The 72,089-nt window shown below is 38.7% G+C and overlaps 3 non-coding genes across 3 annotated transcripts; 2 read left to right on the top strand and 1 right to left on the bottom strand.

The window, feature by feature from the left end:
- Nucleotides 1-23,306: 23,306 nt before the first annotated feature.
- LOC112793053 (small nucleolar RNA R71) lies at nt 23,307-23,414 on the top strand. The gene has a single exon (XR_003197763.1). It is a non-coding gene; the product is annotated as a small nucleolar RNA R71 (small nucleolar RNA).
- An 18,364-nt stretch (nt 23,415-41,778) lies between these two features.
- Nucleotides 41,779-41,886, top strand: LOC112792934 (small nucleolar RNA R71). The gene has a single exon (XR_003197651.1). It is a non-coding gene; the product is annotated as a small nucleolar RNA R71 (small nucleolar RNA).
- A 9,118-nt stretch (nt 41,887-51,004) lies between these two features.
- Nucleotides 51,005-51,112, bottom strand: LOC112792834 (small nucleolar RNA R71). Its single transcript, XR_003197557.1, has one exon. It is a non-coding gene; the product is annotated as a small nucleolar RNA R71 (small nucleolar RNA).
- Between the last annotated feature and the right edge of the window lie 20,977 nt (nt 51,113-72,089).

The following is a 72,089-nucleotide window of genomic DNA, read 5'->3' as shown; positions in this document are numbered from 1 at the left end:
GTTCGGTTATCATAGGCTCTTTTCCCGGCCTTCTTTGTGAGCTTGAGGAGGCCATTAGAATTAAAGTGAAAAGAAGGAAGAAGTGAGAGTAGAAGAAGAAATATGTGTTGTGTTTGGGGTGAACTTTGGTTCGGTTTTGATGTGTGAGGTAAGGAAATTAAGTTGGTTTTGGAAGTGGAAGAGAATATGGTCTTAATGTGAAAATGGCTTGAATAAAGGAAAATGTATGCCGTGTTGGTGCAACGGCTATTTATAGGCCATGTTTCCAAGCTTTTCAACAAACCACAATAAATGAATGAGGAGGGGACCGTGAGTGTTCATGAAGGGCTGAGATTGGTTTGCTCATTTGAAGAATGCATGAGATGGACGGCTTGCATGCATGGTTGAGGCTTGACGAGGATCCTCCTCCTATTGGTTGCATGCACTTCGGTGTCCAATGTTGCATGCATGCAAATTCTGCTCCCAATGAATAAGTTCTCCTAGGCACATGTGACCTCCCTCACATAGCTCCTCCTAGCCGTGACCCTTCCTTGAGTTTTGTCTTGATCTCTTTCTCCTGCAAGAATCAAGATAGCTAGCTTTAGATCATTAATATGGCCGTTGGCAATTAATTTGTATTAAGAGAAATATTAAAATTTTTTATTATTATGAAAAATATTTTTGTGGTCAATTATGTCCCTTAATTAAAGATGTTAAAGGTTGGTGAACACCAAACTTATCTTTTATTTAGGGAATGGCTTAACAATTGTAAACCAATCTCACAATTGATGTATTTTTTTTTTTTTAAAATATTGATGTATGATTCCTTGTCTGTATGGTTTTGAGTCCATGATTGGAAAATGATCCTCTGATTATGCAGACACCAAACTTAGTGTTTGGTTACATGCTTTATCAAAAGACTTATGCATATGCTTTAAAAGACAATACTCTTCTTTGAATAATGAGCTTGGGTGTGCCTTAAGGTACACCAAACTTAGAAGTTTGCCATGTGCTTCAAAATGATATATGCATTCACCAGGCATGAAAATTCAAAATCATATTCAGAGGAATCATAGCTTATTAAATAAAAGAGAAAACAGAAATCTTAAACCATGGGTTGCCTCCCATGAAGCGCTCTTTTATTGTCATTAGCTTGACATTATCCTCCCTTTAAGGTGGTTGATGTTGATGATGTCTCAGCTTGTCACCTCTCACTGTCAGCTTTCTCTGAGTGCTTTGATGCTCAATTTCCATATGCTCAAGAGAGAGAATTTGGTTGACAGTGTAATAATCTTCTGCTCCCTGCTGTTGGTATATTAATTGCACCTTATCACCCTTAGAGAATCCTTCAGTTGGGATTTTCTTGTTCTTCCACCCTTTGTGAGCCTTTTTCTTGCTTGTTGATCTTCCTTTCTTGGTACTGACTTGAGTTGTGATGCCTTCCTTTTTGCTGATCACTCCTGCTTCCTTGTGAATCCCCTTTTCTTCTTGTATCTGTTTGTTTATCTGTTCCACTTCCTTTTCAGTTGATTGCTTTGGAGGGAGATCATCACTCATTCTGCTTTTCTCTTCATCCATTTGTAATTCTGGGAAGACTTTCAGGATGATACTCTCCTCATGCATCCTGAGGGTTAGCTCTCCTTGCTCTATGTCCACAATGGCTCTAGCAGTGGCCAAAAATGGTCGACCAAGTATTATGGAGTCATTTCCATTTTCTGGAGAATCCAGGATCACAAAGTCTGCCGGATAGATGAACTTGCCAACCTTAACTAAAAGGTTCTCAATCAGCCCCTTAGGATAGACTATTGATTGATCCACCAATTCCAAAGTCATTTCTGTTGGTTTCATCTCCTCTATGCCAAGCTTTTTCACTAGAGAATATGGGATTAGATTTATGCTTGCTCCTAGATCGCACATCCCTTTGTTAATAAACAGGTTTCCAATGGTGCATGGTAAGAAGAAACCTCCAGGGTCTTCAAGCTTGGGAGGGAGTCCCTTTTTAATGAGTGCACTACATTCTTCGCTTAGCATCACCGTTTCCTTCTCATTCCAATCCCTTTTCTTGTTGATAAGCTCCTTTAGAAACTTAGCATACAGGGGCATTTGCTCCAAAGCCTCTGCCAAAGGTATGTTAATTTCCAATTTCTTGAAAGTCTCAAGAAATTTGTGGAAGTGCTGGTCCTTTGTTTCCTTGTGAAATCTTTGTGGGTAAGGCAGTGGTGGTGTTGAGCTCTTCACCACTTGATGCTGTTTTGGAATTGGTTCCTCCATGATTTGCTTGCCTTTCTTTAAATTCTGTGGCTTGTTGTCTTCCTCTGTGAGCTTTTCTGAAGCACTCTTGCTTATCTTGTCTTGGTTGATGGTTTCATCCTTCTTTGTTGGCTCAGTGTCATTCTCCATAAGCTTCTTTGTTTCTCCTTGGTTACCATCTGTCAACACCCTTCCACTTCTTAGTTGCACAACCTTGCATTCTTCCTTTGGGTTGGGAATGGTGTCACTAGGTAGTGAACTTGATGGTTTCTCAACAGAGATCTTTTTAGAGATTTGTCCAATCTGCCTCTCTAGGTTCTTCATGGAGGCTTCTTGATTTTTGTTTGTCAATTCTTGGCTCTTCATTAGTTTCTCCAAGAGTAGCTCTAGATTGGTGATTCTCTGTGAGTCTTGGGAGATGGTTTGATTTTGGGGTGTTGATGGATGAATATAAGTGTTTTGGTTAGTTGGGTGGTTATTGGGTGGGTATTGGTTAGAATTTGGGTAGTTGTTTTGTGGTTTTCTGTATGAGTTTTGGTTAGTGTTTGGCTGGGAGTTATGGTTTGTGTTTTTCCAATTGTTTTGGCCTGTGTTTCTTTGCCATGGTTGTTGGTTTTGGGTATGGTTGTCTCCCCATCTAAGGTTGGGATGGTTCTTCCAAGATGGGTTGTAGGTATCACCATAGACTTCATTTGTTCCAGGATTTTGGTTGTGCATGTATTGGACTTGCTCTTGTTGTTGCTCCTCTTGAGTTTCTTCATTTTGCACCCAAGTGGTTGGAGGTTGGCTTGTGGTGTTCACTACTGCCACTTGCAAGCCATCAATTCTCTTAGCCATTTGCTCAAATTGTTGTTGAATCTGTTGCTGCATCATCTTGTTTTGAGCTAAGATTGAATCAACTCCTTCCAACTCCATGACTCCTCTTCTCTGTGATGGTTGGCGTTGTCTTTGATGAGCAAAGAAATATTGGTTGTTGGCCACCATCTCAATGAGGTTTTGAGCTTCCTCTGTGGTCTTCATGAGTTGTAAAGAGCCTCCGGCAGAGTGATCAAGAGCTTCTTGAGCTTTAAGGGTGAGGCCTTCATAGAAGTTTTGTAGCTTGTCCCACTCAGTGAACATCTCTGGTGGACACTTCCTCAATAGAGCCTTATATCTCTCCCATGCTTCATATAAGTTCTCGGCCTCCATTTGAGTGAATGTTTGAACCTCTGTCTTCAACCTTAGGACTCTTTGAGGGGGGTAGAATTTGGCAAGAAACTTGCTCACTAAGTCATCCCAAGTGTTGATGCTTTCTTTTGGAAAAGTCTCTAGCCATTGAGTGGCTTTATCTCTGAGAGAGAATGGGAAGAGTAGCAACTTGTAGCTATCAGGAGGCACACCATTTGTTTTCACTGTGTCACAGATTCTCAAGAAAGTGGACAAATGTTGGTTTGGATCCTCCAAAGGCCCTCCTCCAAAAGAACAATTGTTTTGAACCAGAGTGATGAGTTGTGGCTTGAGTTCAAAGTTGTTTGCATTGACATTGGGAGGAAGAATGCTACTCCCACAATGCTTGGCATTTGCAAATGTGTATGAAGCCAAAACTCTTCTCTGTTGTTGATTATTGTTGGCTCCGTCTCCTGGTTGATTGGTATCTCCTTCCATATCTTGGAATTCCTCCTCAGATTCTTCTTCTTCTCCAACAATGTACTTCCCTCTTTCAGCTCTTCTTATTCTCCGAAGAGTCCTTGGATCAATTTCAGTGATGATAGGAGAGGATCTCCCTATACCTAACATACAAACACACAACAATAAACACACAAACCCAGAAAGCCAATGAGACTTCAATCTATAGCTAGAATGAAGGTTCAGTTAGTTTAAGCAAAAATTCAAACAGTTAGTGTGTTAGTGAGAGTTAGAACAACAGAAAAGAAAAATGCTTAATCTAGACCTCCACTTCACTTAATCATTGTCAATCTATTTCAATCCCCGGCAACGGCGCCAAAAACTTGATGTGTGGAAAACGATCCAACACAAAACTCACCGGCAAGTGTACCGGGTCGCATCAAGTAATAATAACTCACATGAGTGAGGTCGATCCCACAGGGATTGAAGGATTGAGCAATTTTAGTTTAGTGGTTGATTTAGTCAAGCGATTCAAGTTTTAGTTGAGTGATTTGTGTTTAACAAAAAGTAAATGACATTAAATGTAAAGGGGGAAGGGAAAAGTGCAGTAAATTGAAGAACAGAATTGTAAATGTGCAGAATCTTAAAGAGCGAGGAAGTAAATGACTGAAACTTAAAGTGCAAGAAACTTAAATTGCAGTAACTTAAAGGGCAAGAAAGATAAATGACTTGAATATAAAAGGGAATTGAGGAATGGGATTGCAAGATCTAAACAAAGCTGAAGTAAATTGTAGCAAGAGATTGAGCAGAATTTAAATCAGGAGCAAGTAGCATTCAAACAGAATTGAAATAAAATGCAGCAGAGGTTCACAGAAGAACCAAGAGTGAATTATGATCTCAGGATCCCAAGGGCTTAGGTAGCAGAGCCTAAAACCCAATTTCCTTCCCAGATCTGAATTAACTAAGCAATTGACAAAAAATTAAAGATAAAGCAGTAGAAGAACAGAATTGAGATTCAATTATGCAGAAAATAAAATGCAAAGAGCTTGAATGGGAATTGGGACAGAATTTCCCCAATTTCACACACCCAATGCTCAGAAAACAGAAGAGTAGAATTGCCCAAGATAAGTGAGGAAGGAGATCAATCAATTCTCCTTTGATCCTCTTGGTGCTCGGACAAATCTCTCAAGAAAGCTCAAAGACAAAAGTTAAAAGCTCAAAATGAAAGCAAAATTTCAAAGCTCAAAGTAAAGGTAGCTAAAGGTCGCTTCCAAAAAAAAATTCTAATTACATCAAACTAAGTCCTATTTATACACTTTCTATTCTTGGATAATGGGATTTGGATGGGCTTTTGGATTGGTGAAGAAATGAATTCAAATGAATTTTTAATTTGAATTTTGGCCCAAAAACCACTCCCAGGAGGCTGCCCTGCCCTTGTGGAGGGCAGGGCAGAAAATTGATGCTTGGTGCTTGGAGTTGGTGCGGCCATGTTGCGTCTTGGTGCTGCGTGGTGCGCGTTTTGGTGCGCCAGAGGCTGCCCTGCCCGCGCCAAGGGCAGGGCGGGAATGTTGGTGCTGCCAGATTGAGGATTACGTGCGGATGGTGCTGCCAGATGCGAAGGTTGGTGCGCCAGGAAAGGAAATTGGTGCGCCAGAGTGAATTGGTGCGTGGGACGCTGCCCTGCCCGCGCCAAGGGCAGGGCAGGAACGGGTTGGTGCGCCAGGGAGGGAACGCGCACGCCAGATGCTGCCAGGACGAGGAAATTGGTGCGCCAGGTTGAGAAATGGTGCGCCAAGGTCTTGTGTGTGATGCGCCAATTCAAATGCTGCCCTGCCCGCGCCAAGGGCAGGGCAGGGTTGCCATATTGCATGCCCTTGTTCGAACCTGGGCCGATGCAAACACGCTTCTTTTTCTCTTGGCTTTTTGGCACGCTATTCACCCTTAGTCTTTGGCTTCCTCATGGTCCCTTGCTCGAGCCTTGTAGCATGCATAGTTGATATTTTCTTCTTGATTTTCTTCCTCATGGAGCCCGATTCTGCTCTCCACAAGGGCAGGGCAGAGTTTGCTTCTCTTGGTTCCATGGCATCATTTTGTGCTCTGCCCTTGGAGTGGGCAGGGCAGAGTTGCCTTCCTTGGCTTGGTCACTTAATGCTGCCCTCCTAAAGGGCAGTCTGCCCTTGTGGAGGGCAAGGTTGCTTCCCTCATTAGTTGCGGCACGCTTCTCTCCTCTTTGGCCATGCTTTCCTTTTCTTGTGTCACGCTTCTTAGGCCACGCTTTTCATTTTCTTTTCTTTTCTTCACCTAAAATAAACCAAACAACCACTCAAAGTATCACTAAATTTAAGAGGCTTATAAATCAATTAAAATACAATTAAAATTAGCTTAAACCTCATGATTTAACATTAATTTCATGGTGGTTGCTTGATTTAGAGAAGTTGTGCATTTTCACTCCAAATCACTTACTTAGGATGCAAGAAAGTGCATAAATGCTAACAAAACAAGTGAAATTAGCTTGAAAAATGGGTATATGATGACTTGTCATCAGGGCGTGTTGGTAGCTACAAGGCGGTCCACCAAATCTTTTAGCTGGGTGTGCATTGTAGAATGGTCGTTGTCCATGATATCTTGGAGGGTGTTGTTGCCTAAAGGATTGATTAGATCCTCTTGGCTCCATCCATCCTTGATTGGTCTGACCTTGATGCATATTCCTGCTTTGGTTTCTATTTCCTTCAACAAAGTTAGAACCAAACTCAAAGCGAGAGGGGTGAGAATTCATAGTAGTTATCAGAAATAAAAGGCGAAAAAGGAGAAACAAATAAACAAGTAAAAGAAAATATATATATATATATATTGAAAAATATTTACAATAACCAATAATAAGGCACACGTTTGCAATTCCCCGGCAACGGCGCCATTTTGACGTTAGGATTTTTGCTAGTAAAGAATTTTATAAAATCGTGTTGTAAGTATAGATTCTAGACCAACAGAAATCCTTTCGTGCAAATGATTTGGTTGTCACAAGTAACAAACCCCTAAATAAATTGATAATCGAAGTATTTAAACCTCGGGTCATCTTCTCAAGGAATTGCAGGGAAGTATGTTCTTATTATTGGTTATGGAGATTGTAAATTGGGGTTTTGAGAATGAGGAATGAATATGGTAATTAATTTAAATAGTAATTAAAATAAATAAATACTGTAAAGCAAACTTTTGACAAGGTATGAGAAATTGGAAGTCTAGACTTAGCTATTCTTATCAATAATAATGAAAGTTGAATCTTAATTCCACTTAGTTGACCTTTGCTAAAGCAAAGGAAAGTCAAGGGACTAATTAATTTGACCTTCGAATCATATTTATTTCCTAAGAAAAGGTTGGGATTATTGAAATTCAATTCAATTAGCAAAGATAACAGTTATCAATTATGTTAAGCTAAGATAACTCCTGAGTTACTGATTTCTAAACCAAGACCAAAAAGGGAAAAGTAAATTAATTCTACTGGAATAAAAATGTCTTCAGATTGGGAATAATCAATGGCATAAATAAAAGAAGGCAATATTAAACTGAAATACCTCAAATAACATTAAATGAGAAAATCATCATGAATGTGGCATAAGCCAAATAGGCAACATAACTAATACAAGCAAGCATTAAAGTATCTGAGAGTAAGAGATAAATATAAAGTAAAAAACATTGAACCTGGGATCGAGAGTCACTCCTAAAACTAAGAGAAGTCCTAAATCCTAATTTCTAAAAATCCTACCTAAATCCTAAGAGAGAGGAGAGAACCTCTCTCTCTAAAAACTACATCTAAAACATGAAAAGTGAATTATGAAAAGCATCATCATGAATGGATGCATTCCCCCACTTTATAGCCTCTAATCTGTGTTCTCTGGGCCGAAAACTGGGTCAGAAACAGTCCAGAAGTCACTTCCAGCACTTTCTGGTCCATACAAGTCGCGGCCTAGTGACGCGGAGGCGTCGTCCACGCGGCCGCGCGGATTGAAGTTCGCAGATGCGATGCATCCGTGTAAATCACGTGTTCGCGTTGCCTAGCTTCAGGACAACTATGGCATATTATATATTAAATCGAAGCCCCGGATGTTAGCTTTTCAACGCAATTAGAACCACGTCGTTTAGATCTCTATAGCTAAAGTTATAGCCGTTTGAGTGCGAAGATGTCAGACTGGTCAGCTTAACAACTTCTTCAACTTCTTGTATTCCTTCCACTTTTGCATGCTTCCTTTCCATCCTCCAAGCCATTCCTGCCCTATAATATCTGAAAACACTTAAGACACATATCAAGGCATCTAATGGTAATAAGAGAGAATTAATAATAAGCAAATATAAGATCAAAGAAGCATGTTTTCAATCATAGCACAAAATCTGGAAGGAAAATGTAAAACATGCGAATTGTATGAATAAGTGAGTAAAGAGTTGATAAAAACTACTCAATTGAGCACAATATAAACCATAAAATAGTGGTTTATCAATCACGTTTGTGGGGGCTGGCCATTCGGCCATGCCTGGACCATCACTTATGTATTTTCAACGGTGGAGTTTCTACACACCATAGATTAAGGGTGTGGAGCTCTGCTGTACCTCGAGTTTTAATGCAATTACTACTATTTTCTATTCAATTAAGCTTATTCTTGTTCTAAGATATTCGTTGCACTTCAACATGATGAATGTGATTATCCGTGACACTCATCATCATCCATCCTTATGAACGCGTGATTGACAACCACTTCCGTTCTACCTTAGACCGAGCGAGTATCTCTTGGATTCCTTAATCAGAATCTTTGTGGTATAAGCTAGAATTATTGGCGGCCATTCCGAAGAATCCGGAAAGTCTAAACCTTGTCTGTGGTATTCCGAGTAGGATTCAGGGATTGAATGGCTGTGACGAGCTTCAAACTCGCGATTGTTGTGCGTGATGACAAACGCAAAAGAATCAATGGATTCTATTCCGACATGATCGAGAACCGACAGATGATTAGTTGTGCTGTGACAAGAGCATTTGGACCTTTTTCACTGAATCACTATTTTCCTCCAAAACGGATGACACAACTAAGGCTGAGCATCCAAGGCTTCAAACAAGGAGATAATGAATCCCTTTATGATGCCTGGGAGAGATACAGAGAGATGCTAAGAAAATGCCCCCTCTGAAATGTTTTCAGAGTGGGTGCAGTTAGACATCCTTTATTATGGGTTTACAGAGAAAGCTCAGATTTCTCTAAACCACTCATATGGTGGATCTATACACATGAAAAAGACAATTGAAGAAGCTCAAGAGCTCATTGATACAGTTGCCAGAAATCAGCATCTGTACCTAAGCAGTGAACCTTCCATCAACGAAGAGGCTAAAACAGTAACTGCTGAACTCAGTCTTGCAGATCAAGCTACTGAATTCAATCAGCAATTAGATTTTCTAACAAAATAGTTAGTCGAATTCAAGGAGATATTGCAAGAAACAATAATGGCTAATATGAATATCGAAGTCCAGTTGAAGCAAACAGAACAGCAATTATCAAAACAAATAACAAAAGAGTGCCAAACAGTTCAATTAAGAAGTGGGAAAACATTAAATACCTCACTTCAAGGCAGCAGGAAGCCAAGAAATGAACAAACTGCTACCCAAAATCCCTCTGAGGACAGTCAGAGCCCAAAGAGGAATAATTCTGGCGCTCAAATGCAAGAAAAGAGATGTAAAGCTGGCGTTGAACGCCCAACCCATGCTCAGTCCTGGCGTTTAACGCCAGAAACAGGCAAGGAGTTGGCATTGAACGCCTAAAGGAAGCACAGTTCTGGCATTCAGACACCAGAAATAGGTAAGGAATTGGTGTCTAACGCCACTCCAACTTCCACCCTTGGCATTCAAACGCCAGTGGGAGATCAGACACATACAAGTGCTGATAGCAGCCCCTCTAAAAAGGCTTCTCAACCCACATCTGTAGGCAATAAACCTACAGCTACTAAGGTTGAGGAATACAAAGCCAAAATGCCTTATCCTCAAAAACTCTTTCAAGCGGAATAGGATAAGCAATTTTCCCGCTTTGCATACTATCTCAGGACTCTTGAAATAAAGATTCCGTTTGCAGAGGCACTTGAGCAAATACCCTCTTATGCTAAGTTCATAAAAGAGATCTTAAGTCATAAGAAGGATTGGAGGGAAACTGAAAAAGTTTACCTTATTGAAGAATGCAATGCAGTCATTTTGAAAAGCTTACCTGAGAAGCTTAAAGATCCCGGAAGCTTTACGATACCATGCACATTAGAGGGTACTTGTACCAAGCAAGCTTTATGTGATCTTGGGGCAAGCATCAACCTAATATCTGCATCTAATATCAGAAAGCTTGGTTTGACTGAAGAAGTCAAACCAACCCCGATATGTCTCCAACTTGCTGATGGCTCCATTAAATACCCATCAGGCGTGATTGAAGACATGATTGTCAAGGTTGGGCCACTTTCCTTTTCCACTGACTTTGTGGTGCTGGAAATGGAGGAGCACAAGAGTGCAACTCTCATTCTAGGAAGACCTTTCGTAGCAACTGGACGAACCCTCATTGACGTCCAAAAAGGGGAAGTGACCCTGAGAGTCAATGAGGACGAGTTTAAGTTGAATGTTGTCAAAGCTATGCAGCATCCAGACACCCAAAATGACTGCATGAGCATTGATATTATTGACTCTCTAGTAAAAGAGGTCAATTTGACTGAGAGTCTTGAATCATAGCTAGAGGATATCTTTAAAGATGCTCAGCCTGATCTGGATGAACCAGAGAGAATAATAGAACCTCCCAAAACTGAGCTCAAACCCTTACCCCCATCCCTGAAATATGCATTTATGGGAGAAGGTGATACCTTTCTTGTAATCTTAAGCTCTACCTTAGAGCCACAGGAAGAGGAAGCACTAATTCAAGTGCTAAGGACACACAAGATAGCTCTTGGGTGGTCCATCAGTGATCTTAAGGGCATTAACCCAGCCAGATGCATGCACAAGATCCTATTGGAGGGTGACGCTAAGCTAGTGGTTCAATCACAGAGGTGGCTGAATCCAGCCATGAAGGAGGTGGTGCAGAAGGAGGTCACTAAATTACTAGAGGCTGGGATTATTTATCCCATTTCTGATAGCCCCTGGGTAAGCCCTGTCCAAGTCGTCCCTAAGAAGGGTGGTATGACAATGGTTTATAATGAAAAAAATGAACTGGTTCCTACAAGAATAGTTACAGGGTGGCGTATGTGTATTGATTATAGAAGACTCAATACAGCCACCAGAAAGGATCATTTTCCTTTACCATTCATAGACCAGATGCTAGAAAGACTGGCAGGTCATGAATACTACTGCTTCTTGGATGGATATTCAGGTTATAATCAAATTGCAGTAGATCCCCAAGATCAAGAGAAAATAGCATTCACATGTCCATCCGGAGTATTTGCATACAGAAGGATGCCATTTGGCTTGTGCAATGCACCTACAACCTTTTAAAGGTGCATGCTCTCTATTTTCTCTGATATGGTGGAAAAATTTCTGGAAGTCTTCATGGATGATTTTTCAGTATTTGGAGACTTATTCAGCTCTTGTCTTGACCATCTAGCACTTGTTCTAAAACGGTGCCAAGAGACTAACCTGGTTTTAAACTAGGAAAAATGTCACTTTATGGTGACTGAAGGAATTGTCCTTGGGCACAACATTTCGAACAAGGGAATAGAGGTGGATCAAGCTAAGGTAGAGGTAATTGAAAAATTACCACCACCTGCCAATGTTAAGGCAATCAGAAGCTTTCTGAGGCATGCAGGATTCTATAGGAGATTTATAAAAGATTTTTCAAAAATTGCCAAACTTCTGAGTAATCTGCTAGCTACTGACACGCCATTTATCTTTGATAAGGAGTGTCTGCAGGCATTTGAGACTCTGAAAGCTAAGGTGATCACAGCACCAGTCATCTCTGCACCAGACTGGATATTACCATTTGAACTGATGTGTGATGCCAGTGACCATGCCATTGGTGCAGTGTTGGGACAAAGGCATGACAAGCTTCTACACTTCATTTACTATGCCAGTCGTGTTTTAAATGACGCACAGAAGAACTACACAACCACATAAAAAGAGTTACTTGTAATGGTTTACGCCATTGACAAGTTCAGATCTTATTTAGTAGGATCAAAAGTGATTGTCTACACTGACCATGCTGCTCTTAAATATCTACTCACAAAGCAGGATTCAAAACCCAGACTCATCAGATGGGTGTTGCTTTTGTAGGAGTTTGATATATAAATAAGAAACAGAAAAGGGACAGAGAACCAAGTAGCAGATCACCTGTCCCGAATAGAACCAGTAGAAGGGGCATCCCTCCCTCTTACTGAGATCTCTGAAAACTTTTAAGATGAGCACCTATTTGCCATCCAGAAAGTGCCATGGTTCACAGACATTGCAAACTATAAGGCAGTGAGATTCATACCCAAAGAGTACAGTAGGCAACAATCATAGAAATTGATCACGAATGTAAAATACTATCTTTGGGATGAACCATATCTCTTCAAGAGATGTGCAGACGGAGTAATTCGTAGATGTGTGCCTAAATAAGAAGCACAGAAGATCCTCTGGCCATGGATCACAGTATGGAGGACATTTTGGAAGTGAGCGAATAGCCACAAGGGTCCTCCAATGTGGCTTCTACTGGCCTACTCTCTATAAAGACTCCCGAGTGTTTGTACTTAACTGTGACAGTTGCCAAAGATCTGGCAATCTGCCTCACAGTTATGCCATGCCTCAACAAGGGATCTTGGAGATTGAGTTGTTTGATGTATGGGGTATTGACTTCATGGGGCCTTTCCCACCATCATACTCAAACACTTATGTTTTGGTAGCAGTGGATTATGTATCCAAATGGGTTGAAGCTATTGCAACACCCACTAATGATACTAAGACAGTGCTGAAATTCCTCCAGAAACACATCTTCAGCAGATTTGGTGTCCCTAGAGTACTAATCAGTGATGGGGGCACTCATTTCTGCAATAAACAGCTTTACTCTGCTTTGGTTCGATGTGGAGTTAGCCACAAGGTAGCTACTCAATATCATCCACAGACAAATGGGTAAGCTGAAGTCTTTAATAGAGAACTTAAAAGAATCCTGGAACGGACTGTGATTAACCGTAGAAGGGATTGGGCAAGAAGCTTGGATGATGCTCTGTGGGCATACTGAACAGCATTCAAGACTCCTATAGGGATTTCTTCATACCAGCTTGTGTATGGAAAAGCCTGTCACTTGCCAGTGGAACTGGAATATAAGGCCTACTGGTAACCAGATTCCTAAACCTTGATGCCAAGTTAGCTAGAGAAAAATGATTGCTCCAGTTAAATGAGTTAGAGGAATTCAGACTCAATGCTTTCGAAAATGAAAAAATTTACAAAGAGAAAGCAAAAAGATGGCATGATAAGTGGTGCACGAAATTGCAATCACACTTTTGCAATTCCACACAACTAACCAGCAAGTGCATTGGGTCATCCAAGTAATACCTTACGTGAGTAAGGGTCGATCCCACGGAGATTGTCGGCTTGAAGCAAGCTATGGTTATCTTGTAACTCTTAGTCAGGATATCAATAATTATCAGGGTTGATTGTGAAAAGTAAAAGAACATGAAATAAGTACTTGTTTTGCAGTAATGGAGAACAGGTTGAGGTTTTGGAGATGCTCTATCTTCTGAATCTCTGCTTTCCTACTGTCTTCTTCTTCATGCACGCAAGGCTTCTTCCATGGCAAGCTGTATGTAGGGTTTCACCGTTGTCAATGGCTACCTCCCATCCTCTCAGTGAAAATGTTCAACGCGCTCTGTCACAGCACGGCTAATCATCTGTCGGTTCTCAATCAGGTTAGAATAGAATCCAGTGATTCTTTTGAGTCTGTCACTAACGCCCAGCCTTCAGGAGTTTGAAGCTCGTCACAGTCATTCAATCCTTGAATCCTACTCAGAATACCACAGACAAGGTTTAGACCTTCCGGATTCTCTTGAATGCCGCCATCAGTTCTAGCTTATACCACGAAGATTCTGATTAAAGAATCCAAGAGATATCTACTCAATCTAAGGTAGAACGGAGGTGGTTTTCAGGCACACGTTCATAGGTGAGAATGATGATGAGTGTCACGGATCATCATATTCATCAAGTTTAGGAACAAGTGATATCTTAGAATATAAGCAAGCGTGATTGAATGAAAAACAGTAGTAATTGCATTAATCCATCAAGACACAGCAGAGCTCCTCGCCCCCAACCATGGGGTTTAGAGACTCATGCTGTAGAAGATACAATGAGAAACGTGTAAAGTGTCATAAGGTAGAGATACAATATAAAAAGGTCCTATTAATAGTGAACTAGTAACCTAGGGTATACAGAAATGAGTAAATGACATAAAAATCCACTTCCGGGGTCCACTTGGTGTGTGCTTGGGCTGAGCATTGAAGCTTTCATGTGTAGAGACGTTTTCTGGAGTTAAACGCCAGCTTTTATGCCAGTTTGGGCGTTTAACTCCAATTTTTGTGCCAGTTCCGGCGTTAAACGCTGGAAATTCTGAAGCTGATATGTAACGCCGGTTTGGGCCATCAAATTTCGGGCAAAGTATGGACTATTATACATTGCTGGAAAGCCCAGGATGCCTACTTTCCAACGCAATTGAGAGCGCGCCAATTGGGCTTCTGTAGCTCCAGAAAATCTACTTCGAGTGCAGGGAGGTCAGAATCCAACAGCATATGCAGTCCTTTTCAGCCTCTGAATCAGTTTTTGCTCAGGTCCCTCAATTTCAACCAGAAAAGACCTGAAATCACAGAAAAACACACAAGCTCATAGTAAAGCCCAGAAAAGTGAATTTTAACTAAAAACTAATAAAAATATAACAAAAACTAACAAAAATATACTAAAAACATACTAAAAACAATGCCAAAAAGCGTATAAATTATCCGCTCATCACAACACCAAACTTAAATTGTTGCTTGTCCCCAAGCAACTGAAAATCAGAATAGAATAAAAAGAAGAGAATATACTATAGACTCCAAAATATCAAAGAAACTTAGCTCCAATTAGATGAGCGGGACTAGTAGCTTTATGCTTCTGAACAGTTTTGGCATCTCACTTTATCCTTTGAAGTTTAGAATGATTGGTATCTATAGGAACACAGAACTCAGATAGTGTTATTGATTCTCCTAGTTAAGTATGATGATTCTTGAACATAGCTACTTTATGAGTCTTGGCTGTGGCCCAAAGCACTCTGTCTTCCAGTATTACCACCGGATATATACATGCCACAGACACATGACTGGGTGAACCTTTTCAGATTGTGACTCAGCTTTGCTAGAGTCCCCAATCAGAGGTGTCCAGGGTTCTTAAGCACACTCTTTTTGCCTTGGATCACAACTTTATATATTTTTCTTTTTCTCTCTTTTTTTTGTATTCACTGCTTTTTCTTGCTTCAAGAATCAATTTGATGATTTTTCAGATCCTCAATAACGTTTCTCCTTTTCCATCATTCTTTCAAGAGCCAACAATTTTAACATTCTTAAAACAACAAATTCAAAAGACATATGCACTGTACAAGCATTCATTCAGAAAACAAAAAGTATTGTCACCACATCAAACTAATTCAACTAGTTTCAAAGATGAATTCGAAATCCTGTACTTCTTGTTCTTTTGTGATTAAAGCATTTTTCATTTAAGAGAGGTGATGGATTCATAGGACATTCATAGCTTTAAGACATGAACTTTAAATTTAATTAATCATGAATTAAGAACAAGACTTAAAAATAGATATAAGATAAGACTAATAGTAATAGAAAACAGAATTTTAAATTACTCTAAAATAGACTCTTAATGATAGAAATTATCACAGAGTTAGAACTCAACAACCTTGATCTTGAGAAGTGGATGCTCCCTCAACTTGTGGAGTATTTGATCCTTCAAGGGAGAGCTTTTGGCACTTCAACTCCTGTAGCTCACGCCCCTGCTTCTCTTGTTCCTTCAACAATTTGCAGAGCATGCAGTTTTGATTCTGCTGTTCTTCCTTAATTTGTTCCATAGCTTCTTGCAGCTTGGCAACAGATGCTTCTAGACGAGTCTAGTAGTCAATTTCAGGAAGTTCAGGGAGGAACTCCTGCGCCCTCCTTTTGATAGAGTTATCTTGCATTTGTCCTTCCATTGACCTCTTGGTGATTGGGTGCTCAATTAGGATGAATTCATCTACTCCCATCCTCACCCCAGCATCTTTACATAGCAAAGAGATTAAGCTTGGGTAAGCCAGTTTGGCTTCAGTGGAGTTCTTGTTTGCAATTGTGTAAATATCACAAGCAATCAGATGATGAATCTCCACTTCTTTTCCCAGCATAATACAATGAATCATCACTGCTCTCTTGATAGTAACCTCAGAACGGTTACTAGTGGGCAAGATAGAACGCCCTATGAAGTCCAACCAGCCTCTTGCAACTGGTTTGAGATCTTCCCTCTTGAGTTGGTTTGGGACACCTTTTGAATTGGTCATCCACTTGGTTCCAGGGAGGCATATGTCCTCTAGAACTTGATCCAACCCCTTATCTACTCTCACCATTCTCCTATTAAAGGATTCAGGATCATCTTGTAGTTAAGGTAATTTGAAGACCTCTCTTATTTTGTCCAGATGGAAGTAAATAATTCTCCCTCTGACCATGGTTATGTAGGTATGAAAAGCGGTTCCAGTCATTCTCTACTTATCTGTCAGCCACAGATTTGAGTAGAATTCCTGAACCATATTTCTCCCAACCTTTGTCTCAGGGTTGGTTAGAACTTCCCATCCTCTGTTTCGAATTTGCTCTTGGATCTCCGGATATTCATCTTCTTTCAGATCAAATTTAACTTCCGGGATCACTGACCTTAGACCCATTATTTTGTGGTAATGGTCTACATGTTCTTTGGTTAAGAACTTCTCTTGACTCCAAAGGTCTTTTGGAGCATTCTCTTTCTTGCCTCTTGAATTCGTTTGTTTTCCTTTAGGAGCCATGATCTTGATGAGCCTTAACTTAGTGATCACGGAAAAACACACCAAACTTAGAGGTTTGCTTGTCCTCAAGCAAAAGAAAGGAAAGAGGAGAGAGAGGAGGAGAGCAAATTCGAATGGTGGGGAAGGGGGTGTGCCCGAACATATATTTATAAGGAAGGGGAGAGATTTCTAAAATTTTGAAGGAGATTTGAGAAGATATGGAAAGAATTTGAGAGATATTTGAGTTTTTTAAAGAAGATTTGGAAAGGATTTGAAAGAGATTTGAAGAATGATTTTAATTTTGAAAATTTGAAGGTGAATGATGAAAGTTTGAAATGTGTTTATGTAGAAAAGTATGGATCAAAACAGGAAAGTTTGAAAAAATTTGAAGTGGAAAGCAAAATCTCTGTCCCCCACCTTTCTGGCGTTAAACGCCCAGAATGGTATCCATTCTGGCGTTTAATGCCCAAATGTTGGCCAATTTGGGCGTTTAACGCCCAGCCAGGTACCCTGGCTGGCGTTAAACGCCAGAAACCCCTTCATCACTGGGCGTTTTGCTAAACGCCCAGAATGGTGCCCATTCTGGCGTTTAACGCCCAAAATGGCACCTTTACTGGCGTTAATCGCCCAGTATGGTGCCCATTCTGGTGTTTAACGCAAAAAATGGCACCTTTACTGGCGTTAAACGCCCAGAATGGTGCCCATTCTGGCGTTTAACGCCCAAAGTACCGGAGTTAAACGCCAGAAACAAGTTACAACCTGGCGTTTAACTCCAGAAACAGCCCAGGCACGTGAGAAGCTCAAGTCTCAGCCCCAGCAAACACCAAGTGGGCCCCAGAAGTGGATTTCTGCACCATCTGTCTTAGTTTACTCATTTTCTGTAAACCTAGGTTACCTGTTTAGTATTTAAACAACTTTTAGAGACTTATTTTGTATCTCATGACAATTTTAGATCTAAAATTTATACTTTGTGATGGCATGAGTCTCTAAACTTCATTGTTGGGGGTGAGGAGCTCTGCAGCGTCTCGATGAATTAATGCAATTATTTCTGTTTTCTCTTCAAACACGCTTGTTCCTTTCTAAGATGTTCATTCGCGCTTTAATATGAAGAAGGTGATGATCCGTGACACTCATCATCATTCTCAACCCATGAACGTGCGCCTGACAACCACCTCTGTTCTACATTAGACTGAATGAGTATCTCTTAGATTCCTTAATCAGAATCTTCGTGGTATAAGCTAGAATCCATTGGCAACATCCTTGAGAATCTGGAAGGTCTAAACCTTGTCTGTGGTATTCCGAGTAGGATTCAAGGATTGGATGACTGTGATGAGCTTCAAACTCACGAGTGTTGGGCGTAGTAACAGACGCAAAAGGATCAATGGATCCTATTCCGACATGATCAAGAACTGACAGATGATTAGACGTGCTGTGACAGAGCATTTGGACCATTTTTACTGAGAAGATGGGAAGTAGCCATTGACAACGGTGACACCCTACATACAGCTTGCCATGGAAGGAGCCTTGCATGTTTGAAAGTGAGAAAGCATTATGTTACAGGAGTTCAGAAGACAAAACATCTCCAAAACTCCAACATATTCTCCATTACTGGATAATAAGTATTATTTAATCCATGCTCTCTTGTTTATTTGCAAGTCAATTGATAACTATAATTGGTATCCTGACTAATATTAATAAGATAACCATAGCTTGCTTCAAACCAACAATCTCCGTGGGATTCAACCCTTACTCACGTAAGGTATTACTTGGACGACCCAGTGCACTTGCTGGTTAGTTGTGCGGATTGCAAAAAGTGTGATTGCAATTTCGTGCACCAAGTTTTTGATGCCGAATGGACAGCCCCCAAAGTCTAAGAACTAAACGTCCAAAGATGGATGCTAAGATAAAAGACGAAACCAAGATGTCTAATACAATAGTAAAATGTCATATTTATACTAGACTAGCTACTATGGTTTATAGAAATAAGTAATTAACGCAGAAATCCACATCCGGGGCCCACTTGGTGTGTGCTTGGGCTGAGCTTGAGTTTTACACGTGAAGAGGCTTCTCTTGGAGTTAAACGCCAAGTTGTAACGTATTTTTGGCATTTAACTCTGGTTTATGACGTGTTTCTGGCGTTTGACTCTAGAATGAAGCATAGAACTGGCGTTGAATGCCAGTTTACGTCATCTTGATTCGAATAAAGTATGGACTATTATATATTGCTGGAAAGTTCTGGATGTCTACTTTTCAACGCCGTTAAGAGCGCGCCATTTAGAGTTCTGTAACTCCAGAAAATCCATTTCGAGTGTAGGGAGGTCAGAATCCAACAACATCAGCAGTCCTTTTTCAGCCTGAATCAGATTTTTGCTCAGGTCCCTCAATTTCAGCCAGAAAATACCTGAAATCATAGAAAAACACACAAACTCATAGTAAAGTCAAGAAATGTTAATTTTGCATAAAAACTAATAAAAACATCCCTAAAAGTAGCTAGATCCTACTAAAAACTACCTAAAAACAATGCCAAAAAGCGTATAAATTATCCGCTCATCACAACACCAAACTTAAATTGTTGCTTGTCCCCAAGCAACTGAAAATTAAATAGGATAAAAAGAAGAGAATATACTATAAATCCCAAATTATCAATGAATATTAGTTATAATTAGATGAGCGGGACTTGTAGCTTTTTGCTTCTGAACAGTTTTGGCATCTCACTTTATCCTTTGAAGTTTAGAATGATTGACATCTATATGAACTCAGAATTCAGATAGTGTTATTAATTCTCCTAGTTAATTATGTTGATTCTTGAACATAGCTACTTTTATGAGTCTTGGCCGTGGCCCTAAGCACTTTGTTTTCCAATATTACCACCGGATACATAAATGCCACAGACACATAACTGGGTGAACCTTTTCAGATTGTGACTCGGCTTTGCTAAAGTCCCCAGTTAGAGGTGTCCAGAGCTATTAAGCATACTCTTTTCCTTTGGATCACGACTTTAACCACTCAGTCTCAAGCTTTTCACTTGGACTTGCATGCCACAAGCACATGGTTAGGGACAGCTTGATTTAGTCGCTTAGGCCTGAATTTGTTTCCTTGGGCCCTCCTATCCATTGATGCTCAAAGCCTTGGACCCCTTTTTGTTTTTTACCCTTGCCTTTTGGTTTTAAGGGTTATTGGCTTTTTCTGCTTGCTTTTTCTTTTTCGTTCTCTATTTGTTTTCGCCATTTTTTTCGCAAGCTTTGTTCTTCACTACTTTTTCTTGCTTCAAGAATCAATTTTATGATTTTTCAGATTATCAATAACATTTCTCTTGTTCATCATTATTTCAAGAGCCAACAATTTTAACATTCATAAACAATAAGATAAAAAATATGCACTGTTCAAGCATTCATTCAGAAAACAGAAAGTATTGTCACCACATCAATATAATTAAACTAATTTCAACGATGAATTCGAAACTCATGTACTTCTTGTTCTTTTGTATTAAAAACATTTCTCATTTAAGAAAGGTGAAGGATTTATGGAATTATTCATAGCCTTAAGACAGAGTTACTAAATACTAATGATCATGTAATAAAGACACAAACATAGACAACATGAAGTTCGAAAATCGAAAACAGAAAATAAATAGACAAGGAGATTAAGGAATGAGTCCACCTTAGTGAGGGTGGCGTCTTCCTCTTGAAGAACCAATGGTGCTCTTTGAGCTCCTCTATGTCTCTTCCTTGCCTCTGTTGCTTCATCCCTAGTGATTTTGGTGCTCCTATCCTTAGTTGCTCCCGATAGTTGTATGGAGGAAAATATATCCATTGAGGTATCTCAGGAATTTCTTGATGAGGGAATTCCTCATGCTCTTGTTGAGGTCCATAAGTGGGCTCTCTTCATGTGCAGTCAAATGCTCTATTACTGAGCTATAGATCCTTGAGATGAATCTCTCCATCTCCGGCCTTAGGTGCCATAAATGGTTATGGAAAAACAAAAAAGCAATGCTTTTACCACACCAAACTTAGAATGTTGCTCGCCCTCGAGCAAAAGAAGAAAGAATAGATGAAGAGGAAGAAGATATGGAGGAGATGGAGAGATGTTTGTGTTTTGGCCATTTAGGGTGTGTTTGGGTGGGAAGGATGGATGGATGTGAGTGGTGAAGAGGTGATGGGGAAGAGAGATTGAGGTGATTGGTGAAGAAGAGAGAATGTAAGTTAAGGTAGGTGGGGATCCTGTGGGGTCCACAGATCCTGAGGTGTCAAGGATTTATCATCCTTGCACCAATTAGGCGTGTAAAATGCCCTCTACATGCAATCCTGGCGTTTAACGCCAAATTGATGCTTGTTTCTGGGGTTAAACGCCAGTTTTATGCTTGTTTTGGGCTTTCAGCGCCAGTCTGGAGCATGTTTTGGCGTTTGAACGCCAGTTCCATGCTTGCTTCTGGCGTTTAACGCCAGCTTTCCTCCGGGTGCAATCCTGGCATTTGAACGCCAGAATGCTGCTTGTTTCTGGCGTTCAACGCCAGAAAGATGCTCTGTTCTGGTGTTGAACGCCAGAAAGATGCTCCTTACTGGCGTTTAAACACCAGTAGGCTCTTCTTCCAGGGTGTGCTTTTTCTTCTGCTGTTTTTGATTCTGTTTTTAATTTTAGTATTTGTTTTGTGACTCCACATGATCATGAACCTAATAAAACATAAAAGAACAATAAAATAAAAATAAAATTAGATGAATAAAAATTGGGTTGCCTCCTAATAAGCGCTTCTTTAATGTCAATAGCTTGACAGTGGGCTCTCATGGAGCCTCACAGGTGATCAGGTCAATGTTGTGGACTCCCAACAACAAACTTAGAGTTTGGATGTGGGGATTCAACACCAAACTTAGAGTTTGGTTGTGGCCTCCCAATACCAAACTTAGAGTTTGATTGTGGGGGCTCTGTTTGACTCTGTATTAAGAGAAGCTTTTCATGCTTCCTCTCCATGTAAACAGAAGAACACCCTTGGGTCTTAAACACAAGGTAGTCCCTATTCAATTGAAGGACTAATTCTCCTCTGTTAACATCTATCACAGCTCCTACTGTGGCTAGGAAAGGTCTTCCAAGGATGATGCATTCATCCTCCTCCTTCCTAGTGTCTAAGATTATGAAATCAGCAGGGATGTAAAGGCCTTCAACCTTCACTAACACGCCCTCTATCAATCCATAAGCTTGTCTTACTGACTTGTCTACCATCTGTAATGAGAATGTGGCAGGCTGTACCTCAATGATCCCCAGCTACTCCATTACAGATAGTGGCATAAGATTTATCTCTGACCCTAGGTCACACAGAGCCTTATCAAAGTTCATGGTGCCTATGGTACAGGGTATTAAGAATTTACCAGGATCTTGTCTCTTTTGAGGTAAAGTTTGCTGAACCCATATATCTAGTTCACTAATGAGCAAGGAAGGTTCACCTTCCCAAGTCTCATTACCAAACAACTTGGCATTCAGCTTCATGATGGCTCCTAGATATTGAGCAACTTGCTCTCAAGTTACATCTTCATCCTCTTCAGAGGAAGAATAGTTTTCAGAGCTCATGAATGGCAGAAGGAGGTTTAAAGGAATCTCTATGGTCTCTATATGAGCCTCAGATTCCTTTAGATCCTCAATAGGGAACTCCTTCTTGTCTGTGAGACGTCCCATGAGGTCTTCCTCATTGGGATTCACGTCCTCCCCTTCCTCTCTAGGTTCGGCCATGTTGATTATGTCAACGGTCTTGCACTCTCTTTTTGGATTTTCTTCAGTATTGCTTGGGAGAGTACTAGGAGGAGTTTCAGTGATTTTCTTACTCAACTGGCCCACTTGTGCCTCCAGATTTCTGATGGAGGACCTTGTTTCACTCATGAAACTTAAAGCGGCCTTAGACAGATCAGAGACTATGTTTGCTAAGCTAGAAGTGCTCTGCTCAGAATTCTCTGTCTGTTGCTGAGAAGATGATGGAAAAGGCTTGCTATTGCTGAGCCTATTTCTTCCACCATTATTAAAGCCTTGTTGAGGCTTTTGTTGATCCTTCCATGAGAAATTCAGATGATTTCTCCATGAGGAATTATAGGTGTTTCCATAAGGTTCACCCATGTAATTTACCTCTGTCATTGCAGGGTTCTCAGGATCATAAGCTTCTTCTTCAGAAGATGCCTCTTTAGTACTGTTGGATGCATTTTGCCATCCATTCAGACTTTGAGAAATCATGTTGACTTGCTGAGTCAACATTTTGTTCTGAGCCAATATGGAATTCAGAGCATCAATTTCAAGAACTCTCTTCCTTTGAGGCATCCCATTATTCACGGAATTCCTCTTAGAAGTGTACATGAACTGGTTATTTGTAACCATGTCAATGACTTCTTGAGCTTCTGCAGGCATTTTCTTTAGGTGAATGGATCCACCTGTCGAATGGTCCAGTGATATTTTAGAGAACTCAGATAGACTATAATAGAATATATCCAGAATGGTCCACTCTGAAAGCATGTCAGAAGGACACCTTTTGGTTATCTGCTTGTATCTTTCCCAAGCTTCATAGAGGAATTCACCATCTTTTTGTTTTAAGGTCTGAACATCCACTCTAAGCTTGCTCAGCTTTTGAGGAGGAAAGAACTTAGCCAAGAAGGCCGTGACCAGCTTATCCCAAGAGTCCAGGCTATCTTTAGGTTGTGAATCCAACTATGTTCTAGCTTTGTCTCTTACAGCAAAAGGGAAAAGTATGAGCCTGTAGACCTCAGGATCTACTCCATTAGTCTTAATAGTCTCACAGATATGCAGGAATTCAGTTAAAAACTGATAGGGATCTTCTGATGGAAGTCCATGGAACTTGCAGTTTTGTTGCATTAGAGTAACTAGTTGAGGCTTCAGCTCAAAATTGTTTGCTCCAATGGCAGGGATTGAGATGCTTCTTCCATCAAACTTGGAAGTAGGTGTAGTATAGTCACCAAACATCCTCCTTGCATTATTGTTGTTGGGTTCAGCTGCCATATCCTTTTCTTGTTCAAAAATTTCAGTAAGGTTGTCTCTGGATTGTTGTATTTTAGCTTCTCTCAGTTTCCTCTTCAGAGTCCTTTCAGGTTCAAGATCAGCTTCAACAAGAATGCCTTTTTCCTTGTTCCTGCTCATATGAAAAAGAAGAGAACAGAAAAGGAAGAGAAATCCTCTATGTCACAGTATAGAGATTCCTTTATGTTAGTAGAAGAAGAAAGGAATAGAAAAAGGAAAAGAGTTAAGAATCCAAACACAAGGGGGGAGATAGGTTCGAATTCTTGAGATGAAGAAAAGAGTGTTAGTAATTAAATAATTAAATAGAAGAAGAAGAGAGAGAGAAGTTTTCGAAAAAATTAATTTTAAAAAAAGGTTAGTGATTTTCGAAAATTAAAGGAAGAAATAAAATTAAAATTAAAATTTGAAACAATTAGTTAATTAAAAGAATTTTGAAAAAGAGGGAGGTAATTTTCGAAAATTAGAGAGAGGAAAGTAGTTAGGTGGTTTTGAAAAAGATAAGAAACAAACAAAAAGTCAATTAGTTAGTTGAAAAAGATTTAAAAATCAATTTTAAAAAGATAAGAAGTTAGAAAAGATATTTTGAAATTGATTTTGAAAAAGATATGATTTGAAAAAAAGATATTTTTAAAAGATATGATTGAAAATGATATTTTGAAAAAGATTTAACTTCAAAATTTAAAATTGATTACTTGACTAACAAGAAACTAAAAGATATGATTCTAGAATTTAAAGATTGAACCTTTCTTAACAAGAAAGAAACAAACTTCAAATTTTTGAATCAATCACATTAATTGTTAGTAAAGTTTTCAAAATTTTGAAATAAAGATAAGAAAAAGATTTTGAAAATAAATTTTAAAAATTTTCGAAAATAAAAAAAAGAAAAAGATTTGGTTTTTGAAAAAGATTTTGAAAGGATAGGATTTTAAAAATTGAAAATTTGACTTGACTTATAAGCAATAGCTAAGTTTTTAAAAATTTTTGACTAAGTCAACTCAAATTTTCGAAAATTATGAGCAAAATAAGGAAAAGATATTTTTTTTTGAATTTTGAATTTTTAATGATGAGAGAGAAAAACATGAAAATGGCTCACAACATGAAAATTATGAATCAGAACACATGATGTATGCAAGAATACTATGAATGTCAAGATGAACACCGAGAACACTTTGAATATCAAGATGAACATCAAGACTTATTTTTGAAAAAATTTCAAGAAAGAAAACATGCAAGACACCAAACTTAGAAATTTTTAATGCTTAGACACTTTGAATGCAAAAATGCATATGAAAAACACCATACAACACAAAACAATAAAATATGAAGATCAAACAAGAAGATTCATCAAGAACAACTTGAAGATCATGAAGAACACATGCATGAATTTTCAAAAATTGCAAGAAAAAGGGAAACATGTAATTGACACCAAACTTAAAACATGACACAAGACTCAAACAAGAAACACAAAATATTTTTGGTTTTTATAATTTTATTGATTTTTTTATTTTTGAATTTTTTGATGAAAGAGAAAAACACACAAAAGACACAAGACTTAAAATTTTTAGATCTAATGCTCCTTGTTTTTTGAAAATTTTGGAGGGAAAACACCAAGGGACACCAAACTTAAAAATTTTAAGATCAAAACACAAAGAAGACTTAAGAACACCTTCAAGACTCACAAGAGCAATAGGAACAAAAGAAAGAACACCAAACTTAAAATTTTTGGAAAAACAAAATAAATTTTCGAAAATTAAAGAAAATTAACAAGAGAACACTAAACTTAAAGTTAGGCACAAGATTTAATCAAAGAAAAATTATTTTTGAAAAAGTTTTAAAAAGAAGATACCCAATTGCCAATAACATAAACCAACGCTCTAGCCAACTGATCTATAAATTTAACGTGATAAATAAAATTTTTTTGAAAACTAAAAATTTGAAAAAGCACAAGAAAAACAAGAAAAGACACAAAACAAGACAAACCAAAGATCAAACAAGAAAAATTGACGACCCAGTGCACTTGCTAGTTAGTTGTGCGAAGTTGTGAAGAAAGTGCTGAGTTATAAACGCGCATACCAAGTTGATCACCATTGTTAGAGATCACAATTTCGTGCACCAAGTTTTTGGCGCCGTTGCCGAGGATTGTTCGAGTTTGGACAAATGACGGTTCATCTTGTTGCTCAGATTAGGTAATTTTTTTTTGTTTTATTTTCAAAAATTTTTCAAAAATCTTTCAAAAAAATTTTTTACTTCTGTTTTCAAAAAATTATTCTAAATTTTTAAGAATGAATTCTAGTGTTTCATGAAGCATGTTGAAGCTTGGCTGGCTGTAAAGCCATGTCTAACTCAATTGGATTGAGGCTTCCCCTTATCAATATATGAAGTTTGATGAAGTATCAGCTGTTGTATGTTTGATTTATATGCTAAAGCTTGGCTGGCCATTGGCTATGTCTAGTGTTTTGGACAGAAGCTTTCATAAAAAGCTTTGCTGGCTATTAAGCCATGCCTAATTCCTGGACCGAAGCTTTAGACTAACATTGCAAAGATTCCTGGAATTCTTATTAAAAATTTTGAATTTCTTATTTTATTTTTCCTATATGTTTTCAAAAAAATAAAATAAAATACAAAAAAATCAATAAAATCATAAAAACAAAAAATATTTTGTTTTTCTTATTTGAGTCTTGTGTCATGTTTTAAGTTTGGTGTCAATTTCATGTTTCCCATTTTCTTGCAATTTTCAAAAATTCATGCATGTGTTCTTCATGATCTTCATGTTGTTCTTGGTAAGTCTTCTTGTTTGATCTTGATATTTTCTTGTTTTGTGCTTTTTGTTGTTTCTCATATGCATTTTTTAATCCATAGTGTCTAAACATTAAAAATTTCTAAGTTTGGTGTCTTGCATATTTTTCTTTTCTTGAAAATTATTCAAAAATAAGTCTTGATGTTCATCTTGGTCTTCAAAGTGTTCTTGGTGTTCATCTTGACATTCATAGTGTTCTTGCATGCATCATGTGTTTTGATTCATAATTTTCATGTTGTGAGTCATTTTCATATTTTTCTCTCTCATCATTAAAAATTCAAAATTTAAAAAAATATCTTTTCCTTATTTTGCTCATAATTTTCAAAAATTTGAGTTGACTTAGTCAAAAATTTTTAAAAACTTAGCTATTGCTTATAAGTCAAGTCAAATTTTTAATTTTTAAAATCCTATCTTTTCAAAATCTTTTTCAAAAATCAAATCTTTTTCATTTTTTATTATTTTCGAAAATCTTTAAAATTTATTTTCAAAATCTTTTTCTTATCTTTATTTCAAAATTTCGAAAACTTTTCTAACAATTAATGTGATTGATTCAAAAATTTGAAGTTTGTTACTTTCTTGTTAAGAAAGGTTCAATCTTTAAATTCTAGAATCATATCTTTTATTTTCTTGTTAGTCAAGTAATCAATTTTAAATTTTAAAATTAAATCTTTTTCAAAATATCATTTTCAATCATATCTTCTAAAAATATCTTTTTTTCAAATCATATCTTTTTCAAAATCAATTTCAAAATATCTTTTCTAACTTCTTATCTTTTTAAAATTGATTTTTTAATCTTTGTTAACTAACTAATTGACTTTTTGTTTGTTTCTTATCATTTCAAAACCACCTAACTACTTTCCTCTCTCTAATTTTCGAAAATTATCTCCCTCTTTTTCAAAATTCTTTTAATTAACTAATTGTTTCAAATTTTAATTTTAATTTTATTTCTTCCTTTAATTTTCGAAAATCACTAACCTTTTTTCAAAATTAATTTTTTCGAAAACTTCTCTCTCTCTTCTTCTTCTATTTAATTATTTAAATACTAACACTCTTTTCTTCATCTCAAGAAATTCGAACCTATCTTCCCCCTTGTGTTTGGATTCTTAACTCTTTTCCTTCTTCTATTCCTTTCTTCTTCTACTAACATAAAGGAATCTCTATACTGTGACATAGAGGATTCCTCTTCCTTTTCTGTTCTCTTCTTTTTCATATGAGCAGGAACAAGAAAAAAGGCATTCTTGTTGAAGCTGATCATGAACCTGAAAAGACTCTAAAGAGGAAACTGAGAGAAGCTAAAATACAACAATCCAGAGACAACCTTACTGAAATTTTCGAACAAGAAAAGGATATGGCAGCCGAACCCAACAACAATAATGCAAGGAGGATGCTTGGTGACTATACAACACCTACTTCCAAGTTTGATGGAAGAAGCATCTCAATCCTTGCCATTGGAGCAAATAATTTTGAGCTGAAGCCTCAACTAGTTGCTCTAATGCAACAGAACTGCAAGTTCCATAGACTTTCATCTGTGAGACCGTTAAGACTAACAGAGTAGATCCTGAAGTCTACAGGCTCATGCTTTTCCTTTTTGCTGTAAGAGACAAAGCTTGAACATGGTTGGATTCACAAACTAAAGATAGCTTGGAATTTTGGGATAAGCTGGTCACGGCCTTCTTGGCTAAGTTCTTTCCTCCTCAAAAGCTGAGCAAGCTTAGAGTGGATGTTCAGACCTTCAAATAAAAAGATGGTGAATCCCTCTATGAAGCTTGGGAAAGATACAAGCAGATGACCAAAAGGTGTCCTTCTGACATTCTTTCAGAGTGGACCATTCTGGATATATTCTATTATGGTCTATCTGAGTTCTCTAAGATGTCACTGGACCATTTTGTAGGTGGATCCATTCACCTAAAGAAAACACCTGCAGAAGCTCAAGAACTCATTGACATGGTTGTAAATAACCAGTTCATGTACACTTCTGAGAGGAATTCCGTGAATAATGGGACGCCTCAGAGGAAGGGAGTTTTTGAAATTGATACTCTGAATGCCATATTAGCTCAGAACAAAATGTTGACTCAGCAAGTCAACATGATATTTCAAAGTATGAATGGATGGCAAAATACATCCAATAGTACTAAAGAGGCATCTTCTAAAGAAGAAGCTTATGATCTTGAGAACCCTGCAATGGCAGAGGTAAATTACATGGGTGAACTTTATGGAAACAACTATAATTCTTCATGGAGAAATCATCCGAATTTCTCATGGAAGGATCAACAAAAGCCTCAACAAGGCTTTAATAATGGTGGAAGAAACAGGCTCAGCAATAGCAAGCCTTTTCCATCATCTTCTCAGCAACAGACAGAGAATTCTGAGCAGAGCACTTCTAGCTTAGCAAACATAGTCTCTGATCTATCCAAGGCCACTTTAAGTTTCATGAGTGAAACAAGGTCCTCCATCAGAAATCTGGAGGCACAAGTGGGCCAGCTGAGTAAGAAAATCACTAAAACCCCTCCTAGTACTCTCCCAAGCAATACTGAAGAGAATCCAAAAAGAGAGTGCAAGGCCATTGACATAATCAACATGGCCGAACCTAGAGAGGAAGGGGAGGACGTGAATCCCAATGAGGAAGACCTCATGGGACATCTCCCAGACAAGAAAGAGTTCCCTATGGAGGACCTAAAGGAATCTGAGGCTCATATAGAGACCATAGAGATTCCTTTAAACCTCCTTCTGCCATTCATGAGCTCTAAAAACTATTCTTCCTCTGAAGAGGATGAAGATGTAATTGGAGAGCAAGTTACTCAATATCTAGGAGCCATCATAAAGCTGAATGCCAAGTTGTTTGGTAATGAGACTTGGGAAGGTGAACCTCCCTTGCTCATTAGTGAACTAGATACGTGGGTTCAGCAAACTTTACCTCAAAAGAGACAAAATCCTGGTAAATTCTTAATACCCTGTACCATAGGCACCATGAAATTTGAGAAGGCTCTGTGTGACCTAGGGTCAGGCATAAATCTTATGCCACTCTCTGTAATGGAGAAGCTGGGGATCATTGAGGTACAGCCTGCCACATTCTCATTACAGATGGCAGACAAGTCAGTAAGACAAGATTATGGATTGGTAGAGGACGTGTTAGTGAATGTTGAAGGCCTTTACATCCCTGCTGATTTCATAATCTTAGACACTAGGAAGGAGGAGGATGAATGCATCATCCTTGGAAGACCTTTCCTAGCCACAGCAGGAGCTGTGATAGATGTTAACAGAGGAGAATTAGTCCTTCAATTGAATGGGGACTACCTTGTGTTTAAGACCCAAGGGTGTTCTTCTGTATATATGGAGAAGAAGCATGAAAAGCTTCTCTCAATACAGAGTCAAACAGAGCCTCCACAATCAAACTCTAATTTTGGTATTAGGAGGCCACACCCAAACTCTAAGTTTGGTGTACCAAACTTTAAGTTTGGTGTACCAAACTTTAAGTTTGGTGTTGAGAAACCCCCCACATCCAAACTCTAAGTTTGGTGTTGGGAGTCTACAACATTGACCTGATCACCTTTGAAGCTCTATGAGAGCTCACTGTCAAGCTATTGACGTTAAAGAAGTGTTTATTGGGAGGCAACCCAATTTTTATTTATTTATATTTTTATTATTCTTTTATGTTTTATTAGGTTCATGATCATGTGGAGTCACAAAGCAAATGCTAAAATTAAAAATAGAATCAAAAATAGCAGAAGAAACAGCACACTCTGGAGGAAGAGCTTACTGGCATTTAAATGCCAGTAAGGAGCATATGGCTGGTGTTCAATGCCAGAACAGAGCATGAATCTGGCGTTGAACGCCAGAAACATGCGGCAGTCTGGTGTCCAAACGCTAGGATTGTACCCTGAGGAAAGCTGGCATTAAACGCCAGAAACAAGCATGGAACTGGTGTTCAACGCCAGAAACATGCTGCAGACTGGCGTTGAACACCCAAAACAAGCATAGAACTGGCGATTAATGCCAGAAACAAGCATCAAACTGGTGTTAAACGCCAGGATTGCATGCAGAGGGCATTTTACACGCCTAATTGGTTCAGGGATGATAAATCCTTGACACCTCAAGATCTGTTGACCCCACAGGATCACCTCAGGATCTGTGGACCCCACAGGATCCCTACCTACCTCAACCCACCTTATCTCTTCTTCACCAATCACCTCAATCTATCTTCCCCATCACCTCTTCACCACTCACATCCATCCATCCTTCCCACCCAAACCCACCCTAAATGGCCGAAATACAAACATCTCTCTCTCTCCTCCATATCTTCTTCGTCTTCTTCTATTCTTTCTTCTTTTGCTCAAGGGCGAGCAACATTCTAAGTTTGGTATAGTAAAAGCATAGCTTTTTGTTTTTCCATAAACATTTATGGCACCTAAGGCCAGAGAAACCTCTAGAAAGAGGAAAGGTAAGACAAAAGCTTCCACCTCCAAGTCATGGGAGATGGAGAGATTCATCTCAAGGGTCCATAGCTCAGTAGTAGAACATTTGACTGCACATCAAGAGAGCTCACTCATGGACCTCAACAAGAGCATGAGGAATTCCCTCATCAAGAAATCCCTGAGATACCTGATGGAGTGCAGAAGCTGGTGAATTAAAAATTTATTAAAATGGTTGCAAGTATAGTTCTTAACTCACCGAAAATCTGCCTATCAATTTAGAAATATGTCACTGAAGGTTTAAATTAAAATTACTGGGAGTTTTAAGTCCCAGGTCGTCTCCCAACGAGTTGCAGAAAAATGTGCTGTTTTATTAATCAGATATTCCAAAAAGAGTTGAGCTAAGTAAATTGGGATTTAAATTGAGGAATTTTAAATAATAAAAATAAGAGGCCTTGATTGGGAATTGATTGGTTAGAATCTCTATCATTGATGGTGTGATTGTAAGATTAATTTATAATTAATAGTTGTTCTGTTTGGTTATCCCTTACTAGGTAAGAGAAAGTCAAACAAGTGGAAATGCCAGATCTGTTCACAAGTTGCAACCCACTTAGTTCAAAGGGATTGGCGTCGGTGACAGGATAGCAATCTAACATTCAACCCAATTACAAATTTTTCTTTCAATCCTTCCAACTCAAGAGTTACTTTTAATCAACTCCCCATCAAGTAATGAAACTACTCACGCATTGTAAATAAAGAATCCATGGCACATGAAAGGGAATTAAAAGAAGACATGATTATTGGAATGGAATTTAAATTAAAAAGAAATAATCCTTGCATTAATTAATCATAAAAATATCTGAATGACAAAATTGAACATAACAAAAAACATGGAAGAATAAAACCAAGTTAAGAGAACAAACTAGAGTGATGAAGTCTTGATGAGGAAAATAACTCTTCTCAATGTTCCAATGCTAAGATCAATTGAAAATTAAAATTCTTAAAACTAGAGAGAAAAAAAACCTAAGAGAGTGAAAAACTAGATCGAAACTACTTAATGAATGTTTTCTCTGTTGTTTCTGCATATTCTCTGACTCTGGTCTGCTGTTCCGGGCCGAAAACTGGGCCGAAATAGGGTCCAAAATCGCTGGTTTCAGATTCTGCAGTTTATGCAGATCGCGCATGTCACGCAATCGCGTCGTCCATGCGGACGCGTCGCTATCGCTTTTCCTCTTCACGCGTTCGCGTCGTCCACGTTACCGCATTGCTTGTGCTTTCCAATCCGCACGGCCGCGCAAGCCATGCGGCCACGTCACTGCGATTTGCGCTCCTTCGCGCGGTCATGTGAGCCATGCGACTGCGTCACTTTTCACTGGTTATGTCCTCAAACTCTTGTGTTCCTTCCATTTTTGCTAGCTTCCTCTCCAATCTTCGTCTCATTCATGCCCTATAAAGCCTGAAACGCTTGACACACAGATTACGGCATCGAATCGAATAAAGGAGAATTAAAAGTAAATAATTAAAGTCTCTGGGAAGCAATTTTCAAACATGTAATAAATTCAGGAAGGAAATCTAAATGCATGCTAAATTGAATAAGTGGGTAAGGATCACGACAAAACCAAACAATTAAACACAATATAAACTATAAAATAGTGGTTTATCAACCTCCCCACACTTAAACATTAGCATGTCCTCATGTTAAATTAAAGGAGACAAGGAAATAAGTATGAACATGCAGAAACTCATGAAATGCAATGCAATCCTACATACATAAATAAATGCAACTATATGATTATTATCCACTTGATCAAAAGTAAATAAGCCCTTCAAAACAATTACAAAACAAATTCCACTAATTCTATCATCATATAATAAAACCGATAAAAGTGCAAGAAGATAGCTTATGAAGGCTGGAAACATGAAAATTCAAGCATTGAACCCTCACTGATAATGTATGTACGCTCTAATCTCTAGTGTATATGGTAATCACTCTATTCTTCTCTAGTCATGCTTTCTAACTTTTGTTTTTCTCCTAACCAATCAACAACAGTTAATATACCAATGCAAACATCATGAGGTCTTTTCAGGGTTGTAATGGGGCCAAGGTGCAGGTGAGGATATACATATAGCTAAGTGAGCTTTATAAATTGAATCTTTAATTAACCTAAGCTTTCACCTAATATACATATATTCTATATACTTTTAAATTCATGCCTAGCTACCCATAATTCCCTTTTTCAACCCAAACTCATGTTTCAACCTTGTATTTTAATTCTATCATATGTGCATTGATCTTTGAATTCTGAATTTAACATTGGGGTAATTTTGTCCCCTTATTTATTGAATTTTTTTTAAAAAGAAATAAAGCTTATCAATGCACATAGATTTTTCATTCTTATATTTTCACATGAGTGGGTATCCAAATTTCCTTTAAATTTTCATGATACATTCCCTTGACAACTTCTGTTCCCACAATTTCCCATACTTAACTAGCACACACAATTCTATCTTAAGCTAACCAAAGATTCAATTTGGGATATGCAATTATTTTTCAGCTTAAGGTTAGTAATGTGGTGAAATATAGAACAAATGGGGTTTTAAAAGCTCAAAGTGGTTAACAAGGATAATTGAAAAGGGTAGGCTTGATTTGGATAAGTGAGTTTAAACAAATAATGGCCTCAATCATGTGCAAGCATGTAAATATAATAAATATTGGACATATAAGATAAAACAAAATATAGATTACAATCATAGAGAAGTAAACACACAAGAATAAAATAATTATGGTTAAATAGTGTAACCATACATAAAGGCTCAAATCTTTCACAGGTTGTGTGTTCTTTAGCTCAAACATCATGTTCCAAATACAACTCAAGCAGATTTATCATAAAAACTTTGAAAAAAGTAGTGAAATTTTGTTCCAAAGATAGATTTTTTTAAAAAGAAACTTATTGTCTTTTCAATCAAGTAGAACATGCATGCAACTATCCTAACCTATGCAATTTATTCTATTCTATAAAAGAAAGAAAAAAATCTAACTAAAATATCCTAATTATTGGTGTCAGAGAAGAGAAATTACCTCCGGAAGTCAGGTACTGACCGACCTCCCCACACTTAAGGCTTTGCACCGTCCTCGGTGCCATCTGTCAGGAACAGGGGTGGGCTGGTGGCAGTATCTCCACAGTCGGGACCAGTATGGCTCCCGGTGCTGGTAAAAGAAGTGGAGTCCGGGGTGTCTGAGTCTCTGAAGCGTCCCTTGAGTAGCTCGTTGAGGTGTTTGAATCGGCACTCGTCACGGCGCTCTCTCATCTTTGCTTTTTGTTCATGCCGATCCAACTTTTCAAGTATCTGCTGGAGCACTTTCTCAGTGGTAGATGCTTGTGGTGTTGAAGAAGGAATATCTTCAACCGGCTCAGTAGGCTGGCTTGTAGTGGCTGCTGAAAGTCTGAGGTATTTCCCATTAGGGACATATTGATCATCCCGTGGAAGCATGACTTTGGTGTCCCCAGCTCTGCAGGAGACTCCGGCTGCGGAGACAAGATTTGAGACCAAGGCGGGGAAAGGTAAGTTGCCCGCGATTTGTACATGCTCCATAGCATGCCGGATATGTCTTGAGAGATTCAGAGGTTGCTCTGTAAGGATGCACCATAGTAGAACAGCCATGTCCGCAGTGAAGGAGGACTCATGAGTGCTTGGAAAGACGTAATGGGACATGATCTGTGCCCATACGCGAGCCTCCAAGGTAAGTGCGGAAGCCAAGATTCCCTTAGGGCGGTTGCGGTGGTATCCGTAGATCCAACGGCTGCCAGGTAAAGCAATGACTCTGAGAACGGAGTCCCAGTCAAATTGGTATCTCTGGCGCTGAAGGGTGGCTTCTTGAAAAGCGTCCATTCCTTTTGGAATAGGGGAAAGACTCAGAACTTGCTTAATGGCCTCTTCTATAATGGGGACTTGCTTCTGCCGGACATAAACAGACTGCAGGGTTGGTATATAGAAGTTGGAGTAGAACTCAACTACCCAAGAAAGATTGACCTGCCTTGGCTATCTTCGTAGGAAACCCCATTGTCTTCGCTCAATTTGTGGCTCAACAAAGGTGGCAATATTGGGCGGGAGGATGAGAAGGTATTCATTGTTATAGTTCCTTTCTGCTAGGATAGGGAACATCTGCTCACAGTAGCGATTGGGAAATCGCGCAGTGTCCTTTGCTGGAAAGGCTTTCTCTTTGTCGTCAACCTTTATTATCATCTTAACTCTTTTTGTTGAGGGCTTGACTGCGGTTGAAGAAGGCTCTGCCACTAATGCTCTTTTAGTTCCTCTTCTTGCTGATGGTTTGGAAGTAGCTTTCTCTTGTCCTTTCTTGGTGGCCATCCTGAAAGAAGGGAAGAGAAAGAAAATTAAATTCATAGAGATAGAGCAAGAAAGAGGGTATTGTAAGTGATAGTCAATGCACAATAAAGATAAATGGCATGAACACATGGTCCGGATTACATGTGAAAAGCTCATCAATGGAAATATAGCAAGTGCATGTAGGACAATGGAATGCAAGAGGTTTATTGGCATGCAGGCAAAGGCATGAGTAGCATATATCAAACATTCAATGTCCAAGTTAGGTTACCATTTGTAACAAACTAACTATCACGTTTGTATTGACAATTAAATTTAAATAATAAAGTATGAAAGGGAATTTGTGAAAAGCAAGCATTGCAGAGTAGAGTAAAGTAATATAGAAAAGTGTATAGTGCTATATGGGCTTTTTCACAAATACATGGCATGCATGGTAAACAAGATATAAAAAGTATGGAATTGAACATGCAAGCAATCCCTTAAATAGGAGAAAAATAATTGTCAAACAATTTGCAATAATCCACAAGCATATAATGAGGAATGATGACTCAAAAGGTTTCTAACACCATGTAAAAGAAGAAGAAGGAAAAATAAAGATGTGAAAAGAAAAAGAAAAGAAAAAGAAAATAATAATATATATACATACTATAATAAGAATGATAGAAAAGAGAAGAAGGAAGAAGAAGGAAAAACCTTGTTAATGGTGGTGAGAGAGAGAGGAAGTGAAAGGTGAGGTAGAAGGGGAAAGGGAGAAAGAAGAAAGAAGGGGGAAAAAGAAAAAGTAGGGTTTGGAGAAGAGAAAGATAAGATAATTTGGCTTATTGGGTTGAGCTGTGCGGCGCATGCGACGCGGCCGCGGAAGGCACGCGTTTGCGTGGATGCGCGTCAGGAAGGGGGGCGCGATCGCGTCGATCACGCGGTCGCGTGACCTACATTGTGCTGCTGGCGCGAGTGCAGCCTCGCTCCAGCACAACTCTCTGTTCAATATAATTCAATTGCCAAATTAAGGTGACGCGATCGCATGGGTCATGCGATCGCGTCAGTGTGCATCAGAAAATAATTGACGCGGCCGCGTCGGCGACGCGGTCGCGTGACCAGGATTGTGCTTCCAGCACCAATCCAGCACCACTCTCGCACAATATAGCATTGTGCACCCTTTTACGTCGAAAATGCAAGGCACGCGGCCGCGTGGAGTACGCGGTCGCGTGGGAGGCCATGATTTCCATGCGACGCGGTCGCGTCAGCGACGTGGTCGCGTGGAGTAAATTGTGCCTTTGGCACGACTCCAGCGCTGCTCTTGTGTAACTTTCTGTTTATTTTTATTTTTCTTTACTCCCCCTGCCACGCGGACGCGTTGCTTGTGCGATCGCGTCGTGCGGCAAAAAAAATTTTTTTTAGAAAGATAAAGACATGTAATTGAAAGAGCATGAAAGCACTAATAAAGAGAATAGTTATTTAAAGAAGAAAAACTAAAAGTAAAGAAAAGAACGATCTTACCGCGGTGGGTTGTCTCCCACCAAGCACTTTGCTTTAACGTCCGTAAGTTGGACGCTCCACTAGCTCAATCTGTTGCTATGTAGGGATCTTCCAGGCGGAAGATCTCAAGCTCCTTGCTCTTCTGCACCTTCTCACCATGGTATAGCTTCAGACGGTGTCCATTGACCTTAATAAGTTCAGAACTTGAAGGATGGCATAGGTGATAAACTCCGTACGGTGCAGCCTTCTCTATTCTGTATGGACCTTCCCATTTTGATCTCAACTTGCCGGGCATGAGCCTCAGTCGAGATTTGTAAAGGAGAACAAAATCTCCAGGTTGGAACTCTCTCTTCTTGATGTTTTGATCATGCACAGCTTTCATCTTTTCCTTGTATATTCTGGAGTTCTCGTAAGCTTCTAGGCGAAGGTTCTCCAGTTCTTACAGTTGTAACTTTCTTTCAGCTCCAGCATTCTCAATCCCCATGTTGCACTCTTTAACTGCCCAGAAGGCTTTGTGTTCGATTTCAACTGGGAGATGACGAGCTTTTCCATAAACTAAGCGGAAGGGACTCATCCCAATGGGTGTCTTGTATGCTGTTCTATATGCCCACAGTGCATCTTGTAGTCTGATGCTCCAGTCTTTTCTGTGAGACTTTACTATCTTTTGCAAGATACGTTTAATTTCTCTGTTTGACACCTCGGCTTGCCCATTAGTTTGGGGATGGTAAGCTGTTGCATATTTATGGATTATCCCATGCTTCTTCATCAATCATGTTAGTCTCCTATTACAAAAATGGGTGCCTTGATCGCTCACGATCGCTCGTGGTGATCCAAAGCGGCATATAATATGGTTTCTCACAAAGGAAACAACAGTGTTAGCATCATCAGTGCGGGTAGGAATTGCTTCCACCCATTTGGAAACATAATCTACAGCTAACAATATATAAAAATATCCACTAGAATTTGGAAATGGACCCATGAAGTCAATGCCCCAAACATCAAAAATTTCACAGAAAAGCATATATTGTTGAGGCATCTCATCACTCTTGGATATGTTACCAAATTTCTGGCATGGGTGACAAGATTTACAAAACTCAGCAGCATCTCTAAAAAGAGTAGGCCACCAGAATCCACAGTCTAAGATTTTTCTAGCTGTTCGTTGAGGGCCAAAATGTCCTCCACTTTCAGATGAGTGACAGGCTTCTAAAATAGACTGGAATTCTGATTGAGGTATACAACGTCTAATTATCTGGTCAGCGCCATATCTCCATAAATATGGGTCATCCCATATATAATATTTAGACTCGCTTTTCAGCTTGTCTCTTTGATGTTTAGAAAAATGTGGAGGAAATGTACGGCTAACTAAATAATTAGCAATAGGTGCATACCAAGGGACTACTTCAGATACTGCTTGCAGGTTGTCAAAAGGAAAATTATCATCTATAGGAGTAGAATCATCCTTAATATGTTCAAGGTGACTCAAGTGGTCTGCAACTAAATTTTGATTACCACTCCTATCCTTGATTTCTAAATCAAACTCTTGTAACAGCAGTATCCAACGTATAAGTCTTGGTTTGGATTCCTTTTTAGCCAATAGATACTTTAGAGCTGCATGGTCCGAATACACTACTACTCTAGTACCAAGTAAATAAGCCCTGAATTTATCCAGAGCAAAAACAGTAGCGAGTAGCTCTTTCTCACTAGTAGTATAATTGGACTGGGCAGTGTCTAAAGTCTTAGACGCATAGGCAATAACAAAAGGATTTTTACCTTCACGCTGAGCCAGTACTGCTCCTACTGCATGGTTGGAAGCATCGCACATGATTTCAGATGACTGGCTCCAGTCGGGTCCTCTCACAATTGGAGCTTGAGTTAGAGCAGTCTTTAGCTTATCAAATGCTTGTTTGCAATCCTCACTGAACTCAAACTCAATATCCTTTTGTTGTAATCTGGATAAGGGAAGTGCCACCTTACTAAAGTCCTTAATAAATCTCCTGTAGAAACCTGCATGGCCAAAGAATGAACGGACTTCCCTCACAGAAGAGGGGTAAGGTAAACTAGAAATAACATTCACCTTTGCTGAGTCTATAGAAATGTCATTATTAGATACCACATGTCCCAATACAATCCCTTGCTTTACCATAAAGTGGCATTTTTCGAAATTCAATACAAGGTTTGTATTAATACATCTATCTAATACTCTAGATAATCCATCTAAGCAAAGGTTAAAAGAATCACCATAAACGCTGAAATCGTCCATAAAAACTTCCATACAGTCCTCAATAAGATTAGAGAAAAGACTCATCATGCACCTTTGGAAAGTAGCTGGTGCATTGCACAAGCCAAAGGGCATTCTTTTATAAGCATAGGTTCCAAAAGGACATGTAAAAGTAGTCTTTTCCTGATCCTCAGGAGCTATATGAATCTGGAAATAACCTGTGTAACCATCTAAAAAGCAATAATGTGATTTACCTGACAGGCGATCCAACATTTGATCAATGAATGGAAGTGGATAGTAATCCTTACGAGTAGCTTGGTTGAGACACCTGTAATCAATGCAGACTCTCCAAGCACTCTGAACTCTAGTTGCTATGAGCTCTCCATGCTCATTTTTCACTGTAGTGACTCTGGACTTCTTGGGCACCACTTGCACTGGGCTTACCCATTCACTGTCTGAAATGGGATATATGATACCGGCCTCCAATAGTCTGCTCACTTCCTTTTTGACAACTTCCAAGATGGTAGGATTCAATCTTCTTTGTGGTTGACGAACAGGTCTTGCTCCCTCTTCTAAAAATATTCTGTGCTCGCATATTTGAGGGTTGATTCCCACTATGTCTGCCAAACTCTACCCTATTGCCTTCTTATGCTTCCTCAACACATCAAGTAGTTGTTCTTCTTGTTGAGAAGTCAGTTCTCTTGCAATAATAACCGGAAGCTTCTGCTCATACTCAAGGTAAGCATATTTGAGATGTGGAGGGAGAGGTTTCAATTCTAACTTTTGATCATGGACAGGCTCTGGGTTATCTGGGGCTTGTGAAAATGGCGAAGTGTCCTCATTGTCAGTTAAGAGGGTCCCCACACTTGGACCTTGTCCAGTGTGCCTCTCTTCAAACTCTTCCTTTTGAACTTCAGCCACACTTTCGTCTATGACATCACACTGGAAGATAGAACGATCTTCTGGGGGGTTGTCAATGACTCCATTCAGATTGAAGATTACTATGTGGCCATCTATTTCAAAGGAGTATGTCCCTGAAAAAGCATCCAATTTGAATTTTGATGTCTTCAGGAATGGTCTTCCAAGTAGGATTGATGATGGCTTATCTGAATCATTATGGGACATCTCCAAGATATAAAAATCAGTAGGAAATGTGAGCCCTTTAATGTTCACCAAAACATCTTCAGCTACTCCAGCAACTGTAAAAATGCTTTTATCTGCTAACACAAAATGAGCTGCCGACCTTTTTAAGGGAGGGAGCCTTAAAACATCATATATAGACAAAGGCATTATACTGACACATGCTCCTAAATCACACATGCAATCATAAATTACTACACCACCAATAGTACAACTAACTATGCAAGGACCTGGATCACTACATTTTTCAGGTAATCCTCCCATTAAAGCAGATATAGAACTACCTAAAGGAATAGTTTCTAATTCATTAATTTTATCTTTATGGATACATAAATCTTTTAGAAACTTTGCATATTTAGGTACCTGCTGAATAACATCAAAAAGGGGAACAATTACCTCAATCTTTTTGAATATCTCTACCATTTTAGGATCAGGTTCTAGCTGCTTCCTAGGCTTCCTTGCAAGTTGTGGAAATGGAATGGGAGTAGTATTTTCTGTGGTGCCTGCACCTTTTTGTGCCTCTTCCTGTGGTTGAGCTATCTCTTATTCGGCTATGTCCTGTATATCCTCTTCCTCTTCAACATCTTCGATTTCTACCACCTCTTCAGCTGAGGCGTATTCTGGTGAGCTTGGTTCCTCCTGATTCCTCTCCTGCAGTGTGGTTCCGGACCTCAGGGTGATGGCATTAATTCCTCCCTTTGGATTGGGTAATGGTTGAGAGGGGATTCCAGTGGTGCTTGAAGGTTGGTTACTGGAATTTTATGCTGAACCAAGTTGTGTCATAAAAGCTTGTAGAGTAGAGATGAAACCATTCAGACTGGCATTAATACTGTTCACGATGGTATTTTCCATGGCCAGTTGTCTTTTCTCAAAAGCTTGTAATAATTCTTCATTAGAAGATACAGAAGAATGAGTAAATTGAGAGGTTTGCTGCTGATTGTTCGGTGGTCCTTGGTTTTGCCTCAGGTGAGGTGCTCGGTATGGTTGATTTTGCTGCCTGTTGTTGTAATCATTCCACCTCTGATTTCCCTGATTATCTCTGCCTCCCCTATTATTGTTATCCCTCCAATTCTGGTTTGAATTGTCCTTCCATCCATGGTTATTATTTCCACTTTGATTGTACCCTTGGTTGGGGCGGTCATAGAAGTTGTGAGTGGATGCCACCATGTTGTCTTCTTGTTGGAGCTGCGGGCATTCATCAGTGTAATGGCTGTAATCAGCATAAATTCTGCAAATTCTTTGTGGAACTAGTTGTTGGTTTTTCTGCGGTTGAGTTTGCTGAGCTTGTTGATTTAACTACATTTGCTTCAGCAGGTTGGTCATTTCACAGATGCTTCGATTTAGAGCAACAGTCTCTATGCCAGAAGATACTTCTGCAACGGCCCTTGAACGGCCTTGCTTCTGTCTGTGGTTCCGAGTAGATTCAGCTAAATCACTGATCAATTGCCAAGCTTCATCAGTGGTCTTGTACTTCTTCATAGACCCATTGCTGGCACTTTCCAATGTGGTCTTATCTTGGGGTCTCATACCTTGTGTGACATAGCTGAGTAGCACGATCTTGTCAATCATGTGGTGGGGGCATGCTTCCAGAAGATTATTGAAGCGCTCCCAGTATTCAAAGAGAGTCTCATTGTCATCCTGAACAATTGTAGAGATATCCTTCCTCAGTTTATCAGTAACTTCAGATGGGAAGAATTTCTCCAGGAACTCCTTTCTGAGTGTATCACAGTTGGATACGTTTGCTAGAGGTTGAGTGTAGTACCACTCTCTTGCTTTTCCCTCAAGAGAGAACGGAAAAGCTTTCAGCAGAATTGAAGTTTCATCAGCGCCATCACGCCTGACAGTAGAACAGGCTGCCTGGAAATCTCTCAAGTGCTTGATAGGCTCTTGAGCAGGTAGGCCATGAAACTTCGGCATCAAATTTAGCAGTGCGGTCTTTATTTCAAAATCCGTAGCTACCGCTGTATGATGCGCTTGAAACGGTTGCAGTGTAAAATCAGGAGCTCCTTCCTCCTGAATGGTAATTCTTCTAGCTGCCATGTTTTCTGCACGTAAAACAACCGAATCAGTAGAACGGGGGCTGGTTTCTTCCTCAGATTCACTTTCGGATCCGCCTTCAGAGCGGACTAACCTACGTTGTTCTCGCCTTATTCGTGAAATTGTTCTTTCAATTTCAGGATCGAATATTAGCAAGCGCGGATCAGGAAGTGAACATGTCATTTGACAGAAGAAACACGCAGCTCATAGTAGCAAAATTAAAGAAAATGCAAATAAATAAATTCTAATTAATAAAATAAGCACTCTATTGCAACTCCCCGGCAACGCCGCCAAAAATTGATAGAGTGCAGAAGCTGGTGAATTAAAAATTTATTAAAATGGTTGCGTTGCAAGTATAGTTCTTAACTCACCGAAAATCTACCTATCAATTTAGAAATATGTCACTGAAGGTTTAAATTAAAATTACTAGGAGTTTTAAGTCCCAGGTCGTCTCCCAACGAGTTGCAGAAAAATGTGTTGTTTTATTAATCAGATATTCCAAAAAGAGTTGAGCTAAGTAAATTGGGATTTAAATTGAGGAATTTTAAATAATAAAAATAAGAGGCCTTGACTGGGAATTGATTGGTTAGAATCTCTATCATTGATGGTGTGATTGTAAGATTAATTTATAATTAATAGTTGTTCTATTTGGTTATCCCTTACTAGGTAAGAGAAAGTCAAACAAGTGGAAATGCCAGATCTGTTCACAAGTTGCAACCCACTTAGTTCAAAGGGATTGGCGTCAGTGACAGGATAGCAACCCAACATTCAACCCAATTACAAATTTTTCTTTCAATCCTTCCAACTCAAGAGTTCCTTTTAATCAACTCCCCATCAAGTAATGAAACTACTCACGCATTGTAAATAAAGAATCCATGGCACATGAAAGGGAATTAAAAGAAGACATGATTATTGGAATGAAATTTAAATTAAAAAGAAATAATCCTTGCATTAATTAATCATAAAAATATCTGAATGACAAAATTGAACATAACAAAGAACATGGAAGAATAAAACCAAGTTAAGAGAACAAACTAGAGTGATGAAGTCTTGATGAGGAAAATAACTCTTCTCAATGTTCCAATGCTAAGATCAATTGAAAATTAAAATTCTTAAAACTAGAGAGAAAAAAAAAACCTAAAAGAGTGAAAAACTAGATCTAAACTACTTAATGAATGTTTTCTCTATTGTTTCTTCATATTCTCTGACTCTGGTCTGCTGTTCCGGGCCGAAAACTGGGCCGAAATAGGGTCCAAAATCGCTGGTTTCAGATTCTACAGTTTATGCAGATCGCGCATGTCACGCGATCGCATCGTCCATGCGGATGCGTCGCTGGCGCTTTTCCTCTTCACGCGTTCGCGTCGTCCACGCTACCGCGTTGCTTGTGCTTTCCAATCCGCGCGGCCGCGCAAGCCATGCGGCCGCGTCACTGCGATTTGCGCTCCTTCGCGCGGTCGCGTGAGCCATGCGACCGCGTCACTTTTCGCTGGTTATCTCCTCAAACTCTTGTGTTCCTTCCATTTTTGCTAGCTTCCTCTCCAATCTCCGTCTCATGCATGCCCTATAAAGCCTGAAACGCTTGACACACAGATTACAACATCGAATGGAATAAAGGAGAATTAAAATTAAATAATTAAAGTCTCTGGGAAGCAATTTTCAAACATGTAATAAATTCAGGAAGGAAATCTAAATGCATGCTAAATTGATGAATAAGTGGGTAAGGATCACGACAAAACCACACAATTAAACACAATATAAACTATAAAATAGTGGTTTATCAATACCTCAGGGGATACATTTTCCTCCACACAATTATTGGGAGCAACTAAGGATAGGAGCACCAAAATCACTAGGGATCAAGCAACAGAGGCAAGGAAGAGACATAAAGGAGCTCAAGAGCACCATTGGTTCTTCAAGAGGAAGACGCCACCCACACTAAGGTGGACTCATTCCTTAATTTCCTTGTCTATTTATTTGCTGTTTTCGGTTTTATGCTTCATGTTTGTCTATGTTTGTGTCTTTATTACATGATCATTAGTATTTAGTAACTATGTCTTAAGGCTATGAATAATTCCACGAATCCTTCACCTCTCTTAAATGAAAAATGTTTTTAAAACAAAAGAACAAGAAGTACATGAGTTTCGAATTTATCCTTGAAATTAGTTTAATTATATTGATGTGGTGACAATACTTTTTGTTTTCTGAATGAATGCCTGAACAGTGCATATTTTTTATCTTGTTGTTTATGAATGTTAAAATTGTTGGCTCTTGAAAGAATGATGAACAAGAAAAATGTTATTGATAATCTGGAAAATCATAAAATTGATTCTTGAAGCAAGAAAAAGCAGTGAAGAACAAAGCTTGCGGAAAAAAATAGAGAAAGAAAAAGAAAAAGCAAGCAGAAAAAGCCAATAGCCCTTAAAACCAAAAGGCAAGGGTAAAAAGGATCTAAGGCTTTGAGCATCAATGGATAAGAGGGCCCAAGGAAATAAATCCAGGCCTAAGCAGCTAAATCAAGCTGTCCCTAACCATGTGCTTGTGGCATGTAGGTCCAAGTGAAAAGCTTGAGACTGAGTGGTTAAAGTCGTGATCCAAAGCAAAAAGAGTGTGCTTAAGAGCTCTGGACACCTCTAGCTGGGGACTTTAGCAAAGCTGAGTCACAATCTGAAAAGGTTCACCTAGTCATGTGTCTGTGGCATTTATGTATCCGGTGGTAATACCGGAAAACAAAGTGCTTAGGGCCACGACCAAGACTCATAAAAGTAGCTGTGTTAAAGAACCAACATACTTAACTTGGAGAATCAATTAACACTATCTGAACTCTGAGTTCCTATAGAAGCCAATCATTCTGAACTTCAAAGAAAAAAGTGAGATGCCAAAATTATTCAGAAGCAAAAAGCTACAAGTCCTGCTCATCTAATTAAAAATAATGTTCATTGATAATTTGGGAGTTATGGTATATTCTGTTCTTTTTATCCTATTTGATTTTCAATTGCTTGGGGACAAGTAACAATTTAAGTTTGGTGTTGTGATGAGCGGATAATTTATACGCTTTTTGGCATTGTTTTTAGGTAGTTTTTAGTAGGATCTAGCTACTTTTAGGGATGTTTTTATTAGTTTTTATGCTAAATTCACATTTCTAGACTTTACTATGAGTTTGTGTGTTTTTCTATGATTTCAGGTATTTTCTGGCTAAAATTGAGGGACCTGAGCAAAAATCTGATTCAGGCTGAAAAAGGACTGCTGATGTTGTTGGATTCTGACCTCCATGCACTCGAAATAGATTTTCTGGAGATACATAACTCCAAATGGCGCGCTCTCAATGGCGATGGAATGTAGACTTCCAGAGCTTTTCAGCAATATATAATAGTCTATACTTTATTCGAATCAAGATGATGCAAACTGGCGTTCAACGCCAGTTCCATGCTGCATTCTGGAGTCAAACGCCAGAAACACGTCATAAACCAGAGTTAAACGCCAAAAATATGTTACAACTTGGCGTTTAACTCCAAGAGAAGCCTCTGCATGTGTAAAGCTCAAGCTCAGCCTAAACACACACTAAGTGGGACCCAGAAGTGGATTTTTGCATTAATTACTTATTTCTGTAAACCCTAGTAGCTAGTCTAGTATAAATAGGATATTTTACTATTGTATTAGACATCTTGGTTTCGTCTTTTATCTTAGCATCCATCTTTGGACGTTTAGTTCTTAGACTTTGGGGGCTGGCCATTCGGCCATGCCTGAACCTTGATCACTTATGTATTTTCAACAGTGGAGTTTCTACACATCATAGATTAAGGGTGTGGAGCTCTGTTGTACCTCGAGTTTTAATGCAATTACTACTATTTTATATTCAATTCAGCTTATTCTTGTTCTAACATATTCGTTGCACTTTAACCTGATGGATGTGATGATCCGTGACACTCATCATCATTTTCACCTATGAATGCGTGACTGATAACCACTTCCGTTCTACCTTAAAACGAGCGAATATCTCTTGGATTCCTTAATCAGAATCCTCGTGGTATAAGCTAGAACCCTTTGGTGGCCACTCTTGAGGATCTGGAAAGTCTAAACCTTGTCTGTGGTATTCCGAGTAGGATTCAGGGATTGAATGGCTGTGACGAGCTTCAAACTCGCGATTGTTGTGCGTGATGACAAACGCAAAAGAATCAATAGATTCTATTCCGACATGATCGAGAACCGACAGACGATTAGTCGTGCTGTGACAAGAGCATTTGGACCTTTTTCACTGAGAGGATGGAAAGTAGCCATTGACAACGGTGATGCCCTACATATAGCTTGCCATGGAAAGGAGTATGAAGAATTGGATGAAAGCAGTAGGAAAGCAGAGATTCAACAGGAACAAGAATCTCTATGCACTTATCAGAAATTTCCATCATTAAATTACATAAGTATCTCTATTTTATTTTCTGCTTTATTTATTATTAATTTTGAAACCTTTAATATCATTTAAATCCGCCTAACTGAGATTTACAAGATGACCATAGCTTGCTTCATACCAACAATCTCCGTGGGATCGACCCTTACTCACGTAAGGTTTATTACTTGGACGACCCAGTGCACTTGCTGTTTAGTTGTGCGAAGTTGTGAAGAAAGTGCTGAGTTATAAACGTGCATACCAAGTTGATCACCATTGTTGTGATGAGCGGATAATTTATCCACTTTTTGGCATTGTTTTTAGGTAGTTTTTAGTAGGATCTAGCTACTTTTAGGGGTGTTTTTATTAGTTTTTATGCTAAATTCACATTTCTAGACTTTACTATTAGTTTGTGTGTTTTTCTATGATTTTAGATATTTTCTAGCTGAAATTGAGGGACCTGAGCAAAAATCTGATACAGGCTGAAAAAGGACTGCTGATGTTGTTGGATTCTGACCTCCCTGCACTCGAAATGGATTTTCTGGAGCTACAGAACTCCAAATGGTGCGCTCTCAACAGCGTTGGAAAGTAGACATCCAGAGCTTTTCAGCAATTAATAATACTCCATACTTTGTTCGAGATTAGATGATGCAAACTGGCATTCGACGCCAGTCTCATGCTGCATTATGGAGTCAAACGCCAGAAACACGTCACAAACCAGAGTTAAACACCAAAAACACATTACAACTTGGCGTTTAACTCCAAAAGAAGCCTCTGCACGTGTAAAGCCCAAGCTTAGCCCAAGCACACACCAAGTGGGCCCCAGAAGTGGATTTCTGCATCAATTACTTATTTCTATAAACCCTAGTAGCTAGTCTAGTATAAATAGGACATTTTACTATTGTATTAGACATCTTGGTTTTCGTCTTTTATCTTAGCATCCATCTTTGGACGTTTAGTTCTTAGACTTTGGGGGCTGGCCATTCGGCCATGCCTGAACCTTGATCACTTATGTATTTTCAACAGTGGAGTTTTTACACACCATAGATTATGGGTGTGGAACTCTGCTGTACCTCAAGTTTTAATGCAATTACTACTATTTTCTATTCAATTCAGCTTATTTTTGTTCTAAGATATTCGTTGCATTTCAACCTGATGGATGTGATGATCCGTGACACTCATCATCATTCTCACCTATGAACGTGTGACTGACAACCACTTCTGTTCTACCTTAGAACGAGCGAGTATCTCTTAGATTCCTTAATTAGAATCCTCGTGGTATAAGCTAGAACACTTTGGCGGCCACTCTTGAGGATCCGAAAAGTCTAAACCTTGCTTGTGGTATTCCGAGTAGGATTCAAGGATTGAATGGCTGTGACGAGCTTCAAACTCGCGATTGTTGGGCATGATGACAAACGCAAAAGAATCATTGGATTCTATTCCGACATGATCGAGAACCGACAGATGATTAGCGTACTGTGACAAGAGCATTTGGAGCTTTTTCACTGAGAGGATGGGAAGTAGCCATTGACAACGGTGATGCCCTACATACAGCTTGCCATGGAAAGGAATATGAAGAATTAGATGAAAGCAGTAGGAAAGCAGAGATTCAACAGGAACAAGCATCTCTATGCACTTATCTGAAATTTCCACCATTGAATTACATAAGTATTTCTATTTTATTTTATGCTTTATTTATTATTAATTTCGAAACCTTTATAACTATTTGAATCCGCCTAACTGATATTTACAAGATGACCATAGCTTGCTTCATACCAACAATCTTCGTGGGATCGACCCTTACTCACGTAAGGTTTATTACTTGGACGACCCAGTGCACTTGCTGGTTAGTTGTGCGGAGTTGTGACAAAGTGTGATTCACGTTTGAGAGCGCTACCAAGTTTTTGGCGCCATTGTTGATGATCACAATTTCGTGCACCAAGTTTTTGGCGCCGTTGCCGGGGATTGTTCGAGTTTGGACAACTGACGGTTCATCTTGTTGCTCAGATTAGGTAATTTTCTTTATGTTTTATTTTCAAAAATTTTTCAAAAATCATTCAAAAATTTTTTTTACTTCTGTTTTCGAAAAATTATTCTAAATTTTTAAGAATGAATTCTAGTGTTTCATGAAGCATGTTAAAGCTTGGCTGGCTGTAAAGCCATGTCTAACTTAGTTGGATTGAGGCTTCCCCTTATCAGTATATGAAGTTGGATGAAGTATCAGCTGTTGTATGTCTGATTTGTATGCTAAAGCTTGGCTGGCCATTGGCCATGTCTAGTGTTTTGGACAGAAGTTTTCACAAAAAGCTTGGCTGGCTATTAAGCCATGTCTAATTCCTGGACCGAAGCTTTAGACTAACATTGCAAAGATTCCTCGAATTCTTATTAAAAATTTTGAATTTCTTATTTTATTTTTCCTATATGTTTTCGAAAAAAATAAAATAAAATACAAAAAATTAATAAAATTATAAAAACCCAAAATATTTTGTGTTTCTTGTTTGAGTCTTATGTCATGTTTTAAGTTTGGTGTCAATTGCATGTTTCCCTTTTTCTTGCAATTTTCGAAAATTCATGCATGTGTTCTTCATGATCTTCAAGTTGTTCTTGGTAAGTCTTCTTGTTTGATCTTGATATTTTCTTGTTTTGTGCTTTTTATTGTTTCTCATATGCCTTTTTTAATCCATAGTGTCTAAACATTAAAAATTTCAAAGTTTGTTGTCTTGCATGTTTTTCTTTTCTTGAAAATTTTTCAAAAATAAGTCTTGATGTTCATCTTGATCTTCAAAGTGTTCTTGGTGTTCATCTTGACATTCATAGTGTTCTTGCATGCATCATGTGTTATGATTCATAATTTTCATGTTGTGAGTCATTTTCATGTTTTTCTCTCTCATCATTAAAAATTCAAAATTCAAAAAAATATCTTTTCCTTATTTTGCTCATAATTTTCGAAAATTTGAGTTGACTTAGTCAAAAATTTTTAAAAACTTAGCTATTGCTTATAAGTCAAGTCAAATTTTCAATTTTTAAAATCCTATCTTTTCAAAATCTTTTTCAAAAATCAAATCTTTTTCATTTTTTATTATTTTTGAAAATCTTTAAAATTTATTTTCAAAATCTTTTTCTTATCTTTATTTCAAAATTTCGAAAACTTTACTAACAATTAATGTGATTGATTCAAAAATTTGAAGTTTGTTACTTTCTTGTTAAGAAAGGTTCAATCTTTAAATTCTGGAATCATATCTTTTAGTTTCTTGTTAGTCAAGTAATCAATTTTAAATTTTGAAATTAAATCTTTTTCAAAATATCATTTTCAATCATATCTTCTAAAAATATCTTTTTTTCAAATCATATCTTTTTCCAAATCAATTTCAAAATATCTTTTCTAATTTCTTATCTTTTTAAAATTGATTTTTATATCTTTTTCAACTAACAAATTGACTTTTTGTTTGTTTCTTATCTTTTTCAAAACCACCTAACTACTTCCCTTTCTCTAATTTTCGAAAATTACCTCCCTCTTTTTCAAAATTCTTTTAATTAACTAATTGTTTCAAATTTTAATTTTAATTTTATTTCTTCCTTTAATTTTCGAAAATCACTAACCTTTTTTCAAAATTAATTTTTTCAAAAACTTCTCTCTCTCTTCTTCTTCTATTTAATTATTTAATTACTAACACTATTTTCTTCATCTCAAGAATTCGAATCTATCTTCCCCCTTGTGTTTGGATTCTTAACTCTTTTCCTTCTTCTATTCCTTTCTTCTTCTACTAACATAAAGGAATCTCTATACTGTGACATAGAGGATTCCTCTTCCTTTTCTGTTCTCTTCTTTTTCATATGAGCAAGAACAAGGAAAAAGGCATTCTTGTTGAAGCTAATCCTGAACCTGAAAGGACTCTAAAGAGGAAACTGAGAGAAGCTAAAATACAACAATCCAGAGACAACCTTACTGAAATTTTCGAACAAGAAAAGGATATGGCAGCCGAACCCAACAACAATAATGCAAGGAGGATGCTTGGTGACTATACTACACCTACTTCCAAGTTTGATGGAAGAAGCATCTCAATCCCTGCCATTGGAGCAAACAATTTTGAGCTGAAGCCTCAACTAGTTGCTCTAATGCAACAAAACTGCAAGTTCCATGGACTTCCATCAGAAGATCCCTATCAGTTTTTAACTGAACTCCTACAGATCTGTGAGACTGTTAAGACTAATGGAGTAGATCCTGAAGTCTACAGGCTCATGCTTTTCCCTTTTGCTGTAAGAGACAGAGCTAGAACATGGTTGGATTAACAACCTAAAGATAGCCTGGACTCTTGGGATAAGCTGGTCATGGCCTTCTTGGCTAAGTTCTTTCCTCTTCAAAAGCTGAGCAAGCTTAGAGTGGATGTTCAGACCTTCAAACAAAAAGATGGTGAATCCCTCTATGAAGCTTGGGAAAGATACAAGCAGATGACCAAAAGGTGTCCTTCTGACATGCTTTCAGAGTGGACCATTTTGGATATATTCTATTATGGTCTATCTTAGTTCTCTAAAATGTCACTGGACCATTCTGCAGGTGGATCCATTCACCTAAAGAAAACGCCTGCAGAAGCTCAATAACTCATTGACATAGTTGCAAATAACCAGTTCATGTACACTTCTGAGAGGAATTCCGTGAATAATGGGACGCCTCAGAGGAAGTGAGTTCTTGAAATTGATGCTCTGAATGCCATATTGGCTCAGAACAAAAATTTTGACTCAGCAAGTTAACATGATTTCTCAAAGTCTGAATGGATGGCAAAATGCATTCAACAGTACTAAAGAGGCATCTTCTGAAGAAGAAGCTTATGATCATGAGAACCCTGCAATGGCAGAGGTAAATTTCATGGGTGAACCTTATGGAAACACCTATAATTTCTCATGGAGAAATCATCCGAATTTCTCATGGAAGGATCAACAAAAGCCTCAACAAGGCTTTAATAATGGTGGAAGAAACAGGCTCAGCAATAGCAAGCCTTTTCCATCATCTTCTCAGCAACAGATAGAGAATTCTGAGCAGAGCACTTCTAGCTTAGCAAACATAGTCTCTGATCTGTGTAAGGCCACTTTAAGTTTCATGGGTGAAACAATGTCCTCCATCAGAAATCTGGAGGCACAAGTGGGCCAGCTGAGTAAGAAAATCACTGAAACTCCTCCTAGTACTCTCCCAAGCAATACTGAAGAGAATCCAAAAAGAGAGTGCAAGGCCGTTGACATAATTAACATGGCCGAACCTAGAGAGGAAAGGGAGGACATGAATCCCAATGAGGAATACCTCATGAGACATCTTCCAGACAAGAAGGAGTTCTCTATTGAGGACCTAAAGGAATCTGAGGCTCATATAGAGACCATAGAGATTCCTTTAAACCTTCTTCTGCCATTCATGAGCTCTGAAAACTATTCTTCCTCTGAAGAGGATGAAGATGTAACTAGAGAGCAAGTTGCTCAATATCTAGGAGCCATCATGAAGCTGAATGCCAAGTTGTTTGGTAATGAGACTTGGGAAGGTGAACCTCCCTTGCTCATTAGTGAACTAGATACATGGGTTCAGCAAACTTTACCTCAAAAGAGACAAGATCCTGGTAAATTCTTAATACCCTGTACCATAGGCACTATGAACTTTGAGAAGGCTCTGTGTGACCTAGGGTCAGGCATAAATCTTATGCCACTCTCTGTAATGGAGAAGCTGGGGATCATTGAGGTACAGCCTGCCACATTCTCATTACAGATGGCAGATAAGTCAGTAAGATAAGCTTATGGATTGGTAGAGGACATGTTAGTGAAGGTTGAAGGCCTTTACATCCCTGCTGATTTCATAATCTTAGACACTAGGAAGGAGGAGGATGAATGCATCATCCTTGGAAGACCTTTCCTAGCCACAGCAGGAGATGTGATAGATGTTAACAGAGGAGAATTAGTCCTTCAATTGAATGGGGACTACCTTGTGTTTAAGACCCAAGGGTGTTCTTCTGTCTACATGGAGAGGAAGCATGAAAAGCTTCTCTCAATACAGAGTCAAACAGAGCCGCCACAATCAAACTCTAAGTTTGGTATTGGGAGGCCACACCTAAACGCTAAGTTTGGTGTACCAAACTCTAAGTTTGGTGTTGAGAAACCCCCACATCCAAACTCTAAGTTTGGTGTTGGGAGTCTACAACATTGACCTGATCACCTTTGAAGCTCCATGAGAGCTCACTATCAAGCTATTGACATTAAAGAAGCACTTATTGAGAGGCAACCCAATTTTTATTTATTTATATTTTTATTGTTCTTTTATGTTTTATTAGGTTCATGATCACATGGAGTCACAAAACAAATGCTAAAATTAAAAACAGAATAAAAAATAGCAGAAGAAACAGCACACCTTGGAGGAAAAGCTTACTGGCGTTTAAACGCCAGTAAGGAGCATCTGGCCGGCGTTCAATGCCAGAACAGAGCATGAATCTAGCGTTGAACGCCAGAAACATGTAGCAGTCTGGTGTCCAAATGCCAGGATTACACTTTTAGGAAAGCTAGCGTTAAATGCCAGAAACAAGCATGGAACTGGCGTTCAACGCCAGAAACATGCTACAGACTGGTGTTGAACGCCCAAAACAAGCATAGAACTGGCGTTTAACGCCGAAACAAGCATCAATCTGGTGTTAAACGCTAGGATTGCATGCAGAGGGAATTTTACACGCCTAATTGGTGCAGGGGTGATAAATCCTTGACACCTCAGGATCTGTGGACCCTACAGGATCACCTCATGATCTGTGGACTCCACAGGATCTCCACCTAAGTCAACCCACCTTATCTCTTCTTCACCAATCACCTCAATCTCTCTTCCCCATCACCTCTTCACCACTCACATCCATCCATCCTTCCCACCCAAACCCACCCTAAATGGCCGAAATACAAACATCTCTCCCTCTCCTCCATATCTTCTTCGTCTTCTTCTATTCTTTCTTCTTTTGCTCGAGGGTGAGCAACATTCTAAGTTTGGTGTGGTAAAAGCATAGCTTTTTGTTTTTTCATAACCATTTATGGCACCTAAGGCCGGAGAAACCTTAGAAAGAGGAAAGGTAAGACAAAAGCTTCCACCTCCAAGTCATGGGAGATGGAGAGATTCATCTCAAGGGTCCATTGCTCAGTAGTAGAACATTTGACTGCACATCAAAAGAGCCCACTCATGGACCTCAACAAGAGCATGCGGAATTCCCTCATCAAGAAATCCCTAAGATACCTCAGGGGATACCTTTTCCTCCACACAATTATTGGGAGCAACTAAGGATAGGAGCACCAAAATCACTAGGGATCAAGCAATAGAGGCAAGGAAGAGACATAAAGGAGCTCAAGAGCACCATTGGTTCTTCAAGAGGAAGATGCCACTCACACTAAGGTGGACTCATTCCTTAATCTCCTTGTTTATTTGTTTGCTGTTTTCGGTTTTATGCTTCATATTTGTCTATGTTTGTGTCTTTATTACATGATCATTAGTATTCAGTAACTATGTCTTAAGGCTATGAATAATTCCATGAATCCTTCACCTTTCTTAAATAAAAAATGTTTTTAATACAAAAGAACAAGAAGTACATGAGTTTCGAATTCATCCTGGAAATTAGTTTAATTATATTGATGTGGTGACAATACTTTCTGTTTTCTGAATGAATGCTTGAATAGTGCATATTTTTTATCTTGTTGTTTATGAATGTTAAAATTGTTGGCTCCTGAAAGAATGATGAACAAGAGAAATGTTATTGATAATATGAAAAATCATAAAATTGATTTTTGAAGCAAGAAAAAGTAGTGAACAAAGCTTGCAAAAAAAATGACAAAAAAATAGAGAAAGAAAAAGAAAAAGCAAGCAGAAAAAGCTAATAACCCTTAAAACCAAAAGGCAAGGGTTAAAAAAAGGGTCCAAGGCTTTGAGCATCAATGGATAGGAGGGCCCAAGGAAACAAATCCAGGCCTAAGCGGCTAAATCAAGCTGTCCCTAACCATGTGCTTCTGGCATGCAGGTCCAAGTAAAAAGCTTGAGACTGAGTGGTTAAAGTTGTGATCCAAAGAAAAAGAGTGTGCTTAAGAGCTCTGGACACCTCTAACTGGGGACTTTAGCAAAGCTGAGTCACAATCTGAAAAGGTTCACCCAGTTATGTGTCTGTGGCATTTATGTATCCGGTGGTAATACTGGAAAACAAAGTGCTTAGGGCCACGGCCAAGACTCATAAAAGTAGCTGTATTCAAGAATCAACATACTTAACTAGGAGAATTAATAACACTATCTGAATTCTGAGTTCCTATAGATGTCAATCATTCTAAACTTCAAAGGATAAAGTGAGATGCCAAAACTGTTCAGAATCAAAAAGCTACAAGTCCCGCTCATCTAATTAGAACTAATATTCATTGATAATTTGGGATTTATAGTATATTCTCATCTTTTTATCCTATTTAATTTTCAGTTGCTTGGGGACAAGCAACAATTTAAGTTTGGTGTTGTGATGAGCGGATAATTTATACGCTTTTTGGCATTGTTTTTAGGTAGCTTTTAGTATGATCTAGCTACTTTTAGGGATGTTTTTATTATTTTTTATGCTAAATTCACATTTCTGGACTTTACTATGAGTTTGTGTATTTTTCTATGATTTCAGGTATTTTCTGGCTGAAATTGAGGGACCAGAGCAAAAATCTGATTCAGTTTGAAAAAGGACTGCAGATGCTGTTAGATTCTGACCTCCCTGCACTCGAATGAATTTTCTGGAGTTACAGAACTCCAAATGGCGTGCTCTCAATGGCATTAGAAAGTAGACATCCAGAGATTTTTAGCAATATATAATAGTCTATACTTTATTCGAATCAAGACGACGCAAACTGGCGTTCAACGCCAGTCCCATGCTGCATTCTGGAGTCAAACGCCAGAAACACGTCACAAACCAGAGTTAAACGCCAAAAACACGTTACAACTTGGCGTTTAACTCCAAAAGAAGCCTCTGCACGTGTAAAGCTCAAGCTCAGCCCAAGCACACGCCAAGTGGGACCCGGAAGTGGATTTCTGCATCAATTACTTATTTCTGTAAACCCTAGTAGCTAGTCTAGTATAAATAGGACATTTTACTATTGTATTAGACATCTTGGTTTTCATCTTTTATCTTAGCATCCATCTTTGGATGTTTAGTTCTTAGACTTTGGGGGCTGGTATTCGGCCATGTCTGAACCTTGATCACTTATGTATTTTCAACGGTGGAGTTTCTACACACCATAGATTAAGGGTGTGGAGCTCTGCTGTACCTCGAGTTTTAATGCAATTACTACTATTTTCTATTCAATTCAGCTTATTCTTGTTCTAAGATATCCGTTGCACTTCAACCTGATGGATGTGATAATCCGTGACACTCATCATCATCCATCCTTATGAACGCCTGATTGACAACCACTTCCGTTCTACCTTAGAACGAGCGCATATCTCTTGGATTCCTTGATAAGAATCTTCATGGTATAAGCTAGAATTATTGGTGGCCATTCTTGAGAATCCAGAAAGTCTAAACCTTGTCTGTGGTATTTCGAGTAGGATTCAGGGATTGAATGACTGTGACGAGCTTCAAACTCGCGATTGTTTGGCGTGATGACAAACGCAAAAGAATCAATGGATTCTATTCCGACATGATCGAGAACAGACAGATGATTAGTCGTGCTGTGATAAGAGCATTTGGACCTTTTTCACTGAGAGGATGGGAAGTAGCCATTGACAATGGTGATGCCCTACATACAGCTTGCCATGGAAATGAGTATGAAGGATTGAAAGTAAGAAAGCAGTATGTTGCAGAGATTCAACAGGGATGAAGTATCTCCATACACTTATCTGAAATTCCCACCAATGATTTACATAAGTATTTCTATCTTTATTTTATGTTTTATTTATTATTAAATTTCAAAAACTCCATAACTATTTGAATCCGCCTAACTGAGTTTTACAAGATCACCATAGCTTGCTTCATACCAACAATCTTCGTGGGATCGACCCTTACTCACATAAGGTTTATTACTTGGACGACCCAGTGCACTTGCTGGTTAGTTGTGCGGAGTTGTGATAAAGTGTGATTCACGTTTGAGAGCGCTACCAAGTCTTTGGTGCCATTGTTGATGATCACAATTTCATGCACCACTAACCGACATCGAGCTCGCCTAATACGTGAAATAGTTCTTTCAATTTTAGGATCATAAGCGGCTAAGCTCGGATTAGGCAATGAACGCGTCATTCAACGAAAGAAACACACAGCTCATGGTGATAAAGACAGAATAAAATAAAATGCAAATAAATTCCAATCAATAAATTAGCACACTATTGCAACTCCCTCGCAACGGCGCCAAAAATTGACGTGGCGAAAATTGGCAGATTAAGAAATTAATGTAAGAGATACGTTGCAAGTACAGTTCTTAACCAACAAAAATTCACTCATCAATTTAGAAGGGTTGTCACAAAATTAGAATAAAAATACCGGGAGTATGAGTCCCAAGTTGTCTCCCAACGAGTTGCAGAAAGATGTGCTATTTTATCAATCAGAGGTTTTCCAAAATGTTTTGAGTTTGATAAACATGAAATTAACTCAGAGAATTTATGTAACTCAAATAAAAACCTTGACCGGGAGAAGATTAATCGAAAGTTCTATCCTTGTTGGATTTCTCTCTAGATCAATTGATAATTGAAGGTTGTCTCTACTTAGTTATCCTTTACTGAGTAAAGGAAAGTCAAGTAAGTTGGAAGTCTACTTCTATTTACAAGTTCTAATCCTCTCCCTTGGGAAGGATTAGTGTTAGTGACTAGAGAGCCAGCCAACAATAAACCCAATTACAATTTATCTCTTGAGTATTCCAACTCAAGGTTCTCCTTTTAATCAACTCTCAATCAAGTTAGAGAACTACCCAATTACCATGAATGTAAACTTCACAAAATTGAAAAGGGAAATAAAGAAAGACATGATAAACAATAATAAAAAAGATCAATTAAAATGAAAAATGGTTCTTGTATTAATAAATTATAAAAATAATCTTATTGTAACTTTGGACAAATTAAGGATATGAAAGAGTATGCGAAAAGTAAGAAAACAAACTAGAATGATGAAGTCTTGGCAGAAGTAATAACTCTTCTCAATATCCCAATCCAAAAAGCAATAAAACAAAATTCTAAGAACTATGAATGTGTACAAAGAAAACCTAGAGGAGGAGTAAAATCAGATCTAAAAAACAAAAAACTAAAATTATGTGGAATGAGAGTTGTCCTTAGTCTCTGCATGTTTCCTGGCTCTAATCTGCGTTTCTGGGCCGGAAACTGGGTTAAAACGCGGCCCAGAATCCACGCCAGCGATTCTTGTAAATTCTGCAGATCGCGCACGTCACGCGACTGCGTCGTCCACGCGTTCGCGTCATCCAGCATTTTTCCTTGCCACGCGTGCGCGTCATCCACGCGTTCGCGTCACCCGTGCAGATTCCATTTTACGCGCTCACGTCAGGTACTAGTTCGCGCCGCTGTGATTTTCTCCAATTCGCACAGATGCGTGAGCCATGCATCCACGTCGCTTCTCGCTGGTCATCTCCTCAATTTCTTGTGTTCCTTCTATTTTTGCAAGCTTCCTCTCCATTCTCTAAGCCATTCCTGCCCTATGAAGCCTAAAACATTTAACACACAGATCACGACATCAAATGGTATAAAGGAGAATAAAAAATATACAATTAAAAGATCTTTAGGAAGCAAGTTTTCAATCATAGAACAATTTTGGGAAGGAATTGTAAATACATGCAAATTATATGAATAAGTGGGTGAAAGACTTGATAAAACCACACAATTAAACACTATAAATCATAAAATAATGGTTTATCAGCCCTCCTATCCATTAATGCTCAAAGCCTTGGATCCTTTTTACCCTTGCCTTTTGATTTAAAGGGCTATTGGCTTTTTCTGCTTGCTTTTTCTTTTTTCTTTCTTTTTCTTTTTCGCCATTTTTCTTTTTTTCCTTTTTTTCGCTATTTTCTCTTTTTCACTGCTTTTTTTGCTTCAAGAATCAATTTCATGATTTTTTAGATTATCAATAACATTTCTCTTTGTTCATCATTCTTTCAAGAGCCAACAAATTTAACATTCATAAACTTCACTATAAAAAATATGCATTGTTCAAGTATTCATTCAGAGAACAAAAAGTATTGCCACCACATCAAAATAATTAAACTAATTTCAAGATAAAAATTGAAATTCATGTACTTCTTGTTCTTTTGTAATTAGGCACATTTTTCATTTAATAGAGGTGAAGGATTCCTGGAATTATTCATAGCTTTAAGACATAAATACTAGACACTAATGATCATGTAATGAAGACATAAACATAGATAACACATAAAGCATAAAATCGAAAAACAGAAAAATAAGAACAAGAAAATTAAAGAACGGGTCCACCTTAGTGATGGCGGCTAGTTCTCCTTCTTGAAGATCCTATGGAGTGCTTGAGCTCCTCAATGTCTTTTCCTTGCCTTTGTTGCTCCTTATTGGGACTCGAATATCCCAAAGAGGTGTTGAGTTGCTCCCAATAGTTGTGTGGAGGAAAATGCATCCCTTGAGGCATCTCAAGGGTTTCTTGATGGGGGACTTCCTCATGATCTTGTTGAGGTCCATAAGTGGGCTCTCTTATTTGCTCCATCCTCTTTTTAGTGATGGGCTTGTCCTCTTCAATGAGGATGTCTTCCTCTATGACAATTCCAGCTGAATTGCATAGGGATCACCTTTTTCTTGGCCACAACTTCATAGAACTGGTCTTGATGGACCTTTGAGATGAATCTCTCCATCTCCCATGACTCGGAGGTGGAAACTTTTGCCTTCCCTTTCCTTTGTCTAGAGGTTTCTCTGGCCTTAGGTGCCATAAATGGTTATGGAAAAACAAAAAGCAATGCTTTTACCACACCAAACTTAAAAGGTTTGCTTGTCCTCGAGCAAAAGAAGAAAGAAAGAAGAGGAAGAAGAAGAAAATGAAGGAGATGGAGGGAGAGATATGTTCGACCAAGGGGGTAGGAGAGTGGTTGTGATGTGTGAAAATGAAGGAGTGAAGAGGGGTATTTATAGGGAAAGAGAGGGAGAGTGGCCGAATAGAATTGGGTGGGTTTGGGAGGGAAAAGTGTTTGAATTTGAAAAGTGAGGTAGGTGAGCTTTTTGGGGAAGAGAGATGGAGGTGATTGGTGAAGAGAATATAAGGAAGATGATATGATTTGATAGGTGAGTGGTGGGATAGGTGGGGATCCTATGGGGTCCACAGATCCTGAGGGGTCAAAGACTTCTCATTCCTGCTCCATTTAGGCATGCAAAAACACCCTTAGAGTGCAATTCTGGTGTTTAACGCCAGACTGCTGCCTGTTTCTGGCGTTAAACGCCAGCTTTTATACATTTCCTGGCGTTTAACGCCAAGCTGTAGCCTGTTTCTGGCGTTAAACGCCAGTCTGGTGCTTCTTTCTGGCGTTAAACGCCCATAATGGTGCCAGACTGGGCATTTAACGCCCATCCTGCACTACAAAAAAAAATATAAAATGGCATTAATAATATGTCAGTTCTATAATATTGCCATAATATTTGAATATTATGACGTCTATGATTATTGCCGTAATTAATTGGTTGTTAACGACATTTTTTTTTCTCCTAGCAGTTTTAAACGCCATTATCAACGTGTATAAAATGCTCAACCCTAAATCAACCCCTCATTACTGTGTTGAACTTGAAATGCTGCCAGTGTGAGAGAAATCTTGAAGCTCTGCCACTGCGATCTCCTCTGTCACGATCTCTCCTCCGACGACAACTCTCTCCAACGACGATCTTCTCCTGCCAGCGACGTCTTCTCCAGCAATGGTCTCCTCCGGCAACGTCTCCTCCAACGGTGTCTCCTCCAGCAACGACCTCCTTATGCGACGTCTTCTCCAGTGATGGTCTCCTTCGGCGATGTCTCCTCCTGTGACTTCTCCTCCAGTGATGTCTCTTCCAGCAGCTTCTTTTCCAGCATTTATTGTTTTTTTAAACGATAAAAATGTCATTTCCAGAGTAAAATGGCGGTTCAAAAATTCCATTTTAACCAACCAAAATGCTACTGTCAGGGTAAAAATGGCGGTTCAAAAATGTCGTTTTAACTAACCAAAACGCCATTTTGTCAGGGTAATAATGGCGGTTCAAACTGCCATTTTAACCTATCCCAAAACCGCCATTTTAACCTTGGAAATAACAACGGTTTGAACTGCCGTTTTAACCAACCAAAACGCCACTCTGTCAAGGTAATAATGGCGGTTCAAACTGCCATTTTAACCTATTCAAAAACCGCCATTTTAATCCTGGAAATAACGGTGGTTTGAACCGTCATTTTAACCTATTCAAAAACTGCCGTTTTAAACCAGAGAATTGTGGCGGTTTTTAGAAAACCGCCGTAATAACCAGAATAGCGCCCATAATTACGTCACTTTATGAAACCATCATTATTGGTAATAATGGCAGTTCAAACGGCCGTAAATACAAAAAAAAAAGCCATTTTTACCAAAAATTTTTGTAGTGCTGCTACCCTTACTAGCGTTTAAATGCCAGTAAGTTTTTCCTCCATGGTGTGCTGTTTCTAATGCTGTTTTTAAATTTGCTTTGATTTTTGCAGTTGTTTTTGTGTCTCCACATGATCATCAACCTAAAGAAAACATGAAATAATAATGGATAACGGAAATTTAACATAGATAAATAAAAATTGGGTTGCCTCCCAATAAGCGCTTCTTTAATGTCAATAGCTAGACAGTGGGCTCTCATGGAGCCTCACAGATAATCAGAGCATGGTTGTGGCCTCTCAACACCAAACTTAGAGTTTGGTTGTGGCCTTCCAACACCAAACTTAGAGTTTCAATGTGGGGGTTTTGTTTGACTCTGTATTGAGAGAAGCTTTTCATGCTTCTTCTCCATGTGTACAGAAGGAGAACCTTGAGTCTTGAATACAAGGTAGTCTTTATTCAATTAAAGGACCAACTCTCCTCTATCAACATCAATCACAACTTTTGCTGTGGCTAGGAAAGGTCTGCCAAGGATGATGGATTCATCCTTATCTTTCCCAATGTCTAGGATTATAAAATCGACAGGGATGTAAAGGCATTCAACCTTCACTAGCACGTCCTCTACTAGTCCATAAGCCTATTTCATTGATTTGTCTGCCATCTCTAGTGAGATTCTTGCAGCTTGTACCTCAAAGATTCCTAGTTTCTCCATTACAAAAAGTGGCATGAGGTTAATACCTGACCCTAGGTCACACAGAGCCTTCTCAAAGGTCATGTTGCCTATGGTACAGGGTATTAAAAATTTACCAAGATCCTGTTTCTTTTGAGGTAAAGTTTGCTGAACCCATGTATTCAGTTCATTAATGAGCAATGGAGGTTCATCCTCCCAAGTCTCATTACCAAATAGCTTGGCATTCAGCTTCATGATTGCTCCTAAATACTGGGCAACTTGCCCTTCAGTAATGTCTTCATCTTCTTCAGAAGATGAATAGTCATCAAAGCTCATGAATGGTAAAAGAAAGTTCAATGGAATCTCTATGGTCTCTATATGTGCCTCAGATTCCTTTGGTTCCTCAATGGGGTACTCCTTAATGGCCAGTGGATGTTCCCTGAGGTCTTCTTCACTGGAAATCTGATAAACCACTATTTTATGGTTTATCTTATGCTCAATTGAGTGGTTTTTATCAACCCTTTACTCGCTTATTCATACAATTCGCATGTTTTACATTTTCCTTCCTGAATTTGTGCTATGATTGAAAACATGCTTCTTTGATCTTATATTTGCTTATTATTAATCCTCTCTTATTACCATTAGATGCCTTGATATATGTGTTAAGTGCTTTCAGATATTATAGGGCAGGAATGCCTTGGAGGATGGAAAGGAAGCATGCAAAAGTGGAAGGAATACAAGAAGTTGAAGAAGTTGTTAAGCTGTCCAGCCTGACCTCTTTGCACTCTAATGGCTATAACTTTAGCTACAGAGGTCCACACGACGCAGTTCTAGTTACGTTGGAAAGCTAATGTCTGGGGCATCGATTTTATATATAATATGCCATAGTTGCCCTTCGCTGCTAATTAATTTGAGTTCCAATAACTCTAGCCTTTCTAAAGGAAAGACTAGGACTTTAGGTATCAAATTAATTAGTCCACTTAACCTTCCTTTGTTTAGTAAAGGTTATCTAAGTGGGATTAATATCCAATTCTCATCACAATTTATAAGGATAGGACTTCCAGTTCTTGTACCTTGCCAAAGGTTTATTTTCCAGTTATTATTATTTTATTTTACTTGTCATTCAACTAACTTTTTACCTTAATCCAAAACCCTAAAACACAATTTTTCATAACCAATAATAAGAACATACCTCCCTGCAATTCCTTGAGAAGACGACCCGAGGTTTGAATACTCGGTTATCAATTTCAAAAGGGTTTGTTACTTGTGACAACCAAAACGTTTGCACGAAGGGATTTCTGTTGGTTTAGAATCTATATCTACAATGCGACTATTTTTATAAAATTCTTTACTAGCAAAAATCCTAACATCAAGATGGCGCCGTTGCCGGGAAATTGCAAACGTGTGCCTTATTATTGGTTATTGTAAATATTTTTCAAAAAAAAAATTTCCTTTTTTGTTAGTTTTTGTTTTTATTATCTCTCACTACTATGAACTGTCACCCCTTTGGCTATGAGTCTGGTTATAATTATGTTGCAGGAAGAGGAGATTATAATGACAACATGCACCATAGTTGGAACAATCAAAGATGGGAGGAGCCACAAGGATTTGATCAACCCTCATGGCAACAACCACCTCAAATGAACTATCAACAGCCATTCTGTGATGCATATCAAGGCAGTGGCTATGGTGAGCACTCTTTTGACTACCAACAAGACCCACCATATGCCTATGAACCCCCTCCTCCTCAATATAATTTTGAACCACCATACTCACAAGCTCCTTTCCACCAAACACCTCTGTATGACCCTAATCCATATCCACCATACCAACCACCTTATGAGCCAAATGAACCATACATAGAACCACCACCGCAATATACACTATCTCCTTATCCTTATCAAAATGAACCCTCCTATCCACCCCAAACCTCCATGGAGAAAGTATTTCCCGATTTAAACTCTACTATACAAGCTCTGGTCACCTAAATCGAACCACCGAATACCTTCAACAATCAACCCTCAAGCTCTAGTGCACTTCCTTTTCAACTATATAATGATCCACCCATTCCATCACCACCATCCATGGAAGAACACCCACATCCATCAATCCAAGAGCAAGATGATTCCAGTTATGCTATTGAAATGGAGCAAGAGTCAAGGGATCATTTCAAGGAAACAGTAGATCAATTTCATGCAACCCTTCATCAATTGGAGCAAGCAATAAGTCAATTACCTTCCGGACGTTCGGACACTCAAGGGACCCCCATGGCTTCATGTGGAGAATCTAATGAAGAACGTAGCATGAAGGAGACACTAGAGACTCCAGTGGACAATAAGGAGCATGACTTTGTACTGGAACAAGTGGAGAAAGCCATAATAGTTGCAGACGAAGAAGAGTTGGTTGAAGATTTAGGAGATGCTGAACTTCCTAGGAAATACAGAGTCATGGAAGACCCCGTCAAGGATGTTACGATTGATGCTAAAGAGGATGTTGCACAGCCTCCAATGCAGATATCTTATGAAGAACTGCACAGAGTAACTCAAGACGCATGTTTCCTTGATGATGATAGTCACCAGTCAAGTCCTCCTAGTGATGAACTTGCACCCGCAAGTGAATTCTTTGAGACAGAAGAATCTTCCCCAAGTAAATACGAAGATGATGCAGATGTCAACTTTTCTCAACCTCTTAATTATGACTCAAGTGATGAGGAAGATATGGAAGACTTTGACCAGGACATGGCTGGAATGGAAAATGTTTGCAAGGAAGTGGAGGAATTCACTGAAGACCACAAGGGAGTGGAGCTTGCAGAACCACTAAAAACACTGATCCCAAGGCTACTACCAACCAACACAGACTTCAAGTGGGTAAAATCCTTGACTCTTATCTTTATTTTTCCACTTGAATACGGTTTACTTGAAACAGATGGCCAGCTTAGAGTTCTCTGCGGCTTTAAGAGTAAAAGGGAAATGACTCGCACTCAGAGATGGTATGCAAGATCCAATGAGGTTTCGCACTTCAATTTGAGGTGCAAGGATTGGAGTCAAGCTCAATTGAAAGGATCTCGGAAGCTGTTGGGTCACTGCAGTGAGAATTCAGACTGCTTGCCACCCAGATGGAACAATATTGCTCAACAAGAAGACGAGTGCAAAAGCAAGGTTTGGGACCCCGAAATTCATTCTGGAAATCAACACTCTTGGGGCCTTATTACTTGCTTTAACTTACTTGAAGGCTTTCTGCACCTAGCTTGGGATCCCGGAGGCTACTGGCATCCAAGCACTGGTGCAGATTCCTGGATCAGTACAAGCATAAGCCACCATAGCAAGAAGCTCATCCAACGTCCAACTTAAAGACTTTAACTAAAAGTGCTAGGTGGGAGACAACCCACCATGGTATGATCGTTCCTGTTTCTATTTTATTTCGTTTTTGTTTATTTTATATTGTTTATTTCTATTGAACCTGGATGCTATTCATAACATTTTCATTTAGCACTGCATACTGCATAATTACATACCTGCAAAAAAAAATTTTACGCACGCGACGCGGCAGCGTCGCTGACGCGTCCGCGTCACTAGTGCGTTGGGTAGAAAAGACTTGAACAGAGAGTCACGCGAGAGCATGGCTGGAGGCGCGCCTTTAGCATAATTTGACCCCACGCGATTGCGTCGCTCACGCGACCGCGTCATGTGGGAACTTTGGCCTCACATGCGACCGCGTGACCCACGCGGCCGCGTGCCCTTATTTTTGACGTAAAAAGGGTGCACAACGAATTATTGTGCAAGAGTGGTGCTGGATTGGTGCTGAACACACAATTCTACCCACGCGGACGCATGGCTCACGCATCCGCGTCATTCCCTTCTAAAGCCCACTCACGCGATCGCATACTCCACACGATCGCGTCGCCCCAAATTTGGCAAACAAAATAATTCGAACAGAGAGTTATGCAGGTGCGAGGCTGCACTCGCGCCAGAAGCATAACATATGTCACGCGACCGCGTGACCGACACGACCGCGTCGATTAACTTAAAGTGCAAGGCACGCGACCACGTGCCCCACGCGTCCGCGTCGCTTGCGCCGCACAGCTTATCCTAATTTGCCAAATATCTTATCTTTTCTTCCCCAATCCTAATTTTTCCCTCCCTCCTTTCTTACTCACTTCTTTCCCTTCTCATTCTTCTTATCTTTCATTTTATTTATTTTCATATTCCATTCGTTGCATTTTAATTTACTGTATATTCTTCCTTCTTTTCTAAATTCATTATTTTTCCTTTGGTGTTGAATTTTCTTATTTAACTGTTGCATCTTCTCTTGAATTATTTTGAGTGCTTAGTGACTTGTTTTATTCTGGTTAGGTAATATTATTTATATCAATGCCAATCTTTTATACCTGTATCACTTTTGCATTGACATGAATTTATATTATCTTTCCTTACCCACACTCTCTTCCCTCATTTTTGCAAATTTTTACATTATTGATATGCCATGTGTCTCTACTATTTTCTCACTTGCATGTTGTAGCTACCATGTAATTGAGACCCCATTATTTGGCGTTAACCCACCCAGACTTTATTTATATTCTTATTTTTTATTTCTAGGTTACTTTTTCTTCTTTTCCCTCTTTTTTCAGGATGGCCACCACAAAGGGAGAGGAAAAGCTTCTTACTGGGGAGACAAACAAGTTCATCTTCTCAATCTTTGGAGAAAAGCATCAGTTGAAGCAACCCGTCCACCTGCACATCTTAGCATGCACCGAGGACGGTGCAATCTTTAAGTGTGGGGAGGTCGATACCGATCTCCATGGGTTAGTTACTCTTCTATCTCAACAGCAATGGTTTATTTTCCTTGTTAGTTATTGCATTTGCATGTTTGATTGCATATTTTACCACTTGGTTGAAGTAATAAATTTCTTTTCAAGACTTTATTTTATAATATTTCACTAATTTAAATTGAAAATTTTTGTGTTAAATTTGTTTGAAGTTGTATTTGGAACATAGTTTTTGAGCCAAAGAACACACAACCTGTGAGATTTTAAGCTTATTTACATGGTTACATTATTTAACCATAAATTTTTATTCTCGTGTATTTTCTTCTCTATAATTGTAATATTTGCTTTGTTCCATTCTATATGTCCAATATTTAATATATTTACATGCTTGCATATGATTGAGGCCATTGTTTGATTCTAGCTCACTTATCCCAAAATTAGCCTACCTTTTACATCACCCTTGTTAGCCCCCTTGAGCCTTTAATTCCCTCTTATTCTATAAACCACAACACTAGCCTTAAGCAGAAAAAAAAATTTAAAATCCCAAGTTGAATCCTTGGTTAGATTAAGATAAAAATTGTGTAATTGTTTAAGTGTGGGAAACCTATTGGGATCATGGATGATAAAAACAAAGGGTGGGAAGTTGAAAAGAATGAAATAATTCAAAATAAAATTTTTGGGAAGCATGCTCATGTGAAATCAAAATAATTGAATTACCATGTGCATTAAAAATAATATATATATATATAATTCAGTATTTGAATAAAGGGGATACAAAAGAATTCTCCAAATGCAAAATAAAGCAATGCATATGGGACAAAATTAAAACTAATGCATGAGCATGTAACATCAAAAGTGGGAAAAATATGGGAGAATAGGTAAAGAAGCTTTGCTTTACAAAGTATGTATGTTAGGTGAGATCTTAGACTAATCAAGAATTCACTTAATTAGCTCACTTAGCCTTATATATACATCCTCACCCTTGCCTTGGCCTCATTACAACCTTGAAAAGACCTCGTGATATTTGCATTAGTACATTAAATATTTGTTGATTGGTTAGATGAAGAACAAAGTTTAGAAAGCATGATTAGAGAAGAATAGAGTGATTGACCCTAGACACTTGAGAGATTAGAGTGATATACACTACCAGTGAGGGTTCAGTGCTTAATTCTATGTTCCCTGCTTTCATGAGCTATCTTCTTACAAGTTTAGTTGTCTTTATTTTATATGATTTGAATTAGTGAAATCTGATTTATGTTTGTCTTGGAGAACTTATTTATTTTTAACCAAGTAGGTAGAAACATTTTTGCATGTAGTTGCATTCATATAGATAGGTTGTATTTCTTACATCCTACCATTCCTCTTCATCTTTATAGTTTCTCTTGAGCTTAGCATGAGGACATGCTATTGTTTAAGTGTAGGGAGGTTGATAAACCACTATTTTATGGTTTATTTTATGCTCAATTAAGTGGTTTTTATCAACCCTTTACTCACTTATTCATACAATTCGCATGTTTTACATTTTCCTTTCTGATTTTGTGCTATGATTGAAAACATGCTTCTTTGATCTTATCTTTGCTTATTATTAATCCTCTCTTATTACCATTAGATGCCTTGATATATGTGTTAAGTGTGTTCAGATATTATAGGGCAGGAATGGCTTGGAGGATGAAAATGAAGCATGCAAAAGTGGAAGGAATACAAGAAGTTGAAGAAGTTGTTAAGCTGTCCAGCCTGACCTCTTCGCACTCAAATAGCTATAACTTTAGCTACATAGGTGCAAACAACTCGGTTCTAGTTGCGTTGGAAAGCTAATGTCTGGGGCTTCGATTTGATATATAATATGCCATAGTTGCCCAGAAATTAGGTGACGCAAACGCGTGAATGACGCGCCCGCGTCGCATCTGCAAACTGCAATCCGCGCGGACGCGTGGATGACGCCTCCGCGTCACTTGGTCGCGACCTGTACGGACCAGAAAGTGCTGGAAGTGACTTTTGGGCTGTTTCTGACCCAGTTTTTGGCCCAGAGAACACATATTAGAGGCTATAAAGTGGGGAAATGCATCCATTCATAATTATACTTTCTCATAATTCATAATTTTAGGATTAGATGTAGTTTTTAGAGAGAGAGGTTCTCTCCTCTCTCTTAGGATTTAGGATTAGGATTAGGAATTCATCTTCTTCAATCACAGGTTCAATATTTCTTTTATTTTCTCAATTTAGTTTATGAACTCTTTATGTTTGGATTGATTTTATATTTAATATAATTTGAGGTATTTTTAGATCTATGATTTGTTTCTTTTATTTATAATATAAATAATTTGGATTTTTCCCTTTTGGCTTTGGTTGGGTAATTGGTGACTCTTGAGCTGTCAAATAAAGCAGTGGTTGAAATTGGGGGTTGCTAATTAATTTGAGTTCCAATAACTCTAGCCTTTCCAAAGGAAAGACTAGGACTTTAGGTATCAAATTAATTAGTCCACTTAACCTTCCTTTGTTTAGTAAAGGTTAACTAAGCGGGATTAATATCCAATTCTCATCACAATTGATAAGGATAGGACTTCCAGTTCTTGTACCTTGCCAAAGGTTTATTTTCCAGTTATTATTATTTTATTTTACTTGTCATTCAACTAACTTTTTACCTTAATCCAAAACCCCAAAACACAGTTTTTCATAACCAATAATAAGAACATACCTCCCTGCAATTCCTTGAGAAGACGACCCAAGGTTTGAATACTCGGTTATCAATTTCAAAAGGGTTTGTTACTTGTGACAACCAAAATGTTTGCACAAAGGGATTTCTGTTGGTTTACAATCTATATCTACAACGCGACTATTTTTATAAAATTCTTTACTAGCAAAAATCCTAACGTCAGAATCACTGCCTTTTCACTCTCTCTAGGTTCGGCCATGTTGGTCACGGTTATGGCCTTGCACTCTCTTTTGGGATTCTCTTTTGTATTGCTTGGGAGAGTGCTAGGAGGAGTTTCAGTAACCCTTTTACTCAGCTGACCCACTTGTGCCTCCAAGTTTCTGATGGAGGACCTTGTTTCATTCATGAAACTGAGAGTGGCCTTAGATAGATCAGAGACTATATTTGCTAAGCTAGATGGGTTCTGCTCAGAATTCTCTATCTGTTGCTGAGAGGATTATGGAAAAGGCTTGCCATTGCTAAACCTGTTTCTTCCACCATTATTATTGTTAAAGCCTTGTTGAGGCTTTTGTTGATCCTTCCATGAGAAATTTGGATGATTTCTCCATGAGGGATTATAGGTGTTTCCATAGGCTTCACCCATATAATTCACCTCTACTATTGCAGGGTTCTCAAGATCATAAGCTTCTTCTTCAAAAGATGCTTCTTTAGTACTATTGGATGCATTTTGCAATCCATTCAGACTCTGAGAAATCATATTGACTTGTTGAGTCAACATTTTGTTCTGAGCCAATATGACATTTAGAGCATCAATTTCAAGAACTCCCTTCCTCTGAGGTGTCCCATTACTCACAGGATTCCTTTCAGAGGTGTACATGAACTGGTTATTTGCAACCATTTCAATGAGTTCCTGAGCTTTTGCAGGTGTTTTCTTTAGGTGAATAGATCCACCTGCAGAATAGTCCAATGACATCTTAGACAATTCAGACAGACCATCATAGAATATATCCAGGATGGTCCATTCTGAGAGTATGTCAGAAGGACACTTTTTGGTTAGTTGCTTGTATCTTTTCCGAGCTTCATAGAGGGATTCACCTTCTTTCTGCCTGAAGGTTTGAACATCCACTCTAAGCTTACTCAGCTTTTGAGGAGGAAAGAATTTGGCTAAGAAAGTCGTGACCAGCTTATCCCAAGAGTTCAGACTATCTCTAGGTTGAGAGTCCAACCATATTCTAGCTCTGTCTCTTACAGCAAAAGGAAAAAGCATAAGCTTGTAGACCTCAGGATCAACTCCATTGGTCTTAACAGTATCACAGATCTGCAAGAATTCAGTTAAGAACTGAAAAAGATCTTCTGATGGAAGTCCATAAAACTTGCAATTCTGTTGCATCAGAGAAACTAATTGAGGCTTGATAAACCACTATTTTATAGTTTATATTGTGTTTAATTGTGTGGTTTTGTCGTGATCCTTACCCACTTATTCATCAATTTAGCATGCATTTAGATTTCCTTCCTGAATTTATTACATGTATGAAAATTGCTTCCTAGAGACTTTAATTATTTAATTTTAATTCTCCTTTATTCCATTTGATGCCGTAATCTGTGTGTCAAGCGTTTCAGGCTTTATTGGGCATGAATGAGACGGAGATTGGAGAGGAAGCTAGCAAAAATGGAAGGAATACAAGAGTTTGAGGAGATAACCAGTGAAAAGTGACGCGGTCGCATGGCTCACGCGACCGCGCGAAGGAGCGCAAATCGCAGTGACGCGGCCGCATGGCTTGCGCGGCCGCGCAGATTGGAAAGCACAAGCAACGCGGTAGCGTGGACGACGTGAACGCGTGAAGAGGAAAAGCGCCAGCGACGCGTCCGCATGGACGACGCGATCGCGTGACATGCGCGATTTGCATAAACTGCAGAATCTAAAACCAGCGACTTTGGACCCTATTTCGGCCCAGTTTTCGGCCCGGAACAGCAGACTAGAGTCAGAGAATATGCAGAAACAAGAGACACATTCATTAAGTAGTTTTAGATCTAGTTTTTCACTCTCTTAGGTTTTTCTCTCTAGTTTTTAGAATTTTAATTTTCAACTGATCTTAGCATTGGAATATTGGGAAGAGTTATTTTCCTCATCAAGACTTCATTACTCTAGTTTGTTCTCTTAACTTGGTTTTATTCTTCCATGTTCTTTGTTATGTTCCATTTTGTCATTCAGATATTTTTATGATTAATTAATGCAAGGATTATTTCTTTTTAATTTAAATTCCATTCCAATAATCATGTCTTCTTTTAATTCTCTTTCATGTGCCATGGATTCTTTATTTGCAATGCGTGAGTAGTTTCATTACTTGATGGGGAGTTGATTAAAAGGAACTCTTGAGTTAGAAGGATTGAAAGAAAAATTTGTAATTGGGTTGAATGTTGGATTGCTATCCTGTCACCGACGCCAATCCCTTTGAACTAAGTGGGTTGCAACTTGTGAACAGATCTGGCATTTCTACTTGTTTGACTTTCTCTTACCTAGTAAGGGATAACCAAACAAAACAACTATTAATTATAAATTAATCTTACAATCACACCATCAATGATAGAGATTCTAACCAATCAATTCCCAGTCAAGGCCTCTTATTTTTATTATTTAAAATTTCTCAATTTAAATCCCAATTTACTTAGCTCAACTCTTTTTGGAATATCTGATTAATAAAACAGCACATTTTTCTGCAACTCGTTGAGAGACGACCTGGGACTTTAAACTCCCAGTAATTTTAATTTAAACTTTCAGTGACACATTTCTAAATTGATAGGCAGATTTTTGGTGAGTTAAGAACTA

The sequence above is a fragment of the Arachis hypogaea genome, chromosome 3, assembly GCF_003086295.3.
Source record: "Arachis hypogaea cultivar Tifrunner chromosome 3, arahy.Tifrunner.gnm2.J5K5, whole genome shotgun sequence".
NCBI lineage: Eukaryota > Viridiplantae > Streptophyta > Magnoliopsida > Fabales > Fabaceae > Arachis > Arachis hypogaea.
The sequence above is the reverse complement of the archived record's forward strand: the minus strand, read 5'-3'. Positions and strand labels throughout refer to the sequence as shown.